At 37.8% G+C, this 60,948-nt stretch overlaps 1 protein-coding gene across 2 annotated transcripts; it reads left to right on the top strand.

The window, feature by feature from the left end:
* The first annotated feature begins 14,223 nt into the window (after window positions 1-14,223).
* Window positions 14,224-39,688, top strand: LOC117297870. 2 transcript variants are annotated; one of them, XM_033781041.1, is made up of 6 exons: window positions 14,224-14,365; window positions 26,365-27,378; window positions 28,184-28,608; window positions 29,319-29,426; window positions 30,433-30,889; window positions 33,969-39,688. In XM_033781041.1, exons 1-6 carry the CDS (start codon window positions 14,333-14,335, stop codon window positions 33,987-33,989), a joined length of 2,058 nt encoding a protein of 685 aa, XP_033636932.1. In that variant the 5' UTR covers window positions 14,224-14,332; the 3' UTR covers window positions 33,990-39,688. The 2 variants fall into 2 exon arrangements, with proteins under 2 accessions (XP_033636932.1, XP_033636931.1); XM_033781040.1 differs by having other exon boundaries at window positions 30,433-39,688.
* Window positions 39,689-60,948: the final 21,260 nt, after the last annotated feature.

Below are 60,948 nucleotides of genomic sequence, written 5' to 3'. Positions count from 1 at the left end.
AGGTGGAATTTTCTTAGATAAATGAAATTGCTCCCAGAATTTATCTTTATATCATTCCAAACATGTCCAAGTGTCAGGGGAATTTTTTTTATTCTGTTCGGATATTGTTAACTGAAAAAAATTAATTTTCCAATAGTGCACTTTGGTGGGGGAAAAAAGTAATGTTTTTTATGGTTTTATCAATTTGACCTATTTTTATAGTCAGTATCAATTTTCTTTAAAAAAGTATTAATGAGAGCAAGTATGGGCAGTATTCTTTCAGAAAAAATATGTAAAATTTCAATACAACTTAATGTACACTTATGTCAACACTTGGTTTAAGGTACTCTCAGAGAGCGTAACGCGTGTTACCAAAACACACACTTTTAAATATAATTACTAAACAACCTGGTTTCAAATGCTGCAACTTTTAATTTTCCTCCTACTAATAAGGGCTCATGTAAAAACTTAGATGAATTCTTAACCACCGCTTCACAATGAGCCTCCGAAAACTGTAACGCGTGTTACCATGTAACGCGTGCTACCAATGTAACGCGTGTTACCAAGCCCAATACACAAGGGTCAGATGGGCACAGCACACAGTTTAAAAACTTAAATATTCCTGCCACGTTCCATGGCCTGGTAGGCAAGCATAATGTGAATGAGGTTGAATTACTTTTCAACATCCCACGGCAAAGGACATGTCGATGGAATGGGGGGGGGGGGGGGGGGGGGTCAAATTAACAGTTCTAAGAGTGGGGAGTTATTTTTTGTGGTTTTATGATTAGGATTATTTCCGTGGTGATGTAATGCAAGTAAGTGAAGAAAATGACTTCAGTGTTTTAGGGATGCCCCCTGCTTGAAGGAATTGGAAGTTGGCAAGTCCTAAAGCTGACAAAACATTTTATTTTAGGAATCATATTATTAGGAAACTGGAGAACCCGTGATAGTGAACAATCGCGTGCACTACAAATTTTGGGAGATGTAGAGCAACTAAAAAAATAAATGAATAGAAAGGTCTATAGCTACTGTTTTGCTCTTCAAATATGATGTGCAACTGATATTGGTTGATAAATTTGAGAAATTGTAACTCAACAATTGAAATAACATCAATAAAGTAGCAAGACAAATTGTAACGCGTGTTACCGTAACGCGTGTTACCTTAAATTTTGTGATATGTAGAGCAAAACGTTAAGAAAAAGGTCTATTTAATTTTTTTTGCTCTTTAAATATAATGTGCAACTGATATTGGTTTATATTTTTTGAGAATTTGTAACTCAACAATTGAAATAACATATAAACATGTAGCTTGGAAAAATTGTAACCTGTGTTACCGTAACGCGTGTTACCGACTATTTTGAAATTTACTAAATAAGTTACACTTGGATTATTGTAATTATTTTGGTATGATAAACCTTAGCATAGTACTTGATGACAATAGAAACAAATTTGTTGTAGGCTGGTTAGTTTTAGGACAAAGTTGAAATGAAGTTCGGTATTTTTTTGGTCTTTCCATTCAGCGTAACGCGTGTTACCGATTTTCGCAGAGCTCTCTCAGCTAAACCAGTTGATCTTTCACTTTTGTGTGGACATGGGGATCTAGCCTAGATATTCAGGTTTTAAAATACAAAAGATGAACACTTAAATCAAAGTAGTTTTGCAGCCAGAGAATGGAGAATGATGAAGGACCCTCAAAAGCGTAACGCGTGTTACCGCGGAATCGCCCATGTACATAAGGTTGGAAAACCACAAGTCCGTCTTGCTTAGTGCGCAGTTCCTTAAAATGAATACGTATATACTGAGCATCACGCATAGTTTTTACGGTACACAGTATGTAATATGGAGACATGTATTATGTGTTACTGTACTTTCATGTTTTAGATGCTACGTATTATATGTAGAGTTCCTTACGAGCAGGATGGATTATACATTGAAAATAAATTATAAGTGAGGCAGGAATATGAATCTTTGGATGATCAGATTGGTGCAAACTGAACAACCCAACACTTTTTAGATCAAAGTTTTTTCAAACTTGTTTGCAGTACATGAAAGGCCTACTTGTTGAATAGTGTACATGTTTGTATTAAATGGTATTTTATCTTTAATATTGTACAACATTTCCTGAGCAAAGGTTGGATCTGAAGGATCCGGATTATTCATGTATGAGTTATCACTTGTTGACACCTTGAACAAGTTCCTTGTTGACTCTTTATAGCTCATGATGATAACAAATCCTGTCCGACCTCCAAAGCAGGCCACAAGTGTGTAGGTTCACGACAGTAAGCCATAATCCACTACGTGTAGGCACTCCATGCATGAAGTCACGTAGTAAACCACACCCAGTTAAAGGGAAGGTACACTATTGGTAACTGTCAAAATCCAGCGTCTCACGTGGTGTATCTCTATGCATAAAATAACAAACCTGTGAAAATTTGAGCTCAATTGGTCACTGGAGTTTGGAGAAGATGATAAAAAAAAAAACACCCTTGTTGGACATATTGGACGAATTTGTGTGCTTTTAGATAGGAATAAAAGACTTCTAGCTAGAAGTCTTTTATTATTTTACTTAGAAACTACCTCTATTTCAAAATCTATGCTACTTCAGAGGGAGCCGACTGAATATGAAAGTTCAAACTACATATTCAGTTGAAAGAATTTTGTTTCAGTGTTCCTCGGGACATTTTGCAAAGATTTGAAGCACTGCAAAAAAAAAAAAAAAAAAAAAAAAATGTGTTATACATAAACTGTGCAGTACAACAGGAAAACATTGACATGAATGATGATACACATCGTAAACGCATCGGACCACAGCCTCACCCCCCCTCCCCCCCCCCAAAAAAAACCAACCCAAAACATAAATGATAAATCTCAGTGTTACACTGATAGTATGATGTCAATACAACTGTGGGCCTACATGTACATTGTAGTATACCAATTCTGTACTTAAACTTAGCGTCCAGAAATGCATTGCAAAGAAGTCTCATCTGGTCTCTAGCGATAAAAACCACCATACATGTTTACATACATATGGTACAGTGTACATGACTTGTAGAGAATAGAGGCAATAATATTAGACATGTTCAGCTGTTAATCATATTACAAGGTCATTGAGACGCTTTGAATAAGAGATGGAAGATGATGTCATATTTTGTATGAATAGGTTATTCAATATTGTTTTTGTTACATGTGCACACGTACAAATCAAATTTGTTTTGAATGGCCCCTTGTTATTTAAACTTAAATAGTGAATACTGATGTTGTAAATAAATAGAAAAGATTAAATACAAGAAACAAATATCCTGAAGGAACACTCTTACCATACACTTGCCATACAATTGCAACACGTACGTCTTGAAAAACCTTTTTCATTGCTTTTTTATGGGAGAAAGAAAAGTCCACAGTCTGACTACAGGGCTTGTAAAACATTGTACATGATCTGATGTAAGTACATGTAATGTAGCTCCAAAATTTTACTTGAAAATAAGTCCGGTCCCGAACAGAATGAAATGAGAAGAAAAAAAAATATATCTTCACAGTGTCGAAAATTAACTGTTTTTATTTGAACAACCACAAAGAACAAAGAGAAGATTAAATTTCAATTGTCTTGGATAATATCAGACTCAAAATAAAACACTTTCTTTGTTTATTAAATGGGAGATGAGGTATCGTTCTTCACTGACACAAGATTGTCCGACTTGTTCGGTTGCGAGTTCACTGGCCGAACGCTAAAACCCCTTTTGGTTCCGTGTTAATTTCAAACCCGGCTTTTAAAATTGCACTCGTAATATCAAATTAAACAATTACCTTAGCACGCAAGACAGTGTACCTTTTGGGGGTTCTCGCCTCTTGGGGAAGCTGGATGGGGAGATGAGCTTCTAAAAAACAAAATAATTCTATGAGGTGCACTGACCTTCCTGTAAATTATTTCATTGATTTGCGTTTGTCATCGCGAGGGTTCCATTGATTTAATGATTGCAGTGGGGAGTGCGATTGCTTTTTCCTTGATCAGTATTGCTCTCTGCAACCAGTCAACTCGCACACTGGATACTTTTAAAGCGAAGAAATTGAATTTCAAAAGTTGGTCGCGTTTTTGAGTTGTCGCCAAAAATCTGGAGCGAATATAACGTCCCCGCAGTAAGAATAATCCCTATGTACATGTAGCAATCCAAGAAACTTAAATACCATTAACAATGCTTTTTACATACTGTAACCACATTACATACTTAAAGCCATTGGACCCTTTCGGTTCAGAAAAAAAAAAAAAAGTTCACAGATTTACAAATAACTTATAGGTTTACAGAAGGCAATGGTGAAAGACTTCTCTTGAAATATTATTCCATGAAATGCTTTACTTTTTGAGAAAACAGCAAAACAATATAAATTCTCGTTAACGAGAATTACGGACTTATTTTAAACACATGTCATGACACGGCGAAACGCGCGGAAACAAGGGTGGGTTTTTCCGTTGTTTTCTCCCGACTCCGATGACCGATTGAGCCTAAATGTTCACAGGTTTGTTATTTGATATAGAAGTTGTGGTACACAAAGTGTGGGCCTTGGACAACACTGTTTACCGAAAGGGTCCAATGGCTTTAAAAGTGAAATGTTTTGGAAAATGCTGTACAATCGAATGCTGCTGTACAATGCACATATTGTACGTTGTACATGCTTCTTTCAAGAGTGATTACGAAACGTATCTTCATACATTTTTGTAGATTCAAAGGTTTACTGAATTCTGTTTGCAATTACACTACATACATGTACATGTACGTACATGTACAAATGTATGTGACATTAGTTTGCATGCTGTGTAGAGTATTTTGTCTTTGTGAGAACTCGTCTTGCTATTTATTTTACTGCCGAAGAGTAGATTTTGTTTATAAGACTTTACTTCTGAAAAGAACTGTCCTGCTTATTAGCTACTACCTGGGCGGAAGGTTGGAAATCACTCGGGACTACATGTACTACTAATAGTGGATTGAGAGGCCTTCTCGTTATTAACTTCACTGCCGCGGAGAGAGTTCTTGATTGGTCTCAGCGTTTCAACTAGCTCGCTCTAGTCATCGTCAGGAGACTAAAGAGTGTGAGAGACATCTTTTCACAAATTCCAAAATCTTCTTTGCAGCAATAGAATATGTACAATGTACGTAGATGTTTACATAGCATGAGAAATTCTCATAAAATAAAAATCATAATGGTGTTACCGCAAACTTAAATACATGACATTGATACCTCATTATGGAATGCAAATCACACAGACTTATGTTAAACTAAAATTCCATTGTAGTATGTCATTCTTAGATTGAAAACCTTACATCATCCGGACCAAATCGTTATCAGTGACGTTACCACTGCAAACACAGAGACGGACACGCACTGGTACGTAAAACTACACGTATGTAATCTTTATGTAAACAGTACTTGCAGAAAGTTTGTGAACCCAAAGGCGTGATTATATATTGGTTATTCAGAAAAGTGATAAGGTCCTACTTTGGGGAAATTGGGGTGATCTATTTGTTGAAGGATTCACCTGATCATTTGAGTGGTGTGGACAGTGTATTACTTATTCATTTGTTTATTTTTTTTGGTTTATTTATGGGTTTATTTATTTATTTATAATGCATCACTTTTTTATTAATTTATTTTTGATTTTTTACTATTTTATTATTTGTATACATATGGTAAAGCCATCGGCCACTTTCGGTAAACAGTATTGTCCAAGGCCCACACTTCGTTTATCACAACTTTATATAAAATAACAAACCTGTGAAAATTTAGGCTTAAAGCCATTATACACTTTCGGTTAACAGTAATGTCCAAGGCCCACACTTCGTTTACCACAACTTCTATATCAAATAACAAACCTGTGAACATTTAGGCTCAATTGGTCATCAGAGTCGGGAGAAAATAACGGGAAAACCCACCCTTGTTTCCGCACGTTATGTCGTGTCATGACATGTGTTTAAAGGAACACGTTGCCTTGGATTGGACGAGTTGGTCTTTAAAAAGCGTTTTGTAACCATTTGATATAAAATGCATATGGTTGGAAAGATGTTTTAAAAGTAGAATACAATGATCCACACATATTTGCCTCGAAATTGCGTGGTTTTCCTTAAACTTGCGAACTAACACGGTCGGCCATTTATGGGAGTCAAAAATTTGACTCCCATAAATGGCCGACCGTGTTTGTCGACGAGGTAAGAGGAAAACCAAGCAATTTCGAGTGATGCTTGTGTGGATCATTATATTCTACTTTTAAAATATCTTTCTAATCATATGCATTTTATAACAAACGGTTACAAACGCTTTTCAAAGACCAACTCGACCGATCCAAGGCATTTTCCATGGATTTGATTTTGACTCTTTGAGACCTCAGAATTAGATTTTGAGGTCCTGTAATCAAGCATCAGAAAGCACACAACTTCGTGTGACAAGGGTAAAATGCCTTTAATTTTGACCATTGCTCTCTATTAAAATTGTAAAGTAAACAGTTGTTTGTTTGGTGTTGTTATATCATGCCACACTCAATCTCTTTGTTATTATTGATCACCAATTTATGACTGAAATACACATCATGTTTAAGCACTCAAGGTCAAAGATCAAGTCCCAATTTGATGGCTCTGCTTATCCTAAAGCAAAGAGAGGAGGAGTCACTCTACCTCAAAGTACATGTACCTAAACCCTTTGAGGCAGTGGACATTTTAAAATAAGCTTAATTAAAATACGTCAGCATGTTTTGACAGCAGCCCTCGCTGCACTTAGTGTTTTGGGTTAATTTCACCTAAAGATTGTAAACCGCTGGTAAGTTTGTGGAGTTTTCGTTGAGGAGTTGAGGGTGGGAATAGATGGTGCAAAACTTACACCTTTGGCTCGTTAGAATGCGTCAATATCTTTACACTTCACACCTTAAAGCAATTTACGTGGGAACCCATGATTACAAAAAAACATTGAAACACGCACGTTGTGACTTGCACGGTCAATAAATTTACTCAATCTAACAAGCGATTTGGTTACTCTTCGTAAAAAATACTGCGTACACTCGTGAAGAACTAATGCAATGGTTCATGTGCACACATAGGATAGACCAAGGTCGTGTATATTTCTATAGGCTTTCTCGTCCCTCCATGTCCACCCTCCCCCCCCCCCCAGTCATGAATCGCCTCACAACAGGACAGGATCAAGAGCAGTGAGTATTAATGACCCGGACAAATCTAATAACTTCATTGGAATGAAGATTTTTAAAAATCATCTCAACCATGTCTGAGTGTGCGAACAGAATCAACCAAGGATATTAATCAAGTGTGGCAGAGAATGCCTAGCCCTGCCCTGTCGTCCACGATCTAGGAGATTTTGCCTGGCATGTTTTCTTTCTTCCCTTTTTAAGGCAATGGATGCCTTTGTTTATATAACAAACCGTTTGATTGTTTTAGTGCTATCTGCTATGTAATAAAACTAACACATGAAAATTTCATTTCAAAAGTAGTTTGTTGCGTTTTTGAGATATTTCTGAAAATCCGAAAGTGAATTATGTCCAATGCTGGAAGAATAATCCCTAATACATGTTAAACAATCTGAGAAGTGTTACTGACATGCGCTTATAATAGTCAGATTCAAATTAAGGGGCATCAAAACTTATTTTTATATTTTTTTATATTTTATTATACTCGCATTACTTCAAAATGAACTGTTTTATTTGGAATGCTTTGCACTATTGAAAGCTGCTGTGGGTTTCTAACCGAAAGTTGTTTTATTGCAACTATTTGTAAATCAACTACTGTGTACATGTACGTATATGTTTTTTCTTCTTCCGTGATGGTATTTGCAGTGTGTGCACAGTGTGGCTACACAGCAACGGAATGCGATCCTGTATTGTCATTTACTTTTGTGTATGCATTGTACCCATGGTCGTTTCTCAAATTGGTTAACGTTAATTTAATTTCATTACAGTTCTTGGTTTATATATAGAATTTCCTAATGTTATTAGCGAGCGTGCCTTCTATTGCAGCCTTGCTTCGCTGAATGGAACTTTAAATTTAAAGAACTGGCAAACGCTACAACACCCATAATATCGTCCTCATTTGGTTGTTTAGTGCGATTGTTGAGCTTTTGTTTGATGTGATGTAAAATTAATCTGCACCATGTGGATATACACCAAAACCTACATGTAGTATCAGTACACTCCTGTACATGTATATCCATGATTATTTAAAAAAAGAAGTTTAACGTGCAATTACAAGAATAAGAAATATACTGTACTAATTATAGTAATCAAGCATTTAAATGGTTCCAAATGGTCGGTTGACTGGCCTTGAAAAGTGTACCAAAAGTTGTATTTGTAATAAACATACAACATACACGACACACATCAAAGGCTTAAAAATAAACGCATTTAAAGGTTAAGTCAACATCCTTACAGGATATCATTTGACTCTACTCTATGGTATGTCTTCTTCAAAGAAAGTGTGGTTAAAAAATCTCTATGATGTACAGTACATGTGGAATCGCATTTTCCAATACCTAGAGTTCTCTGTAATGTGAGTGGAGAAAAATACGTGGCAATTGTTGCTTTGGATGGGACAGTAAAACTGTTGGTCCTGTGTGTTGTGTAATGGACGTTAAAACAAAAAGTACACATATTTGTCCTTGAGAGAAGGATTTGGCTCTAGGGTTTCTGGTATTTTTGTTTACGGGTTGTGTTACTAAATCACTGTGGTGTTGTGTAATAATGTAGTGCAGTAATGGGTCTTATATTTTGACATCGCTAGGTATTTCTTGCAGATGAGCACTTCGAGGGCCCCGGTTGTGATTACAAAAGGGCGCACATCTCAAAACTTGTTCATCTCCATATTTTGCTAAAATTCATGATTTTTATATGTTTATTATGTAGGGCCATAATACAAATTGAAAAAAAAATTCCATTGAAAAGTATCTTGCTTGCCAGGAAATGCCCTTGAACGTTCAAGGTCGCTTTTTTTTTGCCAACACAAAGTGGCTTTTACTCGAACATGTATCAAGTTAGGTGTATGCTGATTTTGTCTTAAGTGAATTGCACTGCACAGTTTCACAGCCCGGCTCTTAATGCAAATTTTATGGCCGCACCGAGTGCACAGTTCGTTTCTAATCACGTTCATGTTAACGAAGAAAGGCAGTAATTCCATTAACGATTTGCAGGGGTGACACAACCTCCTGGACGGCACGCATTGCAAAGCGAAGGTCTGCCTCCCCATCTACTCGGTTAATATCCATCCATCAGCTCCCTGCCTCTGATTTATTAGCATTTGATCGCTGTACGCTCGATTGATGCTGAAAGGAGTTTATCCTCGCTGGCTTGTGTGTTTTGTAGAGTGTACGTCATGGGATTGATATTATCATGGGCTTTAATAGAGACGAGGGCTCCGTAAAGAAAGTGTGTCTAATTATTGTATTATTGTGTACGCCCACTGGATAACCTGTGTATGGGAGAGGCCTTAATGTTGATTAGGCTAAAGTACCAGTAATACATAGGTTTTAGATATTGTTTTTTTTTAATGATAGTTTAGGGTTACATGTAAATGTGAACACTTTGTGTCTGCTATGCTTACATTTTATTATGAAATAACAATAACATTAATAAGCAGGATTTTCATTTCATTTACTAATTTTACAGGTTACAACCTGCAGATGTTTATTTTATTATTTTATTGTACTTTTGTTCGTTTAACTACAGTGTTTGTTTTGTCAGGAATGTGCCACTTGGTGGGACTACACAGAGAGACTAAGTGGTTGATACATGTACATGGAATATTCTTTAATACAACGAGGCAGATAAAAGACTATGTGTACACGTACATGTACATAAACATTGGAAAGACAAACTGAGTTTCAGTTTTGGATTGCCATGTTTGTCTTGGCAATTAAGCACTATTTTATGAACTCGGTATAAAAACATGATAAGGTGAGCGTTTGAGAACTTAGTTGGGGCATTTGTTTAAAGAATATATTAAAAAAAGATTTTTAAAAAAGAGACAACTGTTGTTTGTGCTCCTGCATATATCAACCTGTACTTTGCTCTTACCGGCTCGATACATTGGTTATGCCTTACACTATTGCTCATTGCAACATGTACGATGAGAAAACCCTGCCGGATGAAAAAAAAAAAAAAGTTATTTGTTTAAAAACTTCCCAACCAAAGACAAGACGTGCTTTCACACTGCCCTTGTTCATCATGGTCCAGGCAAATATAACTGAAGGTACAAAAACCACTAAAATGCGCTGACTCCGTAGGAAGGAAACCGATCATTCAATCCGATTCAGCGTTTCTTGCCTAAAAATTCCAAGGCTACTCACAAGTGATGTTAACTGCAAAATGCAAACTATACAACAAGTTCTCTTGTTTTGCAGGGTACTGCCACTCGCCACCGAAGGGGCATCCGATCACGCTCGAGAAAACGTGAACAAATCACGCTTTGCATGGAGTGCAGAGTTTTAAGTTGTTATTCCATACATTGAGATGTGATACATGCACTTGTTAAAGGGGGGGGGGGGTGGGGCGGTGTCATGAACATCGCTGGAAAGAAAAAGGGCAGGAGGAGGCAAGGGAACAATGATGAATAAACAATTCTTACACATTAAAGGTGTTAATACAAAGTATCACACTAATTTATTGTTTTATTTCAGTCTGAAAGCTTGACTAATAATTATCAAGTTCATACCAGAATCATTTTTGCTGTAAAATATCCCTCTGATGACATGAAACAGTGCAACAGCTGATTTCGGTTGTTACAACTGAAATTAAGGAGGATGTGTTTACATGCTAGAAATTGTGCATGGTTTTTCACTTCTTTCTCCTGACTCTCCTGTTGTATACACAGTACTTATGTGGTCGGTCACACAAAATATAAACATTGCCTGTGACTTTTTTGTCAGCTGTACCATTCCTGTATTGAATACCTTTAATAAAATGTATCTTGATGGGCAAATACACATGTGTATAAATAGTCTTGCTGGCCACAAATTGTGCAAAGTCGCCCTTGTACAAAATATATGTTTTTATTCCTTAAAGATGCTTTGTCACATTTTTGGCCCCAAACATTAAAAAATAGATTTTTTTGAGTGAATGACAAAAAAGTTTAACTTTTACTTTTAATGGTCAGGAACCATGACAAAAATTTAAAACTTTTCTTATAAAACACATAAGAATTGGTCAAGTGATATATTGTCGGGATCCCGACAAAAACTAATTTTGAGCACCTTATTTTACTGCTACCAATAATTGGCGGCCTTTTTCGAGCAATGCTCAAATGAAAGCTTGTAACTTTCTCAACACCCATCAAAATACCTTAAATCAAAATGTTTGGGTCAAATCGGCCAAAAATCTGACGTAGCATCTTTAACATCTAAATGATTGATTTCATGACAGCTTGATGAAAGCTTTCCTGATACATGTACATGTAGGTTTGGTTTGTTGGTTAAGTTGATTGAATGAGTATGACTTGGTGAATGAATGGTTGATTGAAAATGACTTGTTTGTTTTGAAGAATTTGAGCAATTAATTTGGTGTATGGCATTCGATTGGTTGAATGATGGATCTGTGGATGGTTTCATTTACCTTCAATTTCTTTTCATATGTCGTGTTAAAAATTACTCAATCTTCATAATGATAGTAAAATGTACAGGGGGGTTGCAAAGGCATTTTCTTTTTTGAAGATATTAGGGAAGTGTGTGGAAATCCAGGGTTGCCAATCGACTCTCGAAAAGCCATTTGTGAGTTACGTTTGAATAAGGTCTAGAATGACTTGCTTCGTTACGCACTGCTGATCATAACACCCTCCTGCACTTTTATCAAGATACATGTAATGTAAAAATTCATTCAAAAGTTTGCATGTAAATAACCAATCGACCCTATATGATACAGAGCCACTCTGAGCTGGTGATTTGTATGACGATGTGACCTCTGACATCACTCGAAAACCATAACAGCCATTCCATTGTGACTCGCGTGACAATCTCACTGGTTTTTCAACTTTTGAAAGATCTATACTCCAAAATATAACACATGGCTCTCATGTAACTCAATTTATATAAACTCAGTGAAGAGCCCTATAACAAAAAATAAAAAAGGAAAACAAATTGTGTAGGTATCATGTTCTTATAGGAGTTCCAAAAATGTGACTCGCGTGACTGCCAAAAAATGAAAGGTGTTGCATCCCTGTATGCCATTGCCCAGTCGTGAGAACTCAGAGGAACTTTTTAGTTCCAGATCACTTTTTTTTTATGTACAAGAGAAGCACTATATTATACAATAAAAAGTACAAAATAAAAAGTTTTAATAAAATAGAAAATTTGTTAAATGCAACGTGACTCGCGTGACAGAAGTTTGTGACTCGCGTGACAAGTGAGAAAATATACAATAACTAAACAGGATACTGCATAACAAGAACATTTTATTTCATTCAGAACACTCAGAACTTGAAATTGAATCTTTTCATAAAAGGAAGAAACACCTGAAGCAACATTTAAAGGAAAAATAATCTGAACAGGCTTTGACTTAAACATGGTAATGTTGGGGTGGTTCTGAAAAGAATTGGTGGTTTAACAACACTGTCTGGTCGAAACGTTGAGTTGTTAAACCACCGGTTCTTTTCAGAACCACGCAAACCTATAGAGAGAACCCTTACTAGAAATTATTATATTGTTTTGTGATTGGGTAAAGGACTTTTTTCTCACTATGCTTGGCAGAGTGGTTAAGAAACCACAAATTTTGGTGTGAAGTTCTAATGGCATTAGACTGTGTTAGGCTGAGTACATGTAAATTCTGATAAGTAATTTCTTTATTGATGCCCCCCTCCAAATCTAACTTAAGAATACTGTCTTAAAATATCCAGTTTCATCAAATATTTTTGTTTGTTCTTGTTTTAAGTTTATCATTCCTTGTATTATTTAAATAATGCAGGTAAATTATTCAGATGTGAGCACATTGTACAGTGCAGTATGCAGTGTACATGTAGTTCAACATGATCTGCTGACAGTGTGCCAAGTTATAATTGTACACTAATAATTCCTTGTTCTAACAAAAAATTGGGCATAGTAGTATGTTCCAGTGGGCTGGGGGTGCTTTGGTAACATTCCATAGACATCATCCCCAGAATACTTTGGTAGCTTTTGCTAACCATGTGCATTAAGTGCATTTGCCGTGACTCGCGTGACAAACTCGAGGGTGTTTTTTTTTTTTAGGTAGAAGGCCTAAGTAAAAAAAACTAATTAATTCTTGAAAGACCCTTTGAAAAGACCACTATTATGAGAGAGAAGAAAAAAAATGTTATGGGTCTATAATAGAAAAAATACTATAATCATTGTTTTTGTGACTCGCGTGACAGTAAAACGAGGGTAAAAATTAACTCCCATTTTTCAAAAGTTAATAGTTCAAAAAGGCATATTTAATTTTGGCGGTCCTTACTAATGACTCTTTGTTGTTTATACATAATGATTAAATCTGAACACCTATTGCTTCATGATTTTTTTTTCAAAACCTGAATTTCAAGGATTTTTCAGACTTTTGTGTACACTTTTTACCCTTTACTCCCAAGGCTGTCGCAAAAAAAATAAAGAATATTTTTATAAAGTCTTTTTAGAAGAAGAAGCACTAGGTGTTCTTGTTCCAAAATAAATGTAAAAACTTCAACAATAACCATTTTAAATTTTTCACTATGAAGCGCAAATACCACGGAATGGCTGATAACATGATTCGCGAGCATACCAACGGGCAAAACCTTTGTGTTTTGGCAGCCAGCTAGAAGTGTATACATGCAATCTTACCATGACTACGCGTCAGTTTGCCGGGTTAAACATGACGTATCAGTGTTTTGTCAACAGTGGGCGGTTTGATTGTAAACATACAAGGTCACAGCGTCTATATAGTTTAAACTTCTTAAAGATTTTGACAAGAAAGCGGACACATTTGTGCCATATATTTTATCCAGAGTTGAAGGCACTGCAAATGCTTATAAAGTGAACCTGTACCTGTAGATGAAAGTACAATACTATTCGATTTGCAATACTTGATCAAAACAATTCCCCCTCTGTAACAACCTAGAGGGTTCGCAGTTTCCCTAATTTCATTTTTGTCTTTTTTCCTCATATATGTTTTGCCCCCACTCCTTGCCCCAGGGCAACTCGATAAGGAAATTACTTCTCCACTGTGGTTTGATGTTCTCCCAGTGTTCATGTTTGCTTTTGTCATTTTTTTTTCTCTATTTGCGTAGGAGATTCGCCAGAGGTGGATTCAACGGAGCGAAGCCAAGCGGCGAGGGCGGGAAGGCAGTAGCAGTTGAAGCGTAGGGTACCGTGGAGACGCGGGGAGTACCGACCGAGGAAGATGTCGATGTCTCTTGTCGTACTCAACTGGGTGGTACGTAATGTGTGCATTAATCTGTGTGTCGCTATAGTACATAGTGGTAAACATTTTATTTCATTGTAATTTATACTTCATTTATACTGGTTAAAGTCAGTGCTACATGTACATAAAAAGTTGCTTTTCACTTATGTCCAGTCAAAATACTAAAAATAACACTCTAAAACAAAATTAGAACAAGTGTACACCCAAACAATACCAAAAACAAGCAAGGACAACAAACAAAAACATCCTGAAGACAGTAGGCTTGCACATAATCCTTTAAAAGGTGAGTCTTAGCATTTGTCGAGCACACTTTTTTAAAGCATTTTTGCGAACCATTAGATTGTTTTGAATCCGAAATGAATATTGAGATTGCAAGCGAGTATGTCTACAGGAAGAACTATTTCCAACACTCTCAGATTTAAATTTTGGGGTACTACAGGTACAGTATACAATCCTGACATCGTTTTAAATAACCTAATTAGCGCAAAGTGAGATGTTTCTCAAAATGATTATACTACCTATCAAAAGATGCTGTACTGTACATGTACATGTACATACACTGTACATGTAGTCTTCTACACATTTATATGTAAGTTTTTTATTGGCACTAATTCTACAGAGTGATTACCAAACGTACCTTTCCTTTTTTAAGACACTGGACACTGTTGGTAATTTTCAAAGACCAGTCTTCTCACTTGGTGTACTCTCAACATATATGCATGAAATAACAAACCTGTGAACATTTGGGCTCAATCTGTCGTCGAAGTTGCCAGATAATAATGAAAGAAAAAACACCCTTGTCACACAAAGTTGTGTGCTTTCATATTCTAAATCTGAGGTCTCGAAATCAAATTCATGAAAAATTACTTCTTTCTTGAACACTACATTACTTCAGAGGGAGCCGTTTCTCACAATACCTTATACTACGTACGTGAGCCTCTCCCCATTACTCATTACCAGGTAAGGTTTTATGCTGATAATTATTTTGAGTAATTACCAATAGTGTCCACTGCCTTTAAGGGTTTCAACAACTTCTATTTCTGAAGGAAGTGGTTGTTTTTATCCCATTTTCTCTTGTTTGCTGAAATGTTTTACGTCTTTGGTGAAAGACTGGATGAGAGGATTGTACATACTGACAGGAACCAAAAACTCAGCGTCCCTTTAAACGAGGTTTAAGCAATTAGTTTGGACTGATGCAGTAATGAGGGCAGAGCTGTTTTTACTGTGTATACTTTTATAAGAATGGACAGAATTTAGAAGCTTTGAACATCTCTCTGGAGGAGTGGCAGCTGGGACAGATAACAGCGAGTTTGTTGATTCAAAGAAAAACCCTGAAAGTATTACACATGTAAACCAATTTTGTGGGACTTGAAATGTCCCGAGGAAATTCGCATCGGGTTGTTTTTCTTCTTCGTTTCTAACCGGCACTGCTGTTTCGAGATTGAAATACATATTGTTGCCTTTGTACCATTTTGATTCTGTCAGTGTAGTTGGTTGACCTTATCTCCGATTGTCTGTTTTGTGCTTGTCTGCTTTATTGACTTTTTATTTAAAAACAATTTCTATGAAAATGGGAAAGAAAAATTACAACTTCAAAAAGTGGTCGAGTGATAGCATGGTGATACTAATAAAAATACTGAACAAATAAAATTAAATTTGAAAAAAGTAATAAAATAACAAATCTTCATTTAGAATTTCTAAGGTACATAATTAACAGCCAAAATGGTCTTGTCGTACTTGCACATGTATGTACAATGTACGATAACAAAAGATAATCAGAATGATTTGGGAGGGTTGGCAATATTAATAATAAGAATGAAAAAATAAATTAAATCAACAAAATAATAGGAAATCAACATTTTACAGGGACTTATATTAAAAAGTGATAAAATTATTTCATTGGGAAGATGGGCGAAATGAAGACAAAATGAAAAGAAATTTTATAAAAGTAATCAAATATAAAATCTTTATTTGTTTCGGGATTATACATTCAAAGGAAATCTAATACATGTAAGCAAAGCCAAATTTGGACATCAAAAAGTGATCAAATAATTATCCTCCGGAGAGGCAAAGTGAAGGAACCGAGTGACGTGATTGAAATTGTTTGTCCTTCTTCCCAAGACCAATAAAAAGAAGAAGCCAACGTCGATAACCATCCAGATGAGCGGCTCGCTTTGCCCCGGTTGCGCTCACCATGCGTAGATAGAGCCCCCTAGGAGGTCACCCTGGCCATGGTGATCAAGCAGTCCCACAAGAGGTGTAATTAAATTGCAGCCTGTAACGTATTCTTGTTATCGATCCGGCGTTACACATGTATACGTTCTGGTGGAAGCTTATATGCGGACCTCCCTTAATGCCTTCAGAGAAGAAACTAGATTTTTCTGATAAAAACTCTCCGAGGCAAGTTTAGGCTTGGCCTCGGTAAATGTATCCGGATTTTGTATTTCATAACATGTTGTTTTGTACAGTGTTTATGCGGCCTAGTTGTTTGGTCGGATAATTTATGTTTGTTATGGATTTTGTACACTGTGTGCAGGCGTAGTGAGTACGGCAAGGGCCTAATTATTTTGTTGATATCAGCATTTTGATTTTGCCTCGGTTGGCACACGAGGCACCAAATCAATTCGAAGAAATGCTTGGCTTGAATGATTTTCGGTCAGCGACTCTACTCCCTTGGCTTTGAGCCATTGACTGTTCCAAAAGCAGAACTGAAATATCATCTCCAGGGTTTTAATATTTGGTAGGGGGATGGGGTCCACAAGTCTGAAGGCCTTGTTGCTACTGGACCAGAATTATTTTGACACGACCAGAATCAACAAGAGAATGACAATTTCAAAACCAAGTTAAAGGGAAGGTACCGATTGGTAATTCCTCAAAACAAATGTTAACTTAAAATTGGTAACGAGCATTGGAGAGCTGTTGATTGTAGCATAGTAGCATAGATTTTGAGAAAGAGGTACCCTTGTACACGTATTTTCTCACTAAATTAAAGGCAGTGGACACTATTGAATAACTCAAAATAATTATTGGCATAAAACCTTACTTTGTAACGAGTAATGGGGAGAGGTTGATGGTATAAAACATTGTGAGAAACAGCTCCCTCTGAAGTGACCTAGTTTTGGAGAAAGGAGTTATTTTCCACGAATTTGATTTCGAGCTCGAAATCAACCATCTAAACGCACATATCTTCGTGTGACAAGGGTGTTGTTTTCTTTCATAGTTATCTTGCAACTCCGACGACCGATCGAGCTCAAATTTTCACAGGTTTGTTATTTTATGCATATGTTGAGATACACCAAGTGAGAAGACTGGTCTTTGACAATTACCAATAGTGTACACTGTCTTTAATAAAAGACTTCTAGGCAGAAGTCTTTTATTCCTATCTGAAAGCACACAAAAATTCGTCCAACAAGGGTTTTTTTTTCTCTCATCATTTTCTTGCAACTTCGATGTCCAATTTAGCTCAAATTTTCACAGGCTTGTGATTTTATGCTTATGTTGGGATACACCAAGTGAGAAGACTGGTCTTTGTCACCAAACGTGTGCCTTCCCTTTAAGCATTTGAAACTGTTTTTATTTGACAAAGCATTTAGTATTTAGAGAGGATTATCTCATGTCTTTTGGGTAAATGAAAGAACTCAGCGATGCTCAGCAAAACTTATTTATTATTTATTAGACTACAAGTCTTAACAACAACAAAAATGTGCACCCAGTTTAGCATTTGAAATTGCTTTTATTTGACAAAGCATTTTTTGTTGTTGAGATAATTCTTTTTGGGTAAATTTAATAACTCAGCGATGCTCAGAAGAACTTATTAATTATTTATCAGGCTTAAAAAAAAATCCACATTTCAACTATAAGATAGTATCAGACTTAACTATTTAGTAAAGTGAACATCTTAACAAAATTTGTTGCTACACCCAGTTTAAAATTTGAAACTAGTGTCCAGTGCCTTAAACAAAAACTTGCATTTAAAAATTACTATCAGACTCAAAATCAACATTTGAAAACTCATTCCCTTTGCTAGGTATCTTATTTTCTTCAGCTGTTTTCCCTTTGATCGCCTTGATCGGGATTTCCAGATTAAATCCATAGAAGGGGGGGGGGGGGGAGCTACAAAATATGAACATGGATATGTACATACATGTGTTTTTATTACATTATTATCTTTGAAAGATGTTATCTTTTTATCTGCCTCACAAAATTAATGTCTTCAGACAAAATTTGTAAGAAAATTTATTTATCGGGCCCAAACTCACCATCTTAACAAAGTTGGAATTGAAAGATTTACAAATGTACATTGTGTATGTTCGGTAATTTTATCAAACTAAAAAAGTCAAAATCACAACAAAGACAAGATCTTAACAAATTTTAAAGGGAATGTACACATTTGGTAATTACTCAAAACAAATATTAACTCTGCATTGCAGAGCTGTTGATAGTATATAACATTGTAGTTTTTTGAGAAAGAGGTAATTTCTCACTAAAATAATAAAATACTTTCTAACTAGTTCTTGAAGTCTTTTAAAGCACACAAATTCATCCAATAAGGGTGTTTTTTCTTCCATCATTTTCTTGCAACTTTGATGCCTGATAGAGCCCGAATTTTCACAGGCTTGTTATTTTATGCTGATATGTAATGGGATGCATATAAGTGAGAACACTGGTCTTTGACAATTTTACCAAACGTGTACAGTGCCTTTAAATTAGAAGATATTTATCAGACTCAAAAGTCAACATCTTTAACAAATTCAAATTGAAAGAAACATACATATTTTTCTCCAAACTAAAGGGCAATTTCCTAACCAAAGTTGAATCAGAAAGATGTTTATCAGACTTACATGTAAAATGTAAAGTCAAGATCTTAACAAAACTTGTTTAAATTTAGAGATATTCCTCAGTGAGGTACTACATGTATGTATAATGTACAACATTTAGGCGGTCCTTTTTCATTGTAGTGTGCTTGCTTGGACCTACGTGGCAAAACCGAGCAAAAAAATGACTGTTGTATGTCTGCTGCCTATTCATTTGGAAAAACACAACTTTAACGTTGCAAACAATTGTTCAACCAATTCTTCAGCGAGGGGGGAACGTGTTACATGTATGTTGCTTGGGGCAACAGAAAAATGTGTGCTCTTGCCTGAAAAAAAAACCCAACATGTTTTTGTCTGCCATAAAATAAGACCATGTCAGAACTTGATGCTTACATGTATGTAGAGAGCAACACAGACAGCGACATGCATTAAGCTCCTCGTATGTCACTGGAGATGCTCGGCAGCGATAACGATTATTTAAGAAATCTCATCGCATTCACAGATCCTTGGTCTCCCCTTTCATTATGGCGCGTTCGTTTTACACCTGTGTGTGCGTGTTGGTATTTGGTTGCAGCGGCCCAGGGAATTTTAATCACCAGATGTTTTCGAGACCTTGACACACAGACAGATAGACGGACAGCAGCTGACGGGAGGGAGGGGGGGACAGACAGATAGGGAGACAAATGAGGTTGGGCAGTCATGAAGCGAAGACGGGTTGGGTATGATGAGACTCTGAATGTCAACGTGATTCAGTCGTGTTGTTAATCGTTTCAGATACTGTGATCAGTTTTTGAACAAGTCCGTTAATAATGGTAATTGATGTACATTACATGTACATATACAACATGTATACGTATGTGCAGTGAAGCCAACTAGATGATGTAGTGTACATGTAGGCTCTACTCAATGTAGTTTCGACCAGCTTGGCTTCAGGATTAAACAAAACAAAATTCCTGATACCCATGCAGAAAGTCCAAAAACAATTTGTTCTTCCTAGCCCCTTAAGTGCAATCTTGAGATGTACATACATGTCGGTTAGGATTCCCGTGAATTGGATTTGCCTCATTTGGTGGCGCAAATGCATCTTTCGTCTACGAGAAAGACTGGTTTATCTCCCCAAATCTATTATTATTATTATGATACGCTGCCACACTTATTCCTTTCTGATCCTTGTAATTTAAAATTGTAGAGCCCCCCTGAGAGTGAAAAAAACAAAGCCGAACAGCATGACTACATTGTGCATTGAAATTAAGGTCATATCTGATGAAATGTTACGTTACCCCCTAAGGTGCAATCTTGAGATGTCGTGGAGTAGAATTCAAATGAGTTGGATTTTCCTCGTTTGGTCGTGTGAGCTCATAACAGGAAATTTGAAGTCAAGAAATTAATTCTGAACAAAATAAAATTCTAATGAGACATTACGCAATGTCATCAAATCCGTTTTCCAATCAGTTGGTTTACTTTTTTTTCAAACAACAAAATTAATTTGTTTTCATCTTGGACAGGCTCTCAAAGGACATTTCCAATCATTTTTTTTTCTTTCTTTTCCTGAAGGATTCAGTCTGTGACGGAAGCGTATTGTAGGGGAACAATTCATAGCAATTTTTGTTGAGTTGAGAGATTGTTGTTGTTGATTCAATGGAGACATTGTAGTCCGCCGTCCGATTGTGGTATGAAAGTTTGTTGTATGAACGAACTTAGACACGAGTGCAAGATTGTCCAAATAATTATTAGTATAAAACCTTTCTTGGTGACAAGTTATGGGGAGAGGTTGATGTTATAAAACATTGTGAGAAAAGGCACCCTCTGAAGTGCCACAGTTTTCGAGAAAGTAGTAATTTTTTACGAATTTGATTTCGAGACCTCAGATTTATAACTTGAGGTCTCGAAATCAACCATCTAAATGCACACAACTTCATGTGACAAGGTTTTTTTTAATTTTATTATTATCTTGCAAGTTCCATGACCGATTGAGCTCAAATTTTCACAGGTTTGTTATTTTATGCATATGTTGAGATACACCAACCGTGAAGGCTAGTCTTTGACAATTACCAATAGTGTCCACTGCCTTTAAAGCCACAGTATGTATACACCTTTTCTTTTTTGAGGACCGTTCGATTGTTTAAATCCTTGTTTAAATCCTATATTAATGAAGATGTACACAATCAAACTGCACATCTGAAAATTTAGTTTGAAAAGGTGGTCACGTTTTTTAGGTTTCCAACAATCCGGAGCTAATATTGTCCACACGCAGAAAGAATAATCCCTAAAAGGAAAACACAATCTGAGATGGCACACACTGTCAGAGTCGATTGTTGATAATTTGTTTGTAATTGTTTTATTGTTACTTTTCTCGATCTTACATAGTGTAAATTCCCCAAACCTGCGGTTTGTAAATATTTCGCGCAGTGCCGCATTTCTGTCACGTCATATGCGTCGACTGCGCAGGAAACGCCCTGTTAAGCTATGTTATGTAGGCATACTTTGCGTGCCACCCTTAGTTAACTATGGTCATGGTAATTAAGAACCCCCCCTTCCTTTTTTTGGCAAATGCCTTTGTATTTTTGCATTGAAACAGTTGGATAAAGGAAAGTTAATGTGGAGTGTGAGAATGTGTTGTGAAAGTTAAAAAGCAATGTGAGCTTGAGGAGAGAGGACGTGTTGAATGTGAATGTTAGGGTTGCCGACCAAACCAGCAGGCGAGTGGATACAGCCACCGTATCGGTATTGGGCCGGTCAGCCAAAGTTATGGCCGAGAGCCACCTTCGTGTACGTCAGAGTTGACCAATCTCTATAGCAACGTCAGTGTGACGCCAAAGACTCCTCTCCACTTAATTACCGTAAGTTGAGTAGTTTTAACGAAAGTTGAGAACTAAAATGTGTTTTGATAAAATTGTATTAGTTACTTGGAAATGTCGGAGCGGCTACGAAGTTTTACAATGTTACGATGATGAACTGGTTTATTAATATCATTCAAGTGCTTGATGATTTAGTCAATTAATTTGTTGTGCTAACAGTTTCAGTGATAGGGAGAATTTCCCTCAAAAACTTTTAAGTTGAGACGTGATGAAAAACATCAACGAAAGTGTTTGAAGTGGTTAACGAAATTATGTTGTATCAAGAATGTATTTATCTGATGTGCTTTTGGTTTGGAAAACCCAGTATTAGACAGTTTGGTTAATTTCGTTTATAGATGACCATTTAACCCGTGGAATCAGCTACCCCTCTCACCGTACCCCAAGTCTGGATCGCAAGGACGACCACGGCAGGGACACAAGAGTGTGGCGCTGTAATTGGGATTCACCCGCAAGACGGAGGTCCGCCGCCGGTGAAGGTTTTTAACGACGCAACGATTATTTTGAACATTGTTAATTTATGAAAGCTTAAGTTGGTCCAGTTAGTGAAACTTAAGGCTTGGGGCCAGATTGGCAGAACCCGATTCGTAGATTATTTATTTGTTTTACGTTGCTTATAAGTTGAGAAGTGACGCACAAAGAGAGACGATTATACATTGATTTATTTATTGTAACTGTTGTGCGATAATTAGACCTTGATGTGAGAAGGAGCACAAGAACCATTCTGTAAAGCATATTATTTATAAGTTTATTTGATGTTGTGAGATAATACAACCAATAGTTACTGGCGACCCGAAAGTCCGGAAGCCATCATTTCAGTTTATACCTTGATTATGTTGTAAATATTGTAAATACCCCTAAGATTTATTTAATAAGAGTATTTGAAGTTTAATTCGTGTCGAGTGAACGTTATTTTGTGTCCGTCTTTCAGTTACACGATTTCTATATTGTCGAGTCTGACACACTCTCAGATTCAATTTTTGGGCCATAAAAATTGTTATCTTTTTATAAATAGCACATTCCTTCAAAGTGAAATGTTTCTCAAAATGATTTTTATATACTTATCAAGCGCTGCTGTAAGTAGATTTTTATTGCCATTAATTTTATGAGTGATAGCCACAGGGCTGTATGCTTCGTTTTTGAAAGGGCAAGTGCACCTAGGCATGTTCTTCTTGGTAAAGGGCACCCTATGATGAAATTGCAAATTTGTACTGGAGCATTCCAAGGGCACCAAGGCAATGACCAGGGGACACGGAGGCAATCGCCTTCTTGCCTCTGTGACGTACATGACTCAGGCCTGTAACCAAATGTAAACAGACACTCTTAAAAGGCACTGGACACTATTAGTAATTGTCAAAGACCAGTCTTCTCACTTGTTGTATCTCAGCATTCATGAATGCATAAACTTACACAAACCTGTGAAAATTTGTGCTCAATTGGTTGTTGAAGTTTTTTTTTAAAGTTTTGTTTTTAATGCAAGTTCACCCACAACAAGGCTAATAAAAGTCACTCTGGGTTATGGGCTAATAGTGAAAAGGGGCTAATAGCGAGATAATTGTGAACAAATAAAAGGCCTCAAACTAATTCTGAGGTCTCAAAATCAAAGAGTTACTTTAGAGTATAAGCCGTTTCTCATAATAATTTGTACTACATCAACAGCTCTCCATTATTCGTTACCAAGTAAGGTTTTATGCTAATAATTATTTTGAGTAATTACCAGTAGTCTCCAGTGCCTTTAAGTAGCTGGAGTCAGTAACCTCCGACGATATGTATACTCTCTTCTATGGGAGAGGTTAGTGTAAATAACATTGTGAGTTAGGCCGGGTGGATACAGTGCGTTAGACTGCAGTGTGTGACAACCCTACCCACTCATTAGTCTTTATGTTAGTTAACTGTCTGATCATTCAATGTCATTTACTGTGGTTTGGACTTACGTAGAGTAATCATGTCTTAAAATTTGCATTGGAGATAATATAAATTTTGGTTTGTACACATGACCGATGTTAGTTAGCAATGTACACTCAGTACTTTCCAGAGTCTTGTGAAAAAAAAATCACAGTCACATTAATTATTACTCGAGTGGGATTCAAACCAACAACCTTTGCAATTCTAGAGCAGTGTCATACCAACTAGACCACCGAGATTGCCCGGTAGCTAGAGGCAGTTCAAATCATGTCATTAACAGTAGGAGGCATGGAGTTTCGTTTGAAAGGGCAAGGCCATTTTCATTTTGCAATGGGCAGTTAAAGTGTAAAATCTTAAGTCAACAGGAGCATTTTAAAGGGGCACCAAGGCCAAGACAAAGGGCAATGGAAGCCATTGGTCTGTGTGTAATTATAGGCCTGCAGTACTGAAGGATTTATGCCACCCCAAAACTGCCTTGGGGACGCTCAATATGCTTTGCACAAAAATATATAATAAGAAAAAATATGATTATTTACAAATTTAATAAGCAACAACAACATAACAAAAGACGAGGGAAAATGAAAACCAAAACAGAAACAAATCACCATCTGTATTTAAAAAGGGCAAATAAATAGAAATATAATAAACGAAACACACATGTTTGTTAATCAAATAAAATAATAGAAGACTTCTCCTTGCAAGTTTGTGAGAAGCGAGCTGAAATAACTTTCTTTTATTGCTGAAACAAGGTCTTCTGGATGTTTTTTTTTTACATTGGTTTTGGCGTAAAAGGTTTTTTTAACTGCATTTGTTTTATAATAAATTGTTACCCTGCATTTAGACAGCATCAAATTTAAGTGTGTTTGTTTTAAAATGAAATTGTTACTTCGCGTTTAAACAGTATCAATTTTAAGTACGTTTGTTTTAGATTAAATAATTACCATCATCAAATTTAAATGTTTGTTTAAAAATAAATTGTTACCCTGCTTTCAGACAAAGCATCAAATTTAATTTGATTTCAAACGTCCTATACTTCAGTTCAGAGAACCGTACCGTATGTAGTTGTATACATTTATGGCCCAATGTCAATGATTTCAGGACTACACTTATGTGAATTCTTTCAGTGAGAACTTGTTCTTACCTTTTTTTGTAAAAAAAAAGTGATAATAGAGATTGTCAGATTGACCTTTGATTGAAAGTTTCTCTTGTGTGAGAATTTTCTTCACACTTGAGTGGTCAAACAAGGTGGGCATCAGTGGTTTACGTCCAAAACATTTGGTAAATAAAGAGTTAACCCAATGTGGTTTAACGATAAACCCACTGGCTCATCTGGCTCATTGGTCTTTTTTTTTTTTTGGGGGGGGGGGGGGTTACCAAGTTCTGTCACTCGTTCTCATTACGATCTGCAAAATGCAAGACGTTATTGAATAACAACGTCTTGCACCAAGACTACACTATCAGTGATAGTGTGAATAACAATGTCCTGCTCCAAGACTACATCACTCAACTATCCCGGTCCCCCGCTTACTCCCTCCTTGCCGCGCACATTACTACATGTATCATCTTGCAACAAGAAGACTACATTTTTCAGAACGAGTTCGGTGTGAACGAGTTCTGTCTCTGCATGACCGCGTAATACAATGTATGTAGAGAATGCCTGTAGAAAATGGACAGTTCGATGAATTCACTGCATGATCTCATATTACTGCATTGCTGCAGTGCCTCAGTCATACCCAAACAGATATGAATAATTATCCAACATCAATTGAAAGCAAGGCTTCTTAAAGTGTACTGTGTTAGTACATGTATGCAGTCAAAATATCATATCATATTGCAGGCTGGCTTAGTTATTATTCAAAAGCACAGTCTGACAGTGGATGATACTGAATGGTCAGTCTAGAAAACTGACTGTAGTATACTGTATACTCAATCACCAGGCTTGCATGGTTTATTTATCATTCAAAATAACAGTGAGTGATATTAAATGGTTCAATAGTAGGAGGGTACATGTAGATTGTGCACTGAATTACACTCATTCACCGCATGCATGTCATGATACATGTATGCATGATGGTATACATGAAGTCATTGGTAGTTATTATCTATAATTTAAAACAACAGATGATAGTTTGATAGTAAGAGGGTCGACTGTTACACCGTGTAGACTCATTCACCACAAGATAAGGCTGGCAGAGGCACACACTCTATATTTTGAATAAAATCACCCCAAAACGGAATCACATTTCCTTAAACTAATCATACTTTATTTGAATGATATTGAACAAACAGCAGATATTGATCTTGTTTTTTTTTTTTCTCTTTTTTTCTTCAAAAAATGACTGAGATAACCTACATGTACATGTAGTACGTGTATTCTACCAACAATTTTATACCATTTCTTTCATCGTTTTCTTCTTGTTTTGTTTTCTGCACGTAGAATCGAAGACGTCTGATCGTCTTCATCTTCTGGTATTCACTCTTCATGCTAATGGGCATGGCCTACTACTCCCATGTCCACGTCAGATGGAAGGACGATTCGCATCTCCTGCGAGTCTACAACTCCATCTTCCTACCCACCCCTTCACCACTGCTAAGAAAACATTATTTAAAACTCCCGGTCGAGAACCTTACAGTGCCATTGTTCCTTCAAAACATGAATGACATCCAATTGCGGACGGCGCGGTTAAAACTGGATGCCAACCCGCCCGATGTGGTCGCCTATGAGAGAACTAAATTTGATCTACTCGAGCTATTGAACAGCAATCTCAGCCAGTTCCTTTTAAAAGAACCCTCCGTGCAGGTCCAAAATTTAAGCAACTCTCTACGGCGAGTTAAAAATGCTCTTTTAGGTTTCAATGATTCAAGGACTACTCCCGGATACGGGGACATTAATAGTCTACTCAACTCATCGTTAGGTAATACGTCCTCCATGGTCGACAAGGCGATGCTGTCGCAGAGCGACCAATTTAAGAATAGTTCTTATTTGATAGCGGCACTTGAGAAGAATATGCAGAAGATTCGGGAGGAGACCGAGATCAGTCTGAAACGGCTGCTCGAACTCAACGAGATCATCAACGCCCCGAACGAAACATTCTCGAAAGATCTGTCCATGCACGCACTCGCCAGTCAGTCGGAACTCGCCAGATTAAGGAATCTCAGTGATACGTATGCATTGAATAGAAGCCGTTCCCAGAAGGGCTCCCCGGAGACGGCTTCATCCAGCCGGAACCAAAGTCCGGTTCCTCGAGAACTGCCCGCCAGTAGGGCCTTTGGCAGTGTGCCGAGTGCTCTGGGGGGATCCTCAGTCTTGAGATACCCGAAGGGGAGTGGGGAGGTCGCAGCACAAAGTGCGACAAGAGCCGCTGCAGATAGGGTGAAACCAAAGGCTGTATACCGTCCACCAACACCTATGCCTGAAGTAGATGGTTACTACTTGCTAGAGACCAGAAATGTAAGTTCAAACTTGTTTCAGTTTCTTTCTTTCATACACTTACATGTAAAGGCAGTGGACGCTATTGGTAATTACTCAAAATAATGATTATCATAAAACCTTTCTTGATTACGAGTAATGGGGAGAGAGGTTGAAAGTACATGTATAAAACGCTGTGAGAAACAGCTCCTTCTGAAGTGCATAGTTTTTGAGAAAGAAGTAATTTTCCAAGAATTTGATTTTGAGACCTCAGATTTTGAATTTGAGGTCTCGAAATAAAGCATCTGAAAGCACACAACACCGAGTGATCATGGTGCGACAAGGTTTTTTTTTTCTTTCATTAATTTCTCGCAACTTGGACGACCGATTGAGCTCAAATTTTCACAGGTTTGTTATTTTTTTGCATCTATGTTCAGATACACCAACTGTGAAGACTAGTCTTTGACAATTACCAATAGTGTCCAGTGTCTTTAAATATTGTATTTATTAGGCAATCCCATGGTTGGCCATCCCTAAAAATGAACCATTCGTTCCACATTCTGATATAACAAAAAAAAAAAAAAAAATCCTTGATGTTGAATGCACATTCTAAGTATCTGATTGTTGTACGAAAACTAACAAGAATCCTGTTTCAACATTAAGTGTTTACTTTGTGACCATATTCTGGTTAAACCAGTATTCAATGCAAAGTTGCTTTTGAGATTGAGACTTTTTTAAAATGATTTGCAATGGAAATGTGTTTATATAAACGTTGCAGCCCCCAATGCATTGCACTCGTCCTGTATGCTTTCATAAGTGTTGACTCATCTCAATTTCTTTGTCTCAGAAATTGCGTTTACGCTGCAAGTCCTGCGCCGTTGTCTCCAGCTCTGGCCAGCTCCAGAACCGAACGGCCGGCGCTGAGATTGACAGCTACCCGTGTGTCATACGCATGAACAGCGCCCCCATCAGCGGCTACGAGGACGACGTGGGATCCAAGACCACGGCGAGGGTCATGGGTCACGTCAACCTGGTGAAGTTGAACCAGAGCCAGTCTGACCAGCATCAGATCTTCGTGAACCAGTCGACGAGGGCGGAGCGACTGATCATCCCCTGGCTATTCAACACCCGGGTGGACAAGAAGAAGGACAAACATTACTCCATCGCCAAGAACTTCTCCAAGACGTACACGGACACCCAGTTCTACATGTTGTCCTCCACTAAGATGGCGTTTGCTGAGAACCTCTTCCAGACTGACACAGGCATATCAAGGTAAAGGTCCATAAACACTAAAATTGTATCAGTTTCTCCTCAAAAGTCGCCATTTGCTACTCAATGTTAGCATTCTGTTTACACATAACTTGTCTGGTGCAAATATTTTGCTATGCAAATTTGCTGGACGTAATCATTCCTTGCCCATCCAAATAAAATTTGCTTTGGTTCTGTTGGACTCAAGAAGTGTTGTGTTGCAGCCGAGCAGTCTTGTTCACAGGGCCTTAGCTCTGGGCCAGTGTTAGCAGCAGCAGAGAGAAGGTTCTAGTCCCAGTCGTGACACTTGTGTCCTTGGGCAAGATGCTGTACTATAATTGCTTTTCTTCACCACGACGTATAAATGGGTACTTGCGAGGGTAGAGGTTGATATTTTGTTTGAAAAAGCCTTTGCAACGCCGTGGCTGCCAGAAGCTGTATTCTCCCCAAGGAGCTAAGAAAGATTTAAAAGGAATTTTATTGGCCCAATGACCAGCCGGCAATTTAAAAGAGTTAGGACTCGTCTTATCTCGAGTTAGGAAGGTCTGCATGCTACAGTGCAGGGTTGGGACTCGTCCTAAGTCCTAAGATTAGTCTTAAGTTAGGAAGAGTTTTGTGAAATCGACGTCGGGGCACTATGTATTGTGAAGCGTATTAGGCCTATATGTTACTGTCAAAAGCACAAATTGGTTATATTGTTATTAATCATTGCCTTCGTTTAAATGTTTTTGCAGGAAGGACGCCAAAACTTGGCTATCCACAGGTTGGATGACCCTCTTGTACGCTCTGGATACCTGTGATACAACAGATGTGTTCGGCCTCATTTATGAAAGATTTTGCGAGTGAGTCCACTTTTTGTTAAACTTTTGTTTAAATAATTACTGGACAATACATGTTATGTTGCCACCAGTTGAAATTTACATGTAACATACATGTAGGTCTTACAGGTACTTAATGTTCATTAATTAATTATTTAATTCATTCATCATACATGTACTTACTTTTTTGCCCTTTTGGTATGCTTGAAAATGTCTCCATTGTGTTTTGTCTTTTCTGGATGACAAAAGGGTTGACTTTATTTCTTTTTTTAGCGAGAAGTTCTGTAAGGGTCTTGTGGTATTCTTTTTGGACTGGGGTGTTTCCCATTCTTTGAGCAATTTGTTTATTTTTTTTATTTTTTTATGTTGTTACCATTTTAATCATTGTCATTTTGCTGTTTTTCATTTAATTGTTTATTGATTATTTTGTAATCTTGTACATTTTATGAAATTTATGCAATACACATTCAGAACAAAATGTTGAGTAGACTTGAGTATATGCAATATTTACACCAGTGACAAATTGTTTTTACTATTATTAAAGGAACACGTTGCCTTGGATCGGTCGAGTTGGTCTTTGGTCTGTAACCGTTTGTTATAAAATGCATATGATTCGAAAGACATTTTAAAAGTAGAATATAATTGCGTGGCTTTCCTTTTTCCTCTTCGACTAACACGGTAGCAATGTAAAAGGAAAACCACTCAACTTAAAGGCAAATTTGTATGGATCATTGAATTCGACTTTTAAATCATCTTTTGTACCATCTATGCATTTTATAACAAATGGTTACAAACGCTTTTTAAAGACCAACATGACTGATCCCAGGCAATGTGTTCCTATAAATATTCAGAACAAAATGTCGAGTAGACTGTATAGGCAATATACACCAATAAATTATTTTTACTTTTATTGTCAATTTCAGAGCAAAATGTTGAGTAGACATGCCCCTCTGAATTTGAAGGAGGGAACATGGATGTGGGCGTTGGGGGAAATTTGTTCTAATCACATTTTGTTTCCAAACACTCATAGGGAACATCCTAATGACACAACGCCGTATCATTACTACGAGTCGGACGGCAAGAAAGAATGCGAGTACTACATGCAGAGTGAGACCCATCTCACCTCCGGCCACGTCTTCGTCACTGAGAAAGCCGTCTTCGCCCGTTGGGCCCAGAAGTTCAATCTCAACTTTCGCTACCCGAGCTGGAACCTGACCAGGTCCAACATCTCAGCCCCTCTGGACACCCCGTTCATGAAGGCGTACAAGGAGGCGCAGCACAATAAGACGCTACAGGGAAACACCGGAAGCAGAGCTGCGAGACGACACCACGTGTCCAACGGGAGGAGCAAGAAAGGTCCATCGGTGATCGGGCCCAAGACCAAGGAGGATTCCGAGAAAGAGAAGTATCAACGCTTCACCCACGCCGTCATGTTCATCGTCGCAATCTTCCTTAGTCTGGTCGTCTTTCTTCTCCTCTTTCTGCTGGCAAGTTTGTTTGTCTTTTGCTTTTATCTATGATAGTCAAATAGAATTCAAAGAGTAACTTTAAAAATAAAAAAAAATTGGTACAAATTATTTGGCCTTCGGTTGATTTTTTTTTCTTTTCTTTTTTTCGTCGTTTTTATTTTTTTATAACCTAGGCCCTATGGACTCTCAGTTGGTCCATGGGGCATTGAGTTTGTAGCAGCTGCTATTGTGCTTCTAAACAAGCTGCCTCATAATATCGGTGGCAGCTTGATGTTTTTTTTTAACCCAAACCGTCCCAGGCATTTTTAAATTGAATCTGCCCCGATTCCAGCTGTATAGATATTCTCACTGGTGTATTCTGTCATTAAATACCAAGGCGTGGGTTTCTTCGGCTATGCAATCCATCAAAGTCTGGGATCATATTAAATCTTATTAAGCTAGTCAGTAGCAAATTGTTTTAACTGAAGGGAAATGTTACTGGGGCACCAGTCCAAACAGTATGAATGATATGCGGAGAAACCTGTTTGAGTTCTTTAATTTTTTAGCAATTGTTTTTTCACTTTACTTCTTTTTATTTTAAGTCTTTATGGTGCTTAGATCTATGCCAGCTCTACACCAGGCCTGAAATTACACACAATGGCCTCCATTGCCTCTTGGTCTGGTAACACTTCAAATGTTTCCCGTTGACTTAAAGATTTTCCAATGGAAGTGCCATTTTGCAAAATGAAAATGGCCTTGCCCTTTCGAGAATGAAATTCCAGGCCTGCTATTCTGCCAAATAATATGTTGGTTTTTAGAAATGTGAAAAAAAATACCTAGTCACATTGATTGAGGAGGGGCAGATTCCATCCATCATGAGAGAGCTGAATGAAAAAATTAATAAATAATATGCTCCCAAATTGAGAAGAACAAACAAATTATAGCTTGTTAATATAAGCAAATTATGCACCCTAGAAACTGTGTACGTAGATGTTGAAATTGGGATCTTCCTAGCAGCAACACTACATAAAATTTCAGTCAATTCTTTCCACATATGTAACATTTTGCACATGTGGAAATGTTAACACTATAGTAGAGTTATAATTTTATTTATAAAAACTATCTAGGGCATGTTATAGTACTGTTGTCACGTTTTTATCTCAATTCTCCTGAGGTTTGTTTTTATTCTCATGAAGAGCTGTATTGTTTTTAAAAAAAAAACAGCTGCATTGAAGTTGATACAATTTCCTCTCTTGCCATGTATTTTAGGAGATTAGTTATTAGAATACTACAATGTACGTTCTGTTACGAGCATGTTACTGATAATTTTTCAATACAAACATAGATTCTCACGGCTGAAATGTCTGTTAGAACGGTTCACTGCCATGCGTCCCTATTTTCAAATGCCACATGCGTATGATTCTTAAAACCTAATCTCTGTGTGGTTGTTTAATCCCCTCTCGTCGTTTCATCTTTCTCTTCTGCCCTTAAAACATTGAGAGACAGAGGAAGGATAAGAAGAAGGAAAAAAATTGATTGGCCGAGGCAAGAATCGCTAAAACATGCATGAAGGTTTTTTTGTTTTGATTTGTTCATGCGCAGGTTTTTTTTCTTCCCAGTTTTGTTTTTGAAAACTATCAAGAGTTAACAAAAAGATTGGAAACAAATTATTAAGGAGTTGTAAAATAATCCTGTCTGCTCAAGTAGACAGAGGAAGGATAAGAAGAAGGACAAAATTGATTGGCCGAGGCAAGAATCGCTAAAACATGCATGAAGGTTTTTTTGTTTTGATTTGTTCATGCGCAGGTTTTTTTTCTTCCCAGTTTTTTTTTTTTGAAAACTATCACGAGTTAACGAAAAGATTGGAAACAAATTATTAAGGAGTTGTAAAATAATCCTGTCTGCTCAAGTATCATGGATTTTAATCCTCCAAGGTCTTGCCAATAGGAAAAATATGTTTCATTTGCCATGTACATGTAGTTGGAGAGAATTTTGTTTTTGTCATTTGGTACCTGTAGTTGATGATACATTGCAAGCTTCCCTAATGTACATTAGGTACATTATCTGAAAGATGGGGCTTCAAGATCAAATTAAGTTTTCAGATGCACTTATTTTCCAATAGATACATGAAGTGTTCTCGAATGAAAGTGGGGGAAATTTTTGAGTAAGGAACGTCACATTAAAATGGTGTGAAATGTCAATGTATGTCATACTCTTTCAGAATTTTTTTTAACATGACGTGTTAAAAAAAAAAAAAAAAAAAAAAAAAAAGGTCTGTTCAAGGAGACTACTTTTGAGCCAGTTTAAAAGGTAAAATGCAATGCCATTTAGATTAAAAGTCATCAAAATTAAGCAATAAACTGAACATTCGTTGCTAAAAAATGTACAGACCCGCAATTGAAATTCAGCGTCATGGAACGTTGTTGGATTTCAACAAAAATTGCACTTGAAGGAAATTAAACTTTGTGACATTTGACATCATCAATTCAATCTAAGGTTAGAGGCTCGTTTTGTCCCCTCCATTGTCATGAGGGCTTTATCTTTTTTGATAATGGGCGGATCACAAAACTGAAGTTGATCTTAGAGACCCTTCTTTTAAATCAGTTGTCAACCATCAAAGTGCAAAATGCTAACTTCCTATCATCATGCAGATTGATATTGTTTTTCTCTCTCCATCATAAACTTCCAAGCTCCCTTCTCCATGTGAGCTTTAGAGCATGTGCTAAACTGTGACCACCTAACAAAGCCAATCTAGAGATTTATAACGAACAAACTTAATATTAAGAATGCACAAATGGAGTCTGACCTACATGTGTACATGTATGTTGCTCCATCTAATAAACGATTATGCACCATTTTCAGGAATTATTCATAAATATACTGCAAACACAGAACTGTTTTCATAGCTTGAACTCGCAGAAGTAACTGGCAAACTCTATAAATTTCATCCATTTTAAAATGTTTTTTTCTTTCTTTCAAGCATTTAAAAGAGACCGGTTTTATGTGCTGTAACCCAGTGTTTTCAACAATCCCATTATTTCAAGCATTCCAAAGAGACCGGTTTTATGTGCTGTAACCCAGTGTTTTCAACAATCCCATTATTTTTCCCTCTATGTAGGTTTCTGTCTTGACCATCTGATGAAACAAGAGGTGCCTTATCCATATTCCGGGGCCAACTGCTCATCACAGTTGGTCCTGTGTACATGGACAAAGGACCTTCTACCTACTGTAGAGGCCCCACAGTTAGCTTCAGCAGCCGTTCTGCCCAATTAAAAAAGAACCCCCTAAGCTTGCTGATAATTTGGTGGGTAAGAAAAAATACCAAGTTGGAATGGTGCATTTGATCTAGGCATTAAAGGTGGTATCTGGTTTTGTTTCACCACCTCGCTTGCTTTTGTTCTCCTTACTTTCTACCCACCCCTCTCTGGAAAGTGGTATCACCCTAACAGTTTCATTTTTCCTGTTAACACAAGTTGGGCCAGGGTGGAGGGGAAACAAAACACCATCCTGGTCTGATCTTCAACTCTCACATTTCATAATCATCTGCTCTAGACCTTCACTTTGTGCAACTAACTCCTTACATATTTAACGGGTCATCATACATATTCATTGTCTCATCGGTTGACCTTTGACCGGTTGGGGCAATCTGCATGTTTATGCAAATGATAAACGACACAAATGACTGCTGCTGGAGGTCACCTGGGGTCACTGTAGTGTCATCCCTGTATGTCTTTTCCCAAGCATGATGTGTTTGTTTTTGAGTGGTTCTTGTACTCAGACTAAATAAAACTCCCCCTTTTTTCTGAGGGAAAACAAAAAGTAAGGAAGCATTTCATGGTTTCCTTAAAAGCTCCTGCAAGTTATACTTTCAGTTTGTGTTTGACAAGACTAACCTCAATTGTTTTTTTTTAATTTAAAAAAAACACAACAACAATGATTTGGATTAACAGTGAGGCATTTAAAGTGAGGCACTTCATGTATTATTATGACTTGCTCCACCAACAATAGCAGTTACCATGGTAACTAGGGACAACAATACCTTACTTTCATTTTCGAATCAGTGGCGACCAAAGATTGGTTGTAGTTCAAAAGTTTGCTTTGAAAAAAAAAAAATGTAGAAAATACTTCCGGGTTCTGTTAAAGCAAGTCACAATAATACAGGTGAAGCTTGACATTTCCTTGTTTTATTTTCCTTCGTCCTGTCTGTTTCGTTTCATTTTTTATTTGCCAAGCACTTGAACAACTATTTGCCAAACCGGTTTATGTACAAGTTTTTGTACTGGTTTCCTTTTTATTTTTGAAGGCAACATATGTCTTTGGATTATGTTATGTATCCACACAGACGGTGTTTATGAAGAAAAAAAACTTCTGAAACTATGTTCTTACTTTTAATAATTCTTTCATCATAATCCTCTGATCATGCGGAATTTTTTTAAGTGCTCGGCATGTTTTGGATGATCATAACTAACAAAAATTTTGGAAACGTTACTTCCCATTTTCAGAAACAGTATAATTATTTGATTATGTTAAAATTCCTGCCGAAAGGGGTCTGTTAAGAACGACTCGTGCTTCCAATTATAAGAGGCTTGCTGTATTGCATGTTTAGGAGAAGGGGACTACATTTGTCAGTATTAACCACGTGTAAGTGTCTCACTCCATCGGTTTCCAGGATTACTAGCATTGTTATCCCTTAACTAATATTGTTAACTTTAACGCTAGTTGTGTTTTCATCAGTTTTTTTTTTCCCCTTCTTTTTCTTCTTTTATGGTTTAAGATGACTGAAATTAGAATTGTATCATATGTACATGTGAGTACTTGTAGCTGGCCCAGTATATATAGTTCACCAAAGATTAACAACTTAAACAAAAAAAAACTGTACAGTAATTATTTATTTTACAATTTTTAAAGCGCCAATTAGCTTTGTAGAAATGACTAATTTCTGTTGTGTATATGTAAATATGTTAATGAGGGTATGAATTTGGTGATGTTACACCTCATGTTTTTTGTTATTGCATGGTCAGTTTCCTTCAGAGATATATCGAGAAATGTGATAGTACTACCATTCCTTTAACTTGTTGAGATATTTGACCCTTGACCGTTAAGGAGCAGTCACCGTGGCAGTATCATTGTCTAGTTGACTGACATGGATCACCTTCCAAAGCGGGGTGGGGTGGATAAGTTACATGAACACTACGGGGGCTCTCCGGCACCAGACCAAATTGCCAGTAAAATATCAAGAAACGTTCCTCCTTACATTCTTAGAAGCAAAATTGAGAGTTTTTTTTGTTTGCTTGTTATGATTTGGATCTCTGTCAAAAGCTTTAAGGAATGGTATTACATCAGGGCCCAATTTCATAGAGCTGCTTAAGCACAAAATTGTGCTTAAGCAAAAAAAATCCTTGCTTAGTAAAATCAGATTACATTTTGTTTGGTGAGAAAGACTTATTGATATTTTTTGTATTGAACATTTTTGAAAACTGTTAAAATGTGGCGTGTCGGGTTAAAAAAAAAAAAAAAAAAAAAAAAAAAACAGGCGCAGGTAGAATTTAGTTGGGACACGGCCATGGGTGTGCTTTGGGCACTGCAACTAATAGGTGTGACTTTGTGGTAAGATTTGCTGTAAGAATGCAATCACGTTTTTGTTGCAAATGAATCCTCTCCCAGAAAGAGCAAAAGTCACCTGAGAATATTTGTACTCCTATGCAATGGAAATTACTTCCTGGCGTTGTCAGAATAATGACACGCATGCTGGTTGCAAATCAAAAAAGTATTTTCCTAAAATGCTCTGAGATCATTAGGTCCATCAGTGCAAAGTATTACTTTACTCCCAGCTTAATTTTTTTAGGGTCTGGTTTCAACTTGACGTCAGGACGTTGTACTTTTAATTTTTTAACGACCAGCTCTTCTGCAATACTGCTATCACTAGCGAATTGCGCAGTAATTTTCTGTAATAACATGGCGAGTTGCCAACTCATCCTGTTATCTGATGCTGATGATTTTTGGGGGATCATTAGGTAGAGACTGTTGCTATGGACTAATGTTGATTTACGATGACAACCAAGAGGGGCCGGGTGGGGAGAGATTGGTTATCGCTACAGTCGAATCCGACAGGCAATACCGAAGGGACTTCGCTAAATTAATATGATGATATACTGATACTTGGAAGACATTTCTATTAAATTGGTGACGGTCTCTGAATACGTTACCCCCCCCCCCCCCCCAAACATCTCGACAATTGCCTGGATTGGGACGTTACTTTCTCGCTATCTCTTTCATCTTCCGTGAAAGATGTAAATTATCATTATTAACCTAAATGGACGGCGGGGGCAGTGAGCCAGATTCCAGGGTACTGCAGTGTATATGTAGATGGAGTCCGTTTAAAGAAAATGCAGTACTGTTTTTTGTTTTTAGTCCGTTTAAAGAAAATGCAGTATTGTTTTTTGTTTGTATAACTTAATATCTTGATATGTCTCTTGGCTTCTTTAGAAAGCAGCCTGAAAAAAAGTGGACAGGGTTTTATTTTATTTTCCAGAGAAAACTGATTTTTTAATTCGCGAGCGTTTTCAGCAGCGACAATAATTTATAAGCAGAAGTGATTCTTGCTTAGCAAAGCTACACCCTCATACAGGATGGTGCTTTGTGGTAATGTGTTAGTGTGTTACCGCTTATGACTGGTTCCCTTACGGTCGAGCTGGCCGTTTCTTAAAGTGATCTGTGCCGGCCATCCGTGCGAAAAATGAGCAATGTTGTTAATGAATTGCCGATTGAACATTTCACGTATTTTCTGGAAAATGTAGCTAGAGTGTAATATACTTACACTTTACAGGGTAAACTTTACTCGTTCTGCTGGTCATGTGATGAAAACCCAGTTTATGTAAATGTGGACCAATTTCTTGTAAAGCTGCGATTTTTTTTTCTGCTCATTTTCTGAAACTAAGCACAGATGACTGTCCCGTAAGCAAAACATACATTTTCTGAAACTAAGCACAGATGACCGTCCCGTAAGCAAAACATATGTTAGCTTGCTGGCAGTTCCTGTAATCAGATGGGTGACGTAACAACTGAAATCACTCATTGTGAACGTCATGAAATCTTCTTGATCTATGATGAAGTAATACATTGTTCATTATCGGGCATGTTATTCTGCTACGTGAAGCTCAACAATTGTGATTAGCGGTGTTAACAGCTTTTATGAAGTTGGGCCGAGATAACTGAAGCACATAGGTAGTTCCTCGTCAGGTAACAGTTGTTTGTTATAGCAAACCAAAACGAAAATCACCTTTATTTAAATAGACGATAATAACCTAAGCTTGGCGTAACTTCACTTGTTATTCCTCACACACGAAAATCACATTAATTTAGTTAAAGCAATGAGATAGTTTATTTGGGGCACTGCAAATAATTGAATGATGTATGTTTAACCATGTAGGTAGAAATGGTTAAACAGACGCTAAGGAATAAATTTTTGCGTGTGAAATCTTTCCCCGTGAAGACTGTACAAGTAACCTTTTTACTTTCTTTCTGAAAGGAATTTATGCTCAGGCAAGCAGACTCGATAGCTTAGTGTGAATTTGACTTATTAGAATCCCTTGGTGGTAATTGTGTTTTTGAATCTATTATCTTTACATACATATTATATAACCTTGTATTTGTACGTTTATCATGCAGCAAAAGGTGGTGGCACTTCTATGTAATATTTTAGTTTAATCCAGTACTATTAAATATCTTGTCTACACATTTTTCCCTCCAATGTTATAAATATGTATATTAAGCTTTTTTATTTGTTGTATTTATTCCTGAAGTTGCTTTGTACTAAAAAAGGAGCAGTTTTGAGTTTGTACGAATACTTTTTGTCGGCATTAATTCAATGCAGTTTTCATATTCCGTTTGGCTCTTGGTACATCCAGACCGTTCGGCTCTTGTATAAAAATAATAGACATTTAGGAAGAGGTTCTGCTTAAAAAGAGTACAGTCTGAAGTCCCGAATCTCATTCTGCTCTGTGCGTTTTTGCTTTGCTGTCCTCTTATAATAACAGTCCTGTTATAAAGAGGTCATTTGGTCAGTCCCAGCGACCTTGTAACATGTATACGAGAGATACATGTGCTTTGTGACATGCATGTAGGCTGACCCACCAAAACTGTTGGGTTCAATACCTGGGGAAATAGCTCTAGATCTGCATCCTGTCAGCAGGGCGACCGGTGAAATTCATCAATTTATCCAACCAGGGAAAGCGACGACGATTCACATTATATGATGTGTCACAGAAAATTGAGTGTGCTTGTTCAGGGTCTTGTGTTACATTCTGGATGCAGCAAATGATGGCAGGGGGTCAGGCCTGGTAAATGAAATACCTGGGAGAAAGACTGGCTGCTCACAAGGGTGCCTGGTTATGCTTACTGTTTGCAATCTTTTTTTTAAAGAGATAGCTCTGGTTTTTTTTAATTTTATAAACAGTTCTACTTCCGTCCTTTAGTTTCATTTAGATACACTTTTTGTACCCTGGGAAATTATATTTAAAGTCAAAACAATTTATTAAAAAACAATGAAATAAGTCGGGGACACTACCTTATTTCAGTTGCTGCAATTGAAATAAGCAATGATGATTTTGGGAGGTTTTTTCTAATGCTATTTATCTACCCTTTTTTCAGATCAGATTTCAAATTATTTCCAGATTCAAACAGTTCTCTCGTATTCAGGCACGCTCGGGTAGTCCAGTAAGACCTCTGCTCTAGAGTTGTAGGGGTCATGGGTTTGAATCCCACCCAGGTAGTTGTGCATGTGGACTGTTTTGCTGTGACGAAGTTGAAACGGTTTAGGGATTTAAAAAAAAAAAAAAAGTAAGATCAGGCCTTGGAACTTCGCTCTTGACGGGGCACAGTAAGTTTCCTCTGGCTAGGGGCACTTCTATGGGGAGAATGTAAGTTTGTATTTGAACGTTGCAAAGGACACCAAAGCAAAAGCATGGGGCACAACGGCAATTGCTGTGGGATCCAAAGATCAAATATATAAGGAACAATCATGTACATTGTACTTTGTCTTAAAAAGCAGATTCAGAACTGAGCCTTACTTAACATACATGTACCATGGAGGTAGAATTAGACTTTCATGCAGGTACCAGGGATGTCGTTATTTGTTGGGCATCCAACTTTTATGTTATTACGCTATGCAAACATTTAAACTGTGTTTCAGAATCTGTGTCTTATACCAAAATTCATAGAGCTGCTTAAGTACTCCCAAGAAGCTGTTAAGCACAGCGCAATTTTGCTTAACAAAAAATGCCACCATAACCTGATTTTGACTGGTATCCTGGTTCGTTTTGGTAACCAAGAAAATTATTAAGCACTGTTTTCCGCTTGTACAGCTCTATGACATAGGGCTCAAGGCTGCTCCATCGTTATTTCTGTGTAACTAATGAGTTGAGTGTCTGTTTATAATTATTGACTTTATGCACCAATCATTTTGGGAATGCTTAAATCTGAAATGCAGTCATCTTCCGATGGAATGGTGGATCAATCAAGTTATATCTAAATTGTGTTTGAAACAAAGCGTACTGAATGGAGGACATGTTTCTTAAATACAATACCATCTGTTTAATGTTTGTTTTTATCCATGTGTCATGTTTTTAATGCTTCTCTAAGCTAGACAGTTTGGAATGAATGCATTTTGTTATAGATCGTGACACCAAAACAGGGTAATAAAGATCAATTTACAGGGTGCAAAACTTCACCCAGACTATGTTCAGCTGCATTGCAGACACCAAATAAACTTGAAGAAATTAAATATCTGCTGTAAACTTCAGAAATTAAATATCTGCTGTAAACTTTTCATTTACCAAAATGACCAGAGCACAAATTTATAGGGTACAAGCACAACAAAATTATGCTTACTAGAATAAGGTTAAGTACCAGCCAAACTACCATGTCACATTTACCATCTATGACTGGTATCCTGCTCGTTTCTGCTAAGCAGGTCTATAAAATAGGGCTCTGTTATGAAGGATGGAGTCACTGGTTCTGTCCGACTGGTGTTTTAAGAAAAAGGCATCGTGCTGATATATCAAGGCCCTTGCAACCTAATGGGCTCTGGAACCTATGGAATGTCACTTAAAATACATTGAGAATCAAGCATTCCAAAAGCTGAAGCATTTCTAGTATTTCTTACTCTAGTGGTTCGTGGAAAAAGGGTTGAAGGATTCTTCCCAAGGAGGCAGTTCACAGGCAACCAGGTTGGGTCAACCTCTAATGAAGAAAAGATAACTATGTTTCAATTTATGCATTCAGTTCTTGGGGATTGTAAGATTGTTGCAAATACGTCTCTTGTTCTTTGACTTCAGTTGGTTGCCTGGAAGAATATACCCTCTGGTGATGTTAGGACGTAATATTTCTATCGTTTATTATTTTCTAAATGCTTGTCATGATGGTACTAAGAGTTGTTGATTGAGTACTGTGGTTTTAGTGATGAATGCTAAGCTGTGTAACCCACCTGTTTGTTAATTAATGTCCCAAGTTTCAGTCTTAATGAAAAAGAACTACATGTATGTTAGAACTTTCTATATATTCAAAATATCAGACATGAGGAAGAATGTTTTGTTTGGTTTGTAATTTTTACTTGATAATGTGAGACGTTGCTATTGCATGTACACCCATAGTCCAGTTTTGAAGTACTAAAACTTTTATAATAATTTAAGATTTCACTAGGTTTTGTTTCCTTTCCAATAGACCCCCTTGCATAAAATGTTACATTCACAAATAGCGCAGTCCTCGAGGCCAAAAGGAGGCAGATCATTGGCTGACAGCTGTCCTTTGTGCGTAAAAACATGCACGTGACCTCAGTGATACACGTGATACCTGGCAGCGATTTGCGTTATATGCAAGAGGGTCTTTTGATTTCTATAGACTTGTTTCACAAGTGGAGCGCACCCTGAAAAAAATGCCCGTCTACCATTTCCATCTTCTGGGAGTCATATCTTTTTATGCACGTTGTGTACTATTTTGACTCGCAAATTGGTGGACAGGATAGGCGCATGTAAAGCCCGGTTCATACTTCCTGCGAATAAGAATGCAAAGCGCATTTGACGTGAATTTGACGCCACACCCTCCTTTCGCAGCGATTATTCCCAAGGGAGTAGAGCAGAGTTCAACTGGTGCAAATTGTTCGTTGCGAATTTGTGACGTCAAGATTCGCTTCGCATTCGCATTCGCAGGAAGTATGAACCGGGCTTAAGTGTGCTGTGCGTTGTGCAACGGGTCTATACTAGGTAATCTGAAGTGTGCTGTGGAAAATTAGAAGAATGGCTTGTGCTTTAATTTAAACCGCATTTCTTTAAAACAACAGATGAGTTTACACAAACTTTTTGTGTATAATTCACAATAATTTCTCCGAATTGAAAGTGCTAACACAGTTTCATTCTGAAGTACATTGTATATCATGATTTACTATTGTTTTTTTTATTAATTATGTTAGTTGAAATTGTTGATGAGGGTTTGGGGTTTTTTTGTGGAGGGGGGCGGGTTGATTGTTTTGTATCTATTTTGACACTGGGCAGAGAGGCCAGAGATTAGCTGGTTTTCATGACGTCTATGTATATTTGTTATAATATTCTAATGCACCAAGGAAAGAAATTGTTATGTTACTATGGCGATGAGGCTTTTGAAACGTAAAAAACCTGTTCCATGGTCACTATTTCGAACTTCATATTATGTAATAATGGTGAACATTAATGTTACAATATATAAAGTATTAGAGTTATTAAATATGTTAATTGACTACTGATAATTAATGCTGTTGAATGGTTCTTTCTTTGTGTTTTTAGAGGTTTCTCCCGGCTGATGATTTGTACTGAACTGTATGTTTACAAGTCTTTGTTGGTGTTAAAGGAACACGTTGCCTAGTATTGGGCGTGCTAGTCTTTGAAAAGCGTTCTGTAACCGTTTGTTATAAAATGCATGGGTAAAAAGATGTTGTAAAAGTAGTATACAATGATCCACACACATTTGCCTTGAAATTACGTCGTTTTCTTTTAACCTCGTCAACTAACAGGGTCGGCCATTTATGGGAGTCAAATTGACTCCCACAAATGGCTGACCGGGTTAGTTCGCGACGTAAAAGGAAAACTGTGCAATTTTGAGTGATACTTGTGTGGATCATTATATTCTACTTTTAAAACATCTTTCTAACCATGTGCATTTTATAACAAACGGTTTCAAACGCTTTTCAAAGACCAACTCGTCCGATTCAAGGCAACGTGTTTAATAATATATTTACATAACTCCATCCAGACAAACAAATTATTGGGGACATCTTTTTTGTTTTTAACTGATATTCCAAAACTGCCTCTAGCTACCTTGCAAACTCAATGGTCACCGTGGTCCAGTGGTTAGACTGCAGGACTCGCAATCACATGGTTGTGGGTTCGAATCCTACCAAGTTAACCGCTGGTCTCACAATGACTAGAATAAGCATTGTCGTCTAGTTTCTGAATTACAAATTATTGATTTGTGCAACTCATAATTATAGAAGGAAACCAAAGTTTGCTTAAGAAAGATTTGGCCCTTTTTATTACCAAACATTCAATTAAATATTTGAAATGATGTAGAAACTTAAGTCTTTAAATCTCTAAAATGGAGCTTTATTTCCACACCAAGAGGAAATTGTTATCAAATTTTCAGGAATTTATCATTCATACAAACTTATGCTTTGAAGGTTGTGGGTTCGAATTCCACTGGAGTAACATGTCTGTGGAGGTTTTGTTTTTCACAAGATTCGGTATGTACTGTGTAATCGGTGCATACACATAGATGTATGTGTAAAACAAAATAATGTTTCAGAGTCCGATGTTCACATTCAATCCTTAAAAAAACATTTCTTTCCGTACAATCTGTGGTTGATTTGTTCGACTTCAAATTTCAGTAAAAGATGTCGGAAGTGTCGTGCCCGAGCGGTTAAGAGCACCGAATTCAAACTCTGGTGTTTCTGATCAGCAGAGTGTGGGTTCGAATCCACAGCCGTAACACTTGTGTCCTTAAGCAAGACACTTAACCATTGCTTCGTCCTTCGGATGGGGCGTAAAGCCGTTGGTCCCATGTGTTGTGTAACGCATGTTAAAGAACCCAGTGCACTTTTCGAAAAGAGAAGGGGTTCGGCCCGGTATTCCTGGCTGTGGCTGCTGTATGCGCCGTAGCACCTTGTAAACCATTATAAGGTGCTAAATAATTGGGTCTCAAAATTCATCACTGCAATTACCTATCTTTCTGAAAGTTTGTATTATACTCGGCGCCTTGAGTACCTTGTTTGGTAGATACGTGTGCTATATAAGACTTCGATATTATTATTATATATATTTTACTTGGAGTGGAAGTCTGCAGCTGTTTGTGGCTGCTGCAGGTATTTGACCTCCCAGGCTTCTTGCTTTGCTTGATTCTGCAGGTCATCCCTGAAAATCAACCAATATTTCCATGTTCTGATGGAAAATTTGAAAATCTGCATGAGAATGGAAACCTTTTTTCCTGTTATATTGAATGTAATTCTTAATATCTCTCTGCTGACTGTTGTACAAAATCTCTGCAAATGTTGGCAGCTCTGGACCTTTCATTGATGCTTCGCACTGCCATCTTAAAAGGTAAAATAATGATGAAACAATACGGATTATAGATAGCTTAGTTGGTAGAGCGCAGGCAAGCTAATCAAAAGGTCACATGTTCATGTCCGGCTCTAGTCATCTTCTTCAGTCTTAAATTTTACTCCATAAAATCTATAAAATGTGTACATTTGATGTCATCAATAGGAGACATTCTGGGACGATAGGTGGCAGCAGACTATAGTTGGCAGCAGACTTACTGGCTAAAGCCATTGTTCTGAGAATACGTAAACAATGGAAATTTACCCGGTAAGTCTGCTGCTACCTAGCGTTGGAAAATCTCCCATTATGAAGAAACGATCATTTGTGTGAAGCTTGTTACTAAACAAAACTGTGGAGTGTCTTGTTTGACAGAAAATAAGAGCAAAACATCCATTATGTATTGCACCCTGAGCAGTTGGATACTTTCATAATCTGCATTATTTGCCACACAGAAACAAGCTGCCTGTAGCTTTGAAGACAATGATTAATGGTTTTCTTAAAAAGGAATGTGATACAATGATATAGATATTTGCTTTCCTGTACACACAGGACATCAACATGTAGATTGCCATCAGTAGTTCAGGAAAATAATAAGTCCAAACAAAAAGTGGTTGACTGATTGAGAAATAAGATGTGTCAGAAGCCTTATGGCTATGACTTCTCAGTTACCAAATGATGAGGTTTGCCACTCTCTGTAATTAACTTCTTTTCCCTTTTGTTTTTATCCGAGGGGCTGATAATGAGAGTTGAGAACTGGGGGCTAAGATATCTTGTGGATGATCTTTATTATGTTGGAGAGAGACATCAGAGGGGAAAGAATCAAGTCAGGGTGATGAGAAGTAAAGGTCAGTTGTCATTAAAAGCAGTAACACTATTGGTAATTACTCAAAATGATTATTGCCATAAAACCTGTTAGGTCTTGGTCTTAGACTCAAACTGTTAGGTCTTGGTCTAAGTCTCAAACTGTTACATGTAGGTCTTGGTCTTAGTCTCAAACTGTTGGGACTTTTTCTTAGACTCAAACTATAATGTCTTGGTCTTAGTCTCAAACTGTTATTTCTTGGTTTTAGTCTCAAACTGATTGGTCTCGGTCTTTCACTGGGAGGTCTTGGTCTCCGTCTTTCACTGTAAGGTTTTGGTCTTAGTCTCAAACTGTCAGGTCTTGATCTTAGTCTCAAACTGTCAGGTCTTGGTCTTATTCTCAAACTGTCAGGTCTTGGTCTTAGTCTCAAACTGTAAGGTCTTGGTCTTAGTCTTAAACTGTTAGGTCTTGTTCTTAGACTCAAACTATAAGGTATTGGTCTTAGACTCAAACTGTAAGGTCTCGGTTTAAGACTTGAACTGATTGGTCTCGGTCTTTCACTGTTAGGTCTTGGTCTTAGTCTCAAATTGTAAGGTCTTGGTCTTAGTCTTAAACTGTTAGGTCTTGTTCTTAGACTCAAACTATTGGGTATTGGTCTTAGACTCAAACTGTAAGGTCTCGGTTTAAGACTTGAACTGATTGGTCTCGGTCTTTCACTGTTAGGTCTTGGTCTTAGTCTCAAATTGTAAGGTCTTGGTTTTAGACTCAAACTGATTGGTCTCGGTCTGTCACTGGGAGGTCTTGGCCTTGGTCTCGGACTGATAGGTCTTGGTCTTGATCTTGGACAGTAAGGTCTTGGTCTTTGAATGTGAGGTCCTGGTCTCGATCTCGATTCTGCTTTTGCTTTGAAAACTGATGTATTATTGGTCATTTGCTCTTCAACGGAACTTGTTATGCCTCGGTAACAAATTGTGAAGTTTGATTGGTCGAGTACCATTCACGTGACATGCAACAAATATGCATTAACCATGGCTGCACAGCTCGGCGGGTAACATGGGTGATGTTAACCGGTGTACATCACCTCGATCATTCCCACTGTTGGTCAATTTCAAGTGCTTACTATGAAACTGCTGCGGGTTCGAGGAAACAGTGAAGAATGATTTCTTATTTGAACAACTGTTCGTCTGCTTATTAAACTATGCATACTAGTCGTAATTAATGTTTGACGATGACAACAGAGCTTTGAGAAGAGGAATAATCATGTTACCAAGGTATAACATAACAATTGTTGCACGCTGTGATTTGGGGTCCATGGGTTTTGTATACCCTCGGCGCCATTTTCCCCCTCGAGTGTACAACATGCCATGGACCCCCGTCACAGCGTGCAACAATTGTATATTGTTATACCTCGGTAACAAACTGTGAAGTTTGATTGGTCGTGAACCAATCATGTGACGCGCAACAAAAACGCATGTTACCTGGCTCGACGGCCGGGTAACATGAAAAGATTGTTCCCAGTGTTGGTCGATTTCCAGCGCTGTGTACGAAACAACCGCGGGTTTGAGGGAATTGTTTCTTTTTCGTCTGCTTATTAAACAATGGATCGTTGTAATAATGTGTGAAGATGGTATAACAAAGGTATAACAAAACCATTGTTGCACGCTGTGACTGGGGTCCATGGGTTTTGTACACTCTCAAGGGGGAATTGGCACCCTCGGCTTCGCCTCGGGTGCCATTTCCCCCCTCGAGTGAATTTACCTTAGATTAGATCCAAACTGATGTTTTATTGGGCATGTGCTCTTCAACTGAGCATGTATTCAGTAATTGCCTCAATTGTGGCCCAAACTGATGTATTTTGGTCATGTGCAACAACTGAACATTCAGTAATTGCCCCAGCTGTGGCCCAAACTGTTGTTTTATTTGTCATATTCTCTTCAACTGAGCATGCATTCAGTAATTGCCTCAAAGGTGACCCAAAATTAAAGGTTGGAGGGTCTTGTCCACTTCAATTGAATCTTTGCTTAAAATTGGACGCAGACTCAAACTGATGCATTTTTGGTCATATTCTCTTCCACTAAACATGTGCTCAGTGAGTGACTGAAATATGTTTTAAAATTATGTTTCATTGGTCAGTGTTCTTGCCATATGTACATGCACCCAGTACTTGCCTCAAATAATGACTGCTGTGTATTGGTCATGTTGTTATTACAATAACTGAACATTTTTTCAATACGTGTAGTTGCCTCAAAGATGACCAAAGATTTGCTTGTTATCTTCAAGTGAACATTTACTAATGATTTGATTGAAAAATATGACCAAACTGTACATCCTCCTGCAAACCGACCTGAGTACAGTTGAGAGTTGAGACCTCTTGGCTGAGCGGATAAGAGCACCGTACTCAAGATCTGGTGTTCTGTTCAGCAGAGTGTGGGTTCGAATCCTGGTCGTGACACTTGTGTCCTTGAGCGAGACACTTTACCGTAAGCTTCTCTCCACCTAGATGTAAACAGGTACCATTGAGGGCAAAGATGGTTCTTGTGATTGATTAGCTTAGTGCGCTACATATTGCGCAGCACATGCTGTATACTCCCCAGGGACGCTGAGATGGTTTAAGGAATGATTTAAGGTCCAGTGACCGGGGAAATAATATGGAAGCTCTTTGAGACGCCCTTTGAGAGTATAAAGCAATATTAAAAAAAAAAAAATGATTGAAAGAAGCCATTGACAAAAAATCCCTATTTCAGTATATTCTTTAACAGCTCCAATGGTGTGGCCAACCTTGAGAGGGAAATGGTCCATATCCTATAGATGGAAATTTGAACGAGGATAAATAATATACTGTCGTGAGTAAGCACTGTATACTGTAAAAATCACTGGCTGATCTTCATGTGAAAGTGTTGTGGCCGAGCGCTTAAGAGCACCGAATTAAAACTCGGGTGTTTCTGATCAGCAGAGTGTGGGTTTGAGTCCCAGTCGTGACACTTGTGTCCTTAGACACTCCTTTGTGTTTTGGATGGGCCGTAAAGCCGTTAGTCCCGTGTGTATCGTAAAGCATGTAAAAAGAACCCAGTGCACTGATCAAAAAGACAAGGGGTTTGCCCCAGTGAGTAGATCTCATAGTTCTAACATAGTCCCACATACAGTGCAGGAAACTTTGTAAGTTAAAGCACCTTGAGCGTCACCGAGTGACGGATATATGCATTGTATAAAAAGCCACTATTCTTATTATGTTGTTGCAGATGGGACGCCTACCAAATGAAGTTCCTAAGTTACTAAGTGTGGAACAGTCCGATGCATTGGGAACCATGAGAAAGGAAGCTTTGATCTCCAGAGCAACAGTATAAGTGTTGCATTCAGTTCCCCTTGGCTGATTGTACCACCGGCAGCCCTCATAACCAAAGTGAATTTATGGCATGCCTTTTTGTATTCATTTTACTCTCTGTACATATGAGCATAGACACTTTGTCAAGTTTTCCATTTGGCACCCCTCGTAGCCAAAGTGACTTTATGGTATGCAATTTTTTGTAATCATTTGACTCTCTGTACATATGAGTACAGAATTTTTGTGAAGTTTGCCAATTGGCACCCCTCATAGCCAAAGTGACTTTAGGGTATGCCTTTTTGTATTCTGTTTACTCTCTGTACATGGGAGTATAGACTCTTCATGAAGGGTGCAAGGGTGGCACTACTTATACTTTAGTCAAAATTTGTATTTCCCCCATTTGTATGTCAAATGTATTTCCCCCATTGATAGTGCACACATTTGAGTATTGAACCCTTGCACGCGACTCGGCGACTGATGCCACGCTCACCATGTTGGTGGTCAATAGGTTTACGTGTAAACGCCGCGTCATCTAAAAATGCGTACTTCAATGAATAACACACGTTGACATTTACCACCAAAATGGCGCATCCAAGATTATTCTGATGATGACGTCAGGTGAAATGGGTCAATAGACTCTTCATGATTGTTGCCAATTGGCAGCTCTCACAGCCTGATGATTTTTTAGTATGGCCTTTTTGTGTTCATTTCACCCTTGGATGGGAGTATTTTTGTCAAGTTTTCCAACTGTCACCCCTCATAGCTGATAGCTATATTTATGCCTTTTTGTAATCATTTTACTATCTACACAGTGCACTTTGTCATGTTTTCCAATGAGAGACTTTTAGACGGCCCTTTTTCACAGTAGTGCGCATGCTCAGACCTATGCGTGCAATAAGTTCCACCGCCTTTAACTGCATGGGTTCTATTTTCCCCAATTTCCGGACTACGCGGGCAGCTGGCGTATTTATTTTTCCCAGGACAGATGAGGCCACTTACCATAATGGGCGTGTTTTACCTTTTTTCGGGTCTGTTTCCATGAGGCCACTTTAGCGTGCGCCCAAATAGTAATTGGCCTCATCTGTCCTGGGGGGAAAATACGCGGTAAGCTGGCGGTAAGCCGGCGGTAGAAAAATGGGTCAGAAACGCGGCGAGCTTCAGTTCGGCGAGGGGAGCGAGCGGGGATCACTGAGTGAGTGTGAAATAACCACATGTTGCGACGAGACCACATTTTTAGGACGTCCGGTGAGCACGAGGTTATCAAGTATTTCTTTGTAGAAGATGTTAAAGGCTCGCAGCTTTTGGTCGCCCTGCAAAAAGCGAAGTGGACTTTGCATAAAAAAAGAAGCGACTGAATTCTCAATTTCTCCTTTGGTCAACATTCATGGACAGCAGTGATTTCTTGAGGCAATGTAATTTGTGACTATAGTGTTATTAGAGTTAGCAGTGTTCTGGTGTTAAATAGCTTCAGTGCCAGTGTGACTGTGAGTGTGTTGCTGCATAGGCCTACAGTTGACGCGCCCTAGCACCAACATAGCAATACTAAAACCGTAAGTTTCTTTATCCACAAATCGTAAAGAGCATTTTTAAACAGAGCATGTTATTGTTTGATTGAAATCCATGTTTCCGAGAGGCATTTAGAGACGTGAGCTCTAAGTATGTCACAAGTGGATGTTGCAATATTTTATTTCGCCACCCCATGTCGTGGCATCCCTAAAAGACTTGCCAACCTAATGATTTTTCGGAAAAGTTTTCGTATGGCGCCACCACTTTTTCATTCGATATGAAATAATATAGTGGAAAAGTTTCTGTATGGCGCCACCACTTTTTCATGCGATATGAAATAATATAGTATCTAATTTACCTCAATGAGCTATCCCTTTTTGTAAAAATGAGTGAAAAAGTGGTGGCGCCATACGGAAAGTTATCCGATTTTTCTACTATCAAACAGTATCCAAGTGCCGGTGTCATGACAAAAACTGTCCGCTGCCAATAAGTGTCTGCTCATAATAGCATATTGCATTCTGATTGGTCATGCGTCTATGACGTCACATTGTTTATGGAAGCTTGCTAAATAGTGTTCGTGGTTAGCGTGCATTATCATAGCGTGCCTTGCTTCTCAGCTGTCAAGTCGTCGTACAGATAAGATTACTTTTAACCTTTTATATATTAATTTTGGTTTTTACCCATACACCGATGTGTGGTAGCACTGTATACTCAGTACTTCCCCGAGATCACAGGCATATTACTCGGATGGGATTCGAACCGACCCTTGCAATTCTAGAGCATATGTAGGTGTACATTTTTGTAACGTTTCCTGCGGAATATTATCCCAATCAAGTAATATAGAGAAGGCAGTTGCTTACATAATAGGCTAATGTTTAAGGACATGCCTTTAGTTAAAAAAGAAAGAATGGAAGCCCCTCTGACCATTTTGCAATAGCCTACTCTCCGCTGAACACACGACTGCCAACAATTTCACACGCCCATTCCTGCTAACTCACTGCTAAATGGTATTCATTCTTGCCAAATACCAGTCCCCTCAGCCATGGAGCAAGCAAAGAACAGCCTCGGCTAACTCCCCTCTACAGCCTCAAAATGACCAAATACTGATAGTAATTTCTGCCAAATACTGTCCGTAATCTGCCAAATACTGTCTGTGTGTGCATGCAAACGTGCAGCAGCATGGCGCCCGGACACTATTTGTTGGGCGGACATGATTTGCCAAATGATACATGCCAAATAGGGGTCTACTGCGCATGCTCAATGGACACTTATTGCCAGCAAACAGTTTTTATCATGACACCAGCCCAACTCTCAAAAGCCAATGTTTACACCACCATTTACAATGCACCAAAGCATGTTGCCCAATCTATCAAAACTTTTTGAATGTTTTTCAACGCTGAAATTGTCTTAAAATTGATGTTGTGCTTTCTCAGTTAATTGCTCTGGGCTAATACTGCTTAAAGCCATTATACACTTTTGGTAAACAGTATTGTCCAAGTCCCACACTTCGTGTATCACAACTTATATATAACATAACAAATCTGTGAAAATTTAGGCTCAATCGGTCATTGGAGTCGGGAGAAATCTGTGATATTTTTTTTTTTTTTTCTGTACCGAAAGTGTATAATGGCTTTAAGCGCTTGCAAACCTGCCTATATCTAAAACTTTTGAATGTTCAATTTATTATCAATTTGTGCTATATTAATTTATTTGTTTGTGTTTTTAGGCGCATGATGTATATTTCTAACATTTTGTTGATGTACTGAAATTTAGTTCCCAAGTTGTTCATTAGCTGATAATAGAGAGGTTTCACAAGCGTACGGATACAGATACTGATATGTCGTTGCTTTGTGTGTTCACGTGACGCGTATCCATAACTCGTATTTTGCACACGCATTAGTAACGGATTAGAGCTCATACATGTCGTAGAACAATGGATACTGTTTTCCAGACTCTTAGTTGTATAATTGTCCCAGATCAAAAACATTTCCCACGGAGTTGCTTTCACTGGTGTCGTGCTTGATATAGATAGAAAATTGTTAGTCATTTGCGTCAAAACGATGAGAAAATGCAGTTTATAAAACGCGGGGTCTCTATCGATCATGTTTGTCAGAAAAACACTCATGATGAATGCGAGCGCACTCAAGTGAAACATACCTATACTTTGTGAAACAAAATCTAACACACAGCTGTCGTGAACGGATACGGTTATCATATCCATATCTGTATCTGTGTCCACACCCTTGCCAAACCTCTCTAATGTAATCTTTAATTTTTCACTTGCATAAAGCCCAGTGTATACTTCCTGCGATTGCGAATACAAAGCGAATTTGACATCAAAACTCTCCTTTCGCAGCGATATTCGCAAATGAGTTGAGCAGTGTTGAACCGCTGCGAACTATTTGTTGTGAATTGCGATGTCAATTTCTATCCCAAAAGCCAATGTTTGACCATCTACAGTATTAAGTTTTCCAAACCTTTGTTGCCAGTCTCTCAAAATGTCTTTTGACACTATTGGTAACTGTAAAAGACCAGTCTTCTCACTTAGTGTATTTCAACATATGCATAAAATAACAAATCTGTGAAAATTTGAGCTCAATTGGTCATCGAAGTTGCGAGATAATATTGAAAGAAAAAACACCCTTGTCACACAAAGTTGTGTGCCTTAAGATGCTTCAATTCGAGGCCTCAAAATCTAATTCTGAGGTCCTGAAAATTACTTCTTTTTTGAAAATTCTGATACTGCAGAAGGAGCCTTTCTCACAATGTTGTATACCATCAACCTCTCCCCCCATTCATTACTCGTTACCAAGTAAGGTTTTATGCTAATAATTATTTTGAGTAATTACCAATAGTGTCAAGTGCATTTAACAAAATGTTTTAATCCTTAAAATGTTGTATTTTCTGAAATTTCATACTGCCTTTAGCGTTCTAACGAAATAGGATTTGCCTACTTTGACGTCACGGCAAGGCACCTTATACCGCATACATTCTACAGTTCCCTTGTAGAAATTGGTTTTGCCGCTTTTTCAGGCTTCACGTTCCACCGCTTTTTCAGGCTTCACGTGTGACTGTGGGATGCAGCGGCAAACATTCGCTGTGTGGTGATTTGTTTCTGCCTGCAATGCAAGTGCACGTCGTTCGTTCGTCCGTTCGAGTTGTTGGAAACATCGCTATCGCTGGGTGCTACTTTTCGGAATTCAGTTGTTGCATCTCTGGGGTGTTTTAATGCAAATCCGCTCCAAGTTGGGGAGAGACTCATCTGTAAATAGCATAGCTAAGTAAGCAATGATTGCACTCGTACGCTAGGTTCAATTGGTTCATAATACACAATATTAACACAAACTTAAAACCTCAATAAAAACGTTATGCAAACATACAATACAAATAGTAATGTGAAGGTCAATTACCATGATAACCTTTCTCTATGTTTAAACAAAGCAAACAATTAATATTATGGTAAATAATTATGATTTAAAAAAATAGAAAATATCAGCTTCATGACCTAATAATTCTGAAATCGAATTGAGAATGGATGAAAAATAAACATAAGTAAGTGATAGTCTTAATTTCTTCAAAAAAGATTATATATTGAAAATGTCCACGTCATTTAAATGTTGCTTAGTCTTAATTAAGAGCAAAATCTGTAGGAAGAGTATCACAGCAAAGTGCCCAACAATATTCTGTGGACAAACATGTACTGCATTACTATTATTATTATTTTTTTCCAATTTTAAAGTGTTACTTCAGAGGGAGCCGTTTCTTACAATGTTTTATACTATCAACAGTGCACATACTCGTTACCAAGTATGGTTTTATGCTAATAATTGTATAATTACCCCTACGTTAATTACCGCACTGCCTTTAATGATAGTTCAACTCCCATTGGTTTCAAATTTAATTAATCTCTCTTGAGATCCTTCTTTTTAAAATGTTTTTTAATTGAAATTTCCAATAAAATCAATGGCCGATCATGGGAGCCATGCCCCCCCCCCCAACTCTAAAAACAAAAGATGTTTTTATTTAGTAAGGAAGGTTTTTTTTTCTTTAATAGATGCCAGATTGAGAGGTCAACAATCCAATAATCAGAAAACCCTAGATGTAAAAAGCTTATGACTGTAAAGGTTGTGCGTTCTAGGAACTCAATACTACACTCTGACCTCAGCAGGCTATCCATGTCACAGCACAGGCTGTGCTGTCTATAGGAACTCACTTCTACACTCCAACCACTGCAGGCTTTGTACGTGATGTCAACTAAATTTGATATCTTCATTGGCAAACAAAACTTTTCCCAAATACCGTGGTCATTTTTCTCTCCTTTGTTTTTACCTAATCCAATCCTCGGACACTTGCAATTAAAATCATTATGTTTTCACTTAAATATTGTTCTGAGCTGATTCTGTGCCATTCGTCATTAAGTTGATATTTCTTTTAAATTGAAGCCATGCCCCCACTCTAAAAACTTAGGTATGACACTTTTTTTGTTTGAAATAGATGCCAGATTACGAGTTCAGCAAAACTAATAATCAGACAACCCTAGATGTAAAAAGCTAATGCTGCCTAGTCCCTTGAAGCTTTTTTCCCCAATCAAATATGCTCACTCTTTTATTTCACAATGTACAAGTTGGTGAAACTGTTTTGTTGACTGTTGACTGTCTTTCAATAATATGGATAATAATGAATGTGTTTCTTGATTCTGTCTCTGTTGCCAGAATGGTTGGTTCTTTGACAGAGTTTGCTGCTGCCTGCACAGATGATGAACGTAAAGGTTGTTATATCTACAATCTTCATGCCCCACTACAAACACTGTAAGCTATCCATGTGACAACAACTATTTCTTTATTGTGCAAGTCTTGAAGTTTGATCCCATATGTACTGAATTTGAACTTTACTTTGTCTCATCAAACAAAACTTGTCCCGTACACTGAGGTCATATCTCTCTGTTTTATTTTTGTTACCTTATGAAGTCCCTGGACACTTCTAACTAAAGAAAAGTTGTTTTCACTTTTAAATTGTTCCCAAGCTGATTTGTGTCATTCATGAAATGTTAGAAAAGCTTGTGCTATTCTTAAAACAAATTTCAAATCCATTGATCTCATGGGATTCTTCTTTAAAAGTGACTGTTTTCCCCTTCAAAGTAGACAATATAATCAAGGGCTTATCCAGGGGGGCCAAAAGGGCCTACCACCCCCCCCCCCCCTTACACTAGAACAAAGTTGTTTCTATTACTTTTGAAAGTAAATTTTTTTGTATGAAATAGATGAGATATTGACAGGTTAAAAACTAAATAATCAGACAACCCTGGATGAACATGTAATGCTGGTGTTTTACTTTGCCTCATTAGGGCATTCCAGCTTTTATTTAAAACTGTGACCCCTTTGATGCCATAATGATCTTGTACTTAAAACTTACAATCCGAAAATGATATTGATTTGCATGTTCCATATTATGCTTAATCTTTTATCAGTTGTAAATAGATTTGTAAAAACTTGTTAAGAAATTTCCAGTTTTGTAAACTCAACTGCTTCACTCCAACCACTGCAGGCTATCCATGTGACGGCACAGGTTGTGCTGTCTAGAACTCACTGCTACACTCCAACCACTGCAGGCCATCCATGTGACAGCACAGGCTATCTAGAACTCACTGCTACACTCCAACCACTGCAGGCTATCCATGTGACAGCACAGGCTGTGCTGTCTAGAACTCATTGCTACACTCCAACCACTGCAGGTCATCCATGGTGACGGCACAGGCTGCGCTGTCTAGAACTCACTGCTACACTCCAACCACTGCAGGCTATCCATGTGACATCTCGGGCTGCGCTGTCTAGAACTCACTACTACACTCCAACCACTGCAGGTCATCCATGTGACAGCACAGGTTGTCTAGAATTTACTGCTACACTCCAACCACTGCAGGTCATCCGTGGTGACGGCACAGGCTGCGCTGTCTGGAAATCACTGCTACACTCCAACCACTGCAGGCTATCCATGTGACATCTCGGGCTGCGCTGTCTAGAACTCACTGCTACACTCCAACCACTGCAGGTCATCCATGTGACAGCACAGGTTGTCTAGAATTTACTGCTACACTCCAACCACTGCAGGTCATCCATGGTGACGGCACAGGCTGCGCTGTCTGGAAATCACTGCTACACTCCAACCACTGCAGGCTATCCATGTGACATCTCGGGCTGCGCTGTCTAGAACTCACTGCTACACTCCAACCACTGCAGGTCATCCATGTGACAGCACAGGTTGTCTAGAATTTACTGCTACACTCCAACCGCTGCAGGTCATCCATGGTGGCGGCACAGGTTGTGCTATCAGGGAACTCACTTCTACACTTCAACCGCTGCAGGCTTTGTACGGGACGTCAACTTGATATTGTCATTGGGCAAGTATTGAAGTTTTATACTGTATCTACTTAACTGTGATTTGTCTCATCAAACAAAACTTTTCCCTAATACTGAGGCCATATCTCTCTCCATTGTTTTTACCTGATCCAATCCCTGACACTTCCAACTAAAATCATTATTTTTTCACTTATAAATTGTTCTAAGATGATTTTGCACCATTCTTTTAAAACAAATTGCAAATCTAATGACAGTTCAACTCATTTGTTCTGTTCATTTGTTTCAAATTTAATTAATTGTGACCCGCTACGTGAAAGTGAGTCAGTTGTTGACTATTTCAAGAATTGAGTTATATGCATGGCTGGAAAGAACACACCAGCAGCAGTAATTTGGTATAATATTATGTCTAAGCTTTGGGGTGTATCGCGTTGCTGAGTTACTCCCGTTTGAAATTAGCCAATACACTATTTTTGTGAAAAACGAATTACAAGTAAAGTGATGTTTTCAACTACCATTTCGCGCAAAAGGATACAAATTAGACATAAGTATTGTCACAAAATTTTTGTATTCATAGCTGTATTGCCTAAAAGTAAGTGTTCCAAAGGTTTACTATGCGAATATAGATCTTTTAACTTTTAAAAAAGTAAAATATTAAAAAAATGTTTATTTTAAGTTTGTTTTTTACATTAAATTGTTCATAACAATGCATTGGGCGACATCTGACTCATTTTCATGTAGCGGGTTCCAATTGTTCTTTTATTGGATCCTTTTATTTAAATTTAATTATTTTTCTTCAAAATTGTCAATATAACTCAGGCCCAATCACGAGGGTCATGCCTCCCCAACTCTTAAAACAAATGTTTCTTTACAGGTAGGAATGTGACATTTTTTATTAGAAATTGACGCAAATTATAGAGGTTAACAAGCCTAATAATTAGACAACCCTAGATGTAAAAAGCTAATGCTGCACAGTCCCTTGAAACTTCTTAAACTAGTGTTTTTCAGTCCTGTTAAGGACTGAACAAATATTTAAAAATATTTGTTCCTAGCAAATAACTGTGTTCTTGATTTGCACACTGTACAAGTTGGTACTGTTTTGTTGAATGTCTTTTAAAAACTTACCAATCTTGTGTTTTTGAATAATGTGGTTGGTTATGTCATGTATGTCTTAATTTTGTCTGTCATGCTGGTTGTTTCTTTGACAGAGTTGGCTGCTGCCTGCACAGATGATGAAAGTCTAACAACTTAGAACATGTCTAGAAAATTCACTGCAGGCTATCCATGTGACTGTTAAGGTTGTGCTATCTAGGAACTCAATGCTTCACTCCAACCACTAGGCCTACAGTTCATCATTGTGACTGCAACTAGTATCTTAAATAGGTAAGTCTTGAGGTTTTTATCCCATATTTTCTAAATTTGAACTTAAACTTGTCTCATCAAACAATACAATGCACCGAGGTCATGTCTCTCTGTTGTTTTTTTAACACGATCCAGTCCTCAGGCATTTGAACTGAAATAATTTGTTTTCAGTTTTAATTGGTTCCCAAGCCGAGTTTGTGTGATTTCTTTCAAATTTATTATTAACATTTTCCTTTTGTGGGATTCTTCTTTTTAAGTTCAGTTTTGTTCAAGAGGGTCAGAACACTTTAGCAGACCACCTTGCATCCAAGAGTAATGAGAACAGCAGTGATGAACATGACGTCTGAATTCCCATCAAGACAACTGCCTCAAACCATCATCAGAACACTGGTTGGATGCTTCATACTGCCCTCAAAGAAATCAATCAGTAAACTATTTTTGTATCAACCCTTCAATTTTCCAAAAGCACATTCTGTCCAGTCCCTCAAAACTTTTAATCCTACTGAATTTCAATTGTATACAGACCCTTTAATATGAGGCTCGACTTTGTTTGGATTGTTCACCCAGTTGGTTGTGATGTGGAAAGCTCCAAACTCATGTAATGTTGCTCCTCAAATACTAAGATGTTGAGCCATGTTTCAATTTACCGACAATCATTTGTCAAGTATTTTTCATAATGTTGTATTCTGTGAATTAAATTGTCATGTATACTTTGATTTCATTTAGGTTGCCATGCTGGCTGTCTTTAGACAGGGTTAGCTTCTGCTAGCACAGATGATGAAAGTGTGTCAACCTGGAACAAAAGAACATTGCTGAAGGTTCTACAACATAGATTGCCACAACACTATTGTAGGTACATGGACATTATATGCAACTTTTATTTACCTTGTATTGTTCCTAAGCCACAACTGTGCCGTCTCTGATAAGAAGAATGACGAGTCCCACAAAAGTTCCTGAGCAAAAAATTTGTTAAACTCGCTACAAGTTCACGACCCTATGGTGTGCGAGCTCTTGAAACTATCAATTTGTTGCCCAGCCCTTCAAAAAACCTACCAATCAAATGAATCTTGGTACTCTGAAATTTGTATTCTTGCTAGATTTTGTGGTGCCTTTGATATTTTGTCAAATCTCCTGTTGTCCAATTTTGTAGCATCTCTTTAAACCTTACCTACATGTAGTTCATGTTGAACCGCTCAAGTCATTTTCAAAGCAACCTTGTACAATCTATCCATACCATTTTATGTATGGCTGTAATTATTGTTCAACTACAGCCATGCAATGTCTGCTAGATGAAATGATTTAGTGTCTGGTTGTTTTTTCTTCTTCAGATTATTCACTGATTGGAGAGCCAACTCATTGTCCCAAGCAATACAGCAGTCCCCCCTTGGACCTAGGCAATGTGATTAGGAACCTAGTCTCTTCATTACCAGTCCTCCATTTATACCCGAAGGCAATGTGATTAGGAACCTAGTCTCTTCATCACCAGTCCTCCCTAGGACCTAGGGTCATTTATACCCGAAGGCAATGTGATTAGAAACCTAGTCTCTTTATCACCAGTCCTCCCTAGGACCTAGGGTCATTTATACCCAAAGGCAATGTGATTGAGAACCTAGTCTCTTCATCACCAGTCCTCCCTAGGACCTAGGGTCATTTATACCCGAAGGCAATGTGATTAGAAACCTAGTCTCTTTATCACCAGTCCTCCCTAGGACCTAGGGTCATTTATACCTGAAGGCAATGTGATTAGGAACCTAGTCTCTTCATCACCAGTCCTCCCTAGGACCTAGGGTCATTTATACCTGAAGGCAATGTGATTAGAAACCTAGTCTCTTTATCACCAGTCCTCCCTAGGACCTAGGGTCATGTATACCCGAAGGCAATGTGATTAGAAACCTAGTCTCTTCATCACCAGTCCTCCCTAGGACCTAGGGTCATTTATACCTGAAGGCAATTTGATTAGGAACCTAGTCTCTTTATCACCAGTCCTCCGTCGGACCTAGGGTCATTTATACCCGAAGGCAATGTGATTAGAAACCTAGTCTCTTTATCACCAGTCCTCCGTCGGACTTATGGCCTTCTATACCCTCAGTCAGTTCCTTAAGGACAATAGACTGCTCACATTGATGAAAATCATTTGTCAGATATTTTAGAAATGTGGCATTCTTGTGTATCTTATCATGTGATTTATATTGTCATGTATGCTTTGATTTTATTAAGGTTGCCATGATGGCTGTCCTTAGACGGGGTTGGCTTCTGCTAGCACAGATGATGAAAGCATGTCAACCTGGAACAAAAGAACATCGCTGAAGGTTCTACAAGATAGATTTTTCCACGACACTATTGAAGGTATATGCACATTTTATGAACCTTAGTGTTTTTATTAAACTTGTATTATTCCTAAGCCACAACTGTGCCATCTCTGATGAGACTAATGTTGAGGCCCTCAAAAGTTGCTAAAAAGCTGAGCCATTCCAAATTTCGTTTGCTATTGTTACTACTCATTATTGTGTTCTCTCTCAAAGTCAAGACAACTTTACAAAGTACTGTGCCAATTATTGCTGAGGCCTCATCCTTACAATTTGAAGAGCCAAGGCTGATTCAATAATTGTTTACACATGCATTCAGAAATACGTTGAAGCTAAAAAGCATTGTGCACTTTTTGAAACTTTCGATTGTTGTAATCCTTTATAAACTGAGTTGCAGTTTTGAGATATCACTAAAACTACGGAGCACATCTATACAGGAATACACAATCTAAGAAGCGTCACTGCAGTAATGCTCCTCATCTTCAAATTTCATGAGAAATTTTTTATTATATCTTCTACCATAATCATAGATTACTCCTTCATATTGCAATGTAACTCAAGGATGCATTGTACTTTTAAAGGCTGCTGTACTTCTCAGTTTTATTTACTTTGGAAAGAAGGGTTTGCCCTGGTGTTTCTGGCATGGTTGGCAAATGATGTTATATGTATGGGTCTTGTGTTTCAACAACTTACCACAATTGTCTTAAACATTATGGTTCTCAGTAACTAAATAGATGACCCTTCATAAATGCTTGATGTTATTATTGTTTAGATTTGTCACCCAGTTAGTTGGGATGTGGAAAGCACTAAACTCATGTTATGTTGCTC

Source organism: Asterias rubens, chromosome 12, assembly GCF_902459465.1.
Source record: "Asterias rubens chromosome 12, eAstRub1.3, whole genome shotgun sequence".
NCBI lineage: Eukaryota > Metazoa > Echinodermata > Asteroidea > Forcipulatida > Asteriidae > Asterias > Asterias rubens.
This window is presented reverse-complemented; position numbering and strand designations above follow the sequence as displayed.

Excerpts from the sequence above, each read along its gene's own strand:
- LOC117297870 (XM_033781040.1), top strand. The coding sequence starts at position 14,333 with ATGTCGATGTCTCTTGTCGTACTCAACTGGGTG. Across the intron at positions 28,609-29,318 it reads ACTGACACAGGCATATCAAG|GAAGGACGCCAAAACTTGGC; the intron begins GTAAAGGTCCAT and ends ATGTTTTTGCAG. Across the intron at positions 29,427-30,432 it reads ATTTATGAAAGATTTTGCGA|GGAACATCCTAATGACACAA; the intron begins GTGAGTCCACTT and ends AAACACTCATAG.